General features: G+C 34.5%; 2 protein-coding genes and 1 non-coding gene across 3 annotated transcripts; all 3 read right to left on the bottom strand.

The window, feature by feature from the left end:
• Nucleotides 1-4,715: 4,715 nt before the first annotated feature.
• LOC107930125 (trihelix transcription factor GT-3b) lies at nt 4,716-6,709 on the bottom strand. The gene is made up of 2 exons (XM_016861695.2): nt 6,210-6,709; nt 4,716-5,485 (listed from the first exon to the last, which is right to left on the bottom strand). The coding sequence occupies exons 1-2, from the start codon at nt 6,408-6,410 to the stop codon at nt 4,901-4,903; spliced, it is 786 nt and encodes a 261-aa protein (XP_016717184.1). The 5' UTR covers nt 6,411-6,709; the 3' UTR covers nt 4,716-4,900.
• A 441-nt stretch (nt 6,710-7,150) lies between these two features.
• Nucleotides 7,151-10,107, bottom strand: LOC107930114 (ATP-dependent Clp protease proteolytic subunit 4, chloroplastic). Its single transcript, XM_016861685.2, has 2 exons — nt 9,511-10,107; nt 7,151-7,885 (listed from the first exon to the last, which is right to left on the bottom strand). The coding sequence occupies exons 1-2, from the start codon at nt 9,891-9,893 to the stop codon at nt 7,402-7,404; spliced, it is 867 nt and encodes a 288-aa protein (XP_016717174.1). The 5' UTR covers nt 9,894-10,107; the 3' UTR covers nt 7,151-7,401.
• Nucleotides 10,108-19,391: 9,284 nt separating this feature from the next.
• LOC121205219 (small nucleolar RNA R71) lies at nt 19,392-19,498 on the bottom strand. The gene has a single exon (XR_005900304.1). It is a non-coding gene; the product is annotated as a small nucleolar RNA R71 (small nucleolar RNA).
• Between the last annotated feature and the right edge of the window lie 52,591 nt (nt 19,499-72,089).

The following is a 72,089-nucleotide window of genomic DNA, read 5'->3' on the forward strand; positions in this document are numbered from 1 at the left end:
TAAAATAGGATTCAAAAATTCAATTAACTCAAAATTTTTTCATTCGATTCGATCAAACGCTCACCCCTAGCTGAATGAATACAAATAAGGAGAAATGACTCTATTTATAGTTAAGCGCCCTCAAAACCAACAGTATAGATTAAGTTACATTGACGATCGAGATTTGTGCCTATTTACAAGATGTTAGTCTTAAAGGATTTAAACTTTATACATATTTATTCCTTTGGATTTAACTACCCTGGTAACTCTAGTTTTACTAAACTGTTTCTCTGGGCCACTAAGGCTTCAAGTTGATGAGCTTCTCCATATGTTGCACATGTCGGGCCAGTTCAAGCGGGTCAAATGAACCCCATTTAGTAAGTTGACCTCCATGGGATATTTTGTCCACAACGATCACGGATTTTAATCTGTGGCCTATGATACTATGATAAAGAGGAGAATGACTATGAGTGAGATGATTGAGATTATTCCTTACTTGGAGGCTAACTTTGTGTTCAAGAACGCTTGGGGATTGATTAATTATCACCACCCCTACGTGTTTATTAAAGGAGAAAAAATAGGACATGTGACAGAAAAGAGGGGGCAATTAAACTGTTATTGGGATTGCATGACTCATTTTGTCAATTAGAAAAAGAGGCCACGTTCCTAAGTTGTGGAAAGTGTGAGTACAAGTAGCACTCCTTTATTTTAGCCTTATAATTAGAAGAGTTATTCTACTATATATTTAGGGATTTTTCTATTTTTTTTGTTAAGATTTATTATTGGATATTTCAAGTATTAGGTTGGCCTTCTCCAATCGGACTCTTATTTGAAAGTATATGCTAGTTATCTTTTTAGTCTTAAAACTTTTTATTTTCCTTCATCCATCACATGTCCTTAATCGACAAGCTTGGCAAAGGAAAGTGCAAGCTTGGTAAGATTGCAGCATTGTCAGTCATATGTGTAATAGGCCCAATTTGCCCGGGCTATTAAAAGTCTAAAAAAATAGAATAAACCAAATAAAAGAATAATAAAGTTTTTTTAAACAGTCCATTTTACAAGGCCCACAGATACTTAAACCCAATGCCCCAATCACCCAAGCCTATACCGTAGCCCAAATACCCAAATACCCAAATGTTGCCCAAAACTCATTAGACCCAAAATACACAGGGCCCAAATGGCGTAAATAGTTAACAGAAGACAAAAGGCCTAGGGCTTCTGAAACCCTAGGCGCCGCAAGCACCAGACGAAGGCCCCTAAACTCGCGCCGCAATCGGCGCGCCAATCCCACCATCGACAGATTCGTGCCATCAGCACCTCATCGTCGCTTCAATCAGCGCGCTAGTGAATCCCCATCAAAGCCCCATCGTCGCTGGATTTCTCGCTGGTACCTGTAAAAAGAAAGTAGAACAGCAAAGAAACAACAAAACATAGCAAGAAATCGAAATGACATACTCTCCATTTTTGTAAAAAGGCTATAAAAACAGAGCCTAAACATTGTAATCAGAAAAGGAGAAAAAATAGAAAAGAACACAGAGAAAACCTTTGTAGAATATACATTTACAATAAAATACCAGCAGTTTATCGAAGAAACAAAGGTGATTTGTTTTTACTTTTTTTTTGTTATGAATACATACAAATATCACTAAAAATAAAACGAAAAGAGATTTACCGTCGGATTTGCGCTAAAAATCAAAGCTCTTCAGCTTCCGGCTGCCGTATCCGGCGGAGTCGACGACTGCGCGTGGGCGCGTGTGCCCGATGACCGGGGCTTGGCCTGACGGAGGCCGAAGCCCGGAGGATTTTTTTTTATCTTCTCATTTTTCAGAGGATTTCTTTTTTTTTTTACAACTGGGGGCTAAAATGAATTTTTAGGTTTTTTTTTCATATTTATAAACGACCTGTACGACGTCGTTTTGGGATGACCGTTTAGTGATCAAAACGGTTTCGTTTCAAGGCTGAGGATCCGCGCGTTGACCCGTGACCAGGGAAGGATCCGCGTGTTTTTGTTTAAAGGGCTAATTGCCCAATTGGTCCTTCCGCATTTTTAGCATTTATAATTTCGTTCAATTCAAATTTTATTTTATTTTAATTTGGCCCTGACCTTTTATTTTTGTTTCAATTTAGTCTTAGTTGCAATTATAAGGCCTATTTCGGGAACGATGTCGTTTTGGGATTAGGGTCAAATTGCCCAGTGAGTCCCTCAGCTTTTAGCACGTATTTCAATTGGGCCCAAAATTCATTTTATTATTTCAAAATTAACCCTAGAGTTTTATTTAAATTCAATTTTAATCCTTTTTTCTATATATATATTTTTTATATAATTTATTTATTTTAAATATTTTGTATATTATTTATTTTACTTTAAACCTTATTTATATGTAAAAAAATATTTATTTTATTATTTTATTATGTATTATTTATTTTATTATTTATATTTTATTGTACATTATTTATTATATTATGTATAATTTTAAAATTTGTAAATTATTATTAAATATTACATTTTTATATATCATTATTAAATATTTAGTATGTAATATTTTAAAATTTACTATAAAATTTTGTTCCTATTTAACATATTATTATTTTTATAAATATATATTAAGTTATTATATCATATAGTATATTTTTATATATATTAACCATTTTTTAAAAAATTCTCCTTTATTATTTATATATTGTTTTAAATATTTTTTTAATACCTCATTTATTTTTAATTGTATTTAGTTTTTATCTTTATTTTTTTTTGACTTATTTTTTATATGTTCATAATTTGTTTATTTATTTTTGTATCTTTTTTGTATTTATTTAGTATTGTTTTAGTATATTTATTTTATCTCATAAATTATTTGTTATTTTTATGTTATTTATTGTTTTTATATATTTGCATGAAAATTGATTATTTATGTTGTTATTTTAAGTTATATTTGCATGAAATATTATTGTATATATATTATGTAATTTATATTGTTATATTCATTGTTTTCTATGTTGTATTTTGCATGAAATGTTAATGTATGTATATTTATGTTATTTATGATTATATCTGCATGAAATGTTAATGTATATTATGTAATTTATGTCGTTATTTATCATTTTCTATATTATATTTGTATGAAATGTTAAAGTATGTATCATGTAGTTTATTTTATTTAGTATTGATATCTTGTAATGTGTTAAATGCATCATTGTTTTAAAAAATTTATATTTCATTTAATCCAAAAGAATTTTAAAAAAGAGGCAATGTTTTTTGTATTTAGGAATTCGGGAAGTAGTGCCCTAACATGCTGGGTTGCGATTTCCCGTTTGTCTAAATGTCTAAAGTATCATTCTAAATAGATTTTATAAATCACGAGATGATTTCAGTTACGAAAGTTTAAGAATATCGCGTCCAATCATGCTGGATGTGATGTTTGTACTCTTTTGGAGCGAAGGAATCTCGATTTTCAACTCAAATTATTCCGGTTTTAAAAAGGGATCCTATTTTTAAATTCTTTTAAACTTTTGACATTAAGACAGAAAACTATTCATTTGGTACCAATTTTGGGCTTTGCGAGGGTGCTAATCCTTTCTCGTACGTAACCGACTCCCGAACCTGTTTTCTCACATTTTCGTAGACCAAAATGTTTTATAAGGTGATCCAATCACACCTAAAAAGGTTGGTGGCGACTCCCATTTTCAAAATATCCCTTTAAAAATGGTTTCGATAATATATCTACCACAATTGTTGGGGAGTGAAAACTATGGATTGAAGGTTGGTATGTGATCCCTGAATTAAATATCGATATTTTACATTTGAAGTCTATAGTTTAAGGTTAAAGTCCAAAACCAAGTCAAAGGTTAAAGCTTAAAGGCTTGGTTTGAGGCTAGGGCTTCGAATTTAGGGTTTAGATTCTTGCCTTTAGGGTATGAGATCTAAGGTTTAGTTTCTAGAGTTCTTTATCATAGTATGGGTTTTGGGGCTTGACGTCCTAAACCAAGTGTCCAAGATCTAAGGTCCTAAGGCTCAAGTTCTAATTTACAGGGTCCTCGAACCAAGATTTAGGGTCTTAATTTTGAGGTTTTGGATTTGTGGTCTAAGGTTTAAGATGCAAGCCGGGAGTTTGGGTCGAGGCATGAGACTTGAGTTTGGGTTTTTCGTCCCTTTTTGGCCTGTGGGCCTGTTCACTTGCTAGAACCCGGTTTCCATGCTTACAAGTGGAGCCATTCATGCCGTGTGTAGTATTTTATGGCCTCAAAACTACAACTGAGAATATGGGACACCACTAGGCAGATAACAATGGTTGAGAAGAATGCAAGTGATTTATTCACATGAAGAAAAATTGAAAGAGGAAACCCTTAAAAAAGCCATGTCATGGACAATGAAATGGGGTATTGCTTTTACAATTGACAAGTAATTAGAAACCAAAGGGGGAAATAGGAAACCTATTGCAGTTAACGCTCTCTTCGTTTTTTTTTTCCTTAAAATTCTAGTGCAGGGGCGTTGAAGTGTCGGCTATTTGACATTCTGAGCAGTCATTGCTATAGCAGGGGACAGCATTGGATCGGCAGTGACCATTAGTTCACCATTAACTGAAAGCTGTGAAACCATAAAAGAAATGTTAGCAGTGACATGTGCACAAATGTTAGGCAAATGGAAAGCGTTTGAACAATGAAATTATCATTCACAATATACCCTATGTTGCTCATATACATGAATATATGACCTCCAAAGATTCTCCACTCCAAATACATGAAAAAACTTTGAAAAAATTTAATCATGCCCAAATTCGACACTCACGTACGAATCCGAGTAACTTAAAGTAAATCTATTCACCAATCAGTAAACTAAAACCACATTATTCAAAATAAAACACCTTTCTTTCTAATATCCGAACAACATATGCCTATGTATATATAGATTCTAGGTCAGAGGTTATTAATTATTATCGTTTATGAGTTTGTTCAAAAGTGTGGTTAACAAGGAATCCCTTCTCTCAGCTCGGCTCTCTTCCCTTCTCCTCATCTCCTCCTCCCTCTCCCTCCAAGCCTTTTCCACCATCAACCTTTCCCTCTCGAGCTTCTCCATCCACTGCTGCCATTCTTGCTCAAACAGCTGTCTCTCCTGGGCACGCTTCTCCATCATCTCCCTCCACTGCATTTCCATCCTTAGTTGCTGATCAAAAAATTCTCTAAGCATTTCCTGGAGGCCTGTACGAGTGCCAGAATTTGGTCTAGGAGATTTATCCACTACAGTACTGTCAGATTTTTTCCTCTTGCGTGAAGTGCCTCGAGCCGGCTTTTCTTCTTCACTTTCATCTTCGTCCTCGCCTTCAGAGAATTCATCTGAGGATCTTTCTGTGGTTGTTCTCTTCACCTTTTTCTTTGCCTGGGTGGAACTGGAACCTGCTTCTGGTTCAAGTAGGCGGCGCTGCATAGTCTTGGCTCTTTCGGTGAATACTGCATGTAGTTCCTCAAAGAATGGAAATTGGCAGCCATTCTCAGGATCAGATGTCTCCTTCCCCTGCATAAAGATGACAAAGCAACATTTACACCTATGTTACCAAAAACTGCTATTTCCCCTGCATAAAGATCAAGATGACAAAGCACGTTTCCAATCATGAACACTAGGGATCCGATTCAGTAAAACTATCATCCCATTAGCATATAATTTATTATAAAATTATTTGAGTAAAGCAAGCAAGTCACAAACTTCAAAATTTGTCTATCACAAAAACTATAGTATATATAAGTCCGAAAAAAAACATCTGTATTTCATTTACTAAACAAACTGAAGAAGATCACCATTATCGAATTGCATTCTGGGTTTTGTTCCTCATTCGAACCGTTTCAGGTAACACTGATTTATACAAACATACCTTCATATTTTTAAAATAATAAAATGAAAGGAAGAAGAAAGAACAATTTAGCATATCACTCTCAAGAGTCTAGACAACTAAACCATTCATTTTGAAAGCAATTTGGAAAGATTGCATGCAATGTATGATATTGACGATAGCAAAAGGGGTTGTTTGCCTGGATGCATCCAATGCAGTGACATTACTCAATAGGAAGTTAAGACAGGTTGGGAGGAATGACAGGGAACAAAAATAAATATATTATGAGTAGATGACAAATCAGGAAACTATGATTGAGCTCGGATATTTTATATTCATCCTTGAATTCTACAAATGTTGCAGTTGGAGAGTATGTAAAGAGGGGGAAAGGGGAAAGAAGAAAGAAAGGACCTTGTATCGATTGAGAAGATTTTTCCACTTGGACTTGCACTGATCAGGGGTTCGGGTATAGCCTCTATCCTTCATTCTAGCACTCACAATCTCCCAAAGGGTCTTGTTGTGCTTGGCGGCGGTGAAGTCCCTCTCAAGCTCACCCCGTATGAAGATCAGCTCCCGAGTCTCCTCCTGCCCCCACTGCCCGCTCCCTAACATCCTGCTCTGCTTAATCTACCAATCCGTCTTCCTTTATTTAGGGTTTTCTCACCCCTTTCAGCCAAGCAACTTTAACGTGTCAAGGGTCTACACGATGGGCTGATCTTCTTGTGAAATTGAGTCGTCCAAACTTGGGTGTTTTACCCATCACTGTGGTTGTGGAACCATGGAGGTCCCTAAGTCCTTGTTCCTTTTCCCAGCGCTTGGAAACTCCAATTCTATTTTGTTCACAGGTGCAAATTGCTGAAGCTAATTCTCAGATATGGTGGGTTCTTCACTAGGCTATGTCAGCTAGCTAGTCCATTCATTTATAGGCCCAAACTTAGATTACATGTAAAAGAGGATAGGAAAGCGTTGCTTATACACTTCCCACAGCTACTTTTTAGATTTTATTAATTAAAAAAGGAAGAACAAAAATGCTTAATTAAGGGTGAGTTTGAATGTACTTATCCGCGATAGTGTGACAATAAGATTAAATACGATAACAATATTGTAATATAATTTAAAAAGTAAACTAAAGTCACTAAACACACTGCACCACATTTTATCGTTCATCCAAACTCATGCATATAAAATTTGCTTTCCTAGTAGAGGAATAAATGTTTTTGGTGGAATATGCTAATTTAAGAATTCCAAGTAAAGGCTTGTTACCAAATTATACACCTTGTATTTATACTGGGAAGTGTGGTTTTCATAGAAAACAACCATAGTCGTCTACACACTTGTAGAGAAACTGAAAATGAATCAAACGTTTGTAGCCTCCGTTTTCACGATATTCAAATCCTTCCTAAAACACATTACTCTATTTTGCTTGGACCACAACTACATTCTCAATTTATGCATGTATGCAGCTACCAAGATGTTCATATTTGTGTTTGTATGTAGTAACTACATTTTCGATACAAAGTTCTACTTAACAAAACCAAAACGAAAGACGAGCCCCATTAAAACATTGTGCCACCTGGCATTGCATGCCCTGAACCAAGCCAATCTAGTATATCTCATCATCTGGAATATCAGGGGTCAAGAATTTCCTGGGATCTTTGCTAATCTCCTCGTAGTTTAAGCTTGCCTTCACTCTTTCTGGCACTGGTTCCAATGGAATGATGCTATCTCTATCGATAACACCATCTATTATTCCATATTCCACAGCTTCTATTGGAGACATATACCGATCCCTATCAATATCCTTCAGCACTTGTTCAAATGGACGCCCAGTAGAAGCAGAAATTATTCTTGTCACGTTGTTCTTGTTATGCATAATTTCCCGTGCTTGGATTTCAACATCTATAGCTTGGCCACTAGCACCTCCTAGAGGTTGATGAATCATTATTCGTGTGTTTGGCATTGCAAAGCGCTTGCCTTTGGTGCCACCACCAAGGATTATAGAAGCTGTTGATGCTGCAATGCCGATTCCAACTGTGGAAACATCAGCCCGGACAAGCTGCACTACATCATATATGGCCATTGTAGCACTGATACAAATAGCAAAAACAGCAGATCAGCAAAAGGAAAGGATAGGCAAGCAAGGTGATACAATCAGAAATCAAATAGAAGAAGACAAAATGTTAAAATGGAACCATAACGGGGAAGTTTCTATTCTTTTGTACATCACCAATGGGAAGGAAAATAAAATTTTTTAAAGAAAAACAGAAAGAAAAAAGTAATTTAATTATTAGCCTTATTTGGATTGCACAAAGATAAAAACAGAGGAAGGTTGGGCAAGCAGTCTTACTTGGTTGAGTGGAAAGGATAGGAAATGGAAATTTATCATGTTTACTAGCAGTTATAGTCTTCATATATTTCGTGGTGTTTCTTTCTTCTTGTGTGTGCGCACACGTGCAAAGTGATTATGTCAGTACATTAGACAAATTATGAGGAACCGTTCACCAAAATCTTCCATTCCTTCCCCATCAAGTGAAACGTTTCCCTTGCAAAAGAGGGTACCCTTTGCCTCAAGCCTCAATGGAAATATAACATGTAAGATTGCATACATGTTTTCAAACGTAAATTGATGACCTAAACTGCATATAATGTCAACTGCTCTAAGCTCCTAAAGATTGAAGAATATGCACACTTCCACTTGGCCCTGCAACAACCTAAGTTATACCCAAAGATTGCATAAACAGAAGGATCTGAGCTGACTCCTAATCCAGAAAACATTTATTGGGCATAATTTTCCCATTTTAAGGAATTGAAAAAAAATAAAGCACACTAAGAAACTTGACCTTGGTCATTAGAAGAAAAAAAGAATAGATAATCACACACAATTGAACAATAAGATTGTGAACTACCACACATGCTAATTTAATGATGAAGCAAGACTCTTCATGCTTGGACGAAGCAATAAAGTTTCCATCCTCGAGCTGATGCTACAAACCAAGAGTTGTAGCTTGCTGGAAATTTATACCATAGGCTCAGCCATGACCCGATGTCCATTTTAGGCTACTTGAGTTATTTTTAGTGGTTAGACTTGCTAGCTTATCAAGCACTAAGGTTCGGAAGTATTCTATAAGTGCTTTAGAGATGCTACTCTATTAAATGGGGTTTACAAACAAGATAGATCATTAAATCATTGCTATCAGGCTTCTTCAACAAGAAATATCAGGAAACAATGATAATCCATATCCAAGGAGAATCCCACTCCCATCAAATAAAAATTGCCATTTCATTTCCAAGAACCTAAACAATGATGTGTCCTAGTTGAAGAACAAACAGAGAATTCATTATTCAGTTTGTTAGGGGAATATTAAAGCGATCAAGATTTGAGAAATGGTACCTTCAGCCAGAGTTTTTCCAATAAAGTAACTCACCCAAGTCATGACTTGTCAGTTCAAGATTCATAGAAAAATAAGTTCTATTAGTGAATTCTCCTCTCTCTTTTTTTCTTAATTATGAAAATGCCCATTGATAAAATCATCGGATATGTATTTCCAAGATTCACACGCAGACTAAAATGTTCTTTCTTTCCCAGAGAGAAAACAATTTCACGGAACAGAGCAGAAGTTGTAGCAACAATGTGTTCTCTGCATTATTATCTTTGCCTAGGGTTACAGAGCAGCAGAACAAATATAAAATCCTGGAAAAAAAAAGGGGATACCTCAAAGAACCACCAGGGGAATTAATGAAGAGTCTGATATCTTTAGTAGGGTCCTGAGCGTCCAAAAGCAGCAACTGACTTATAATGGCATCGGCCGCAAAGTCATCAATGTTGTTACCTAGAAAAACGATTCGCTCCCTGAGCAACAACCCCATAGCGTCGGCCTCGGCCCCTCGCATGGCGGTGGCGGGGCTCTGAGGGGATGAAAATTTGAGGGAATTCGCAGTAGGTTTCAGTTTGAGAGATGAGGAGAGGGGTTTGGATGTGGGTGCGGAGCACGCAAAGGAAGGGTTTGGGAAAGTAAGAGAGAGTTTATGTTTAGGTTTGAGATGAAGAGAGGGGAAGGAAGGGGTTAGAGAAGATGAGAGGGATAGTAAACCCATGGCGCTTTGTGATGTTGGTGGTGCGTCGAGAAAACTCAGTCACAGATAAGCAACTACTCCGACCGAAGCCGCCGCCCCCTTTGCCCTTCGTTCTTGATATGATATCAGGCAAATACCGTTCCAATATTGTTATCCTCTTTTTTTCACTGAAGGTTTAAATATGTGAGAGGTCTTTATACTTTTGAAAAATGTGGACATTAGTCCGTATAGTATTGAGTCTCAAATGATTTAATATTTTTTAATATTATCTGAATTTACCTAGTTACTTTAGCTGGCCTAACTAGTATAAAATAAAGTATAAATATTAAAATTGATATATAATTTTGGTTTAATTTATAATTTTATACATGAATTTTTTATTTGATTCAATTCTCATAAATTATTAACACAATTACTGATATAGCTTTATTTTATGTTTATATATATATTTCATACACAAATACTTATATTTATCCAATATAAAAATATATTGATGTATTTATTTAAATATGTATGATTGAATCAAAATCAAAGTTTCATATATACATTTGAACCACAATTAAAGTTCCACGTATATAATTGTATCAAATCAAAGTTCATATATCAAATTGCACATTAGATCAAAATTCATGTGTAACACCCCTAACTAGTTCTGATATTTGGGACCTGATATAGGACTATTACATTTGGTGCTAAAGAGATCTTGACTAAACAGTAAGTAATTTCAAACATTAACTATAGCATTTAAACTTATTTAAGTCATTAATTATTATCTTAAATGTTTGAGGTCATCATCGGTCAATCGTTGACGTTTAAAAGTGATTTAAAAATGATTTTTTTAAGAAAAATAGAGGGCAAGTATCAGTACCAAAACATAGGGTATCGATACCTTAACAAGGTATCTGTACCCTTGACCAGTGTTGATACCAAAACGGCATTTTGGAACTCAAAATTTCAAAAATTTCATGTGGGTATCGATACCTATGTCCGAGGTATCGATACCAAATTGACATTCTATTTTTGAAAAACTCAATTCCAAACACTAGGTACCGATTCCTGACCCTTGGTATCGATACTTTAAGTCAAATTTGCTCAAAAATATTTGGAAAATTTGCTAAAAAACCCTTTGCAAAGAGTTTGAACCAATCCAACACTTAAAAACCAATTCAAAGCAATTCTAAATCAACCATTCTTAACCAATAATCATACCACATATGCATACACACATTTAAACTCTTATTAATTCATTTCCAATAATGCTAAAGTACTTAATTAATTTACCCACAATAAGTAAAACTTTTAAAGTTTACAAAATAACCTCTTTTTACCAAGTTAAATACCACACCACCTAATTCAAAGCAATTCTAAATCAACCATTCTTAACCAATAATCATACCACATATGCATACACACATTTAAACTCTTATTAATTCATTTCCAATAATGCTAAAGTACTTAATTAATTTACCCACAATAAGTAAAACTTTTAAAGTTTACAAAATAACCTCTTTTTACCAAGTTAAATACCACACCACCTATGTACATGTCATTCTAAATAAAAAAATCTATACATACACTTTTCGAGCTTGGCAATGTGATGAGATGAGCAGCTGACAACCTTGACTCTAGCTCGTTAAATTTAACTATACCTATGCATTGAAATAAACACGTTAAGCCAGTGACAACTTAGTAAACACTACAAGAATAAATGAATATAACATATATTTAAAATGTTACTAATATATATTATACTTCCACATATGAATATCTTTATGACTAGACATTTATTTCAACAAATTTACTTACCTTGAGTAATTTCCATACTTACTTGATACTTTAAATACTCGTATTTCTTGCTTTCACACATTTTCCCACAGTAGACTATTTAGAACAATTTAGGATTTACAAATCAAGTACAGGGGTGCAACTATATGCACAAGTATATGGAGAGCACTAAGGTGCTATACGAAGAGCACAAGCATGCTAAACAGAAAGCACTAGCATACTAAAAAACAAAGAGCGCGGTGAGGATCCTTACTGGCATGCCACTAGTATCCCAGTAGTTCTAATTCTGTCAACTTGGGCATTTAACACAATTTCATACAAATGTTCATATTATAACAAAATTTTGAAAATATTCCATATTTTTCCATATTTCACAATTTAACTCCTAATTAATAAATTGCATGCATAATATTATTTTCCATGCACATTTCTTTTTCTCAACATAAATATTAACATTCAACCAAATGCACCATTTTATATTTTACACTTATAATTCCCTTAATAAATTTCATAGTATTACGATTTAGTCCTTTTATTTGCATAATTTCCTACCTAGCTATCCTAGTAAACTAAAATATTATTGCATGAACATTTAGAAAAAAATAATGGTAATTCTTATAGTACTTACAATAAAATGGTTGAGATGATGTATTTTCTTCTTCCTTCACTCATTGGCCTTCTATTTTCCTTTTCCTTTAATTGGGTAATTTCTTTCTTTTCTTTTTCTTCAATTTCATATCAAACATATAATATTTAACAAACATGTATGACATGATGATTTTACCATCACTTACCTTAAATTTTGATTTTACAATCTAACCCTTATTTTCTCTCTCCTTCTACACCTCTATGGAAGCTCTTCGCATGAAACTAAGGTGTTTGCTAGTCTTCTCTAGTGTTTTTAATAAGGAAACATTAAAGAAATGGAAGATTTGAAGCTTGGATTTGATCAAAAATGGTGGAAGGACCTAAATGGAATAAAAGCAAAAGATAAATGGATGGAGAAAAGGGGGAAATAGTGGTTTCCAAGAAAATGTGGAGAGTTCTCATCTTTTCTTCACTTTTCTACACAATTCCAACAAAAATCTCATGATTTTTACCTAAAAATGGTCAAATTGCTAACTAGTCCCCTTGTCTTACATCTTTACACTTTCACTTCTAATTATTATGTCTAATATTATCTACTTAGCTAATTACCATTTTATCTTTCATCATCTTGAATAATCCCATAGATGACTCATAAATATCTTTTGGTAAAATTTCACCTTAATCATTCCTTCATTTATGCTAAAACTACGAATCTACTAACTTTTCTTTTTACGACTTTAGCCACAACAATTTCTATTCTACTACAATTTAACCCATAATCTAAATAAATTTTCTAATCTAGAAAGCATTTTCTGAATCACTATCGGTTCTAACTATTTTCTAAATCATCACTCTAAATTCTTCTTTTGCCCTTTTTGAAAATTTCCAACTAAACCCTGACTCAATTCCCCTCCGTACTCGGCTCCAAGGCCTAATGCAGATGTTACATCATGTATAATTTTAAGATTTATCTCTAAAATACATTAGCTCCCAATATTTACATTTTTATTAATTTAGTACTTAGTAAGAAAGTTTTAAAAGATTTTCATAAAAATTCCTAAAAATATAATTTACTTTTAAAAAATAAAAAATTATGAAAGACTAAAAAATATTTAAACTTCAAAAAAAAAACTAAACAAATTTATTTCAAAATTTTTAAAATTATAAAAATATAAAAAAAATTCAAAAAAGTTTTAAAATTTTTATTTTCTTATTGAATGATAAACATGTCACTCCAAAATTAAGTTATTCATTTGGTTGTATAAAAAAAACAAGTTATCATTTGGTATGTATTTGTTATATCCCTACCTCGATTACGGTATGTTGCAGAACGAGAACCAACCAAAGAGATTCGTAGGAAACCCTCACCTTGTATCATTTGGGTGGTCACTTAGTGATCGACTACCAGCGTGTCTCGTGCCCCTTCACAGGTCGATCGTTCTTCCTTAACCACCTGGTCAAATCCTTTGTTAAGCCATCTATTACTAATGGATGCACTCTTCTTAAGAGGACCACACAAGAACTCTCACCCGCCTATAAATACACCTAAAACACAACATAGAAAGAGACCTTTCTTTATTTTTCTTCCAAAAAATCCCAAAAGGTTAAACCCTCATCTCTCCCTTTGCATTCACCTCAACACTCTTTGAATTTTTTGGCTCTTGTCCCCGACATGGGCGAATCGACCTCCACAAACATCATCATAGCCCCTCCTCTTTCTCTAACCTTGTTGATATTGTGTATTAGTAATGGTACAGTGAGCGTGGAAATTTCATCCTTATGACCACTTTCTTTGATCTCTTTCATGGTTATTAGTGCATGCTAATCGCTAAGTTTTCCTCTCTCCCTCTTCCTCTCCCTTTTTCTTGTAATGACCCGAATTTCAATAGTGTCAAAAATATAATTTTGGAACCTCATTTTGGTAAACCGAGTTCATAAATATAAAATAATAATATTTTTGGACTGTTTATGAAAATATATTGAATTTTGGTTAAGTGATTTAATCAAAAAACTAGTTAATTAAAGCTTAGGGACTAAATTGTGAAAGTCCAATCGTTGTTGAGTTTTAATTCAGAAATTACTTGAGGACCTATATAGAAATTACCTAAAGGACTAAAATGGTTATTTAACCATTTTTAATCATGAGATAGTGGATGGTGATTACTAATTCCATTTAGATTAAATTATGTTTAATAATATTTTAATTAATTAGTTAAGTATGATTAATTAAACTAAAAAAATGTTAAACTAAGTATAAATATTAAGGGAGTGGGATGACAACCAATTTTTCATCATTTTCAAGCTTTCATTGTCCGCCATTGTTGAAAGAAAGAAAGAAACCTTAGGTTTCGTTCAAACATTCGACCATCTATTCGAGTAAATCCCTATATAAATTCTTTGATTTTATGAAAATTGAGTCATAGGAGCTTGATTTAGATACCTCATGTATCAATTTTTTCAATTTTTAAGTTTTTATCAAGTTACCATTATAGATAAATTGATTAATTAGTCTTGAATTTGATAGTTAATAAGCTTAGATCATTATAAGGACTAAATTGCAAAGCTTATTAAGCTTGTTAGTTATCTTTGAAGTATTAGAGACTAAATTGAATAAATTTAAAACTTATCATTACATCATGGTATGAATGGAAGTATAAGGCCCCTAATGAAAGAATGTGAAATTGGATTTTGATTTGATGTTAGATATCGAAAAATATGCATATCCTGAGTACAAGGACTAAATTGAATAAAATGAAAAATATATTTGGTTTTGTATTTGAATGTTAGCTGAATGTAAACTAATATTGTTTCTATTGTTGAATTATTAAACGTAGCTAAAGACGATGTTGAGCCGACGTGAGAGAAAAGAAAAACAAGAGTCGTTGACGAGTGACGAGAGAAATTTGATTTGTACTTTTATGATTCAAAATCATTGAATATAAATATATATATATACACATGTTGATTTGTTGCAATTCCTTGTAGCTGATTAAACTAGTTTTCGTACTTAAGGAGCTTGAATATAAGCAATTTTATTATGTTTTACTTAGTTTTTCGATTTTAGTTCTCGATTAATAAAAAGTGTGAATTGAGCAGTTTATATGACCTTAAGGGGCAAAGTTGGCCTAAAGAAGGCCAACATGTGTGGTGAGTGTACAGGACATCATTTGAAGGCATGAGAACATGAGACTAGTCGCTATGTTGCGAACATGGAGGTTCGACGTCGCAACATAGTGAGCAGGACACCAAAATAGCAAGATCGCCTTCAGTGTCGCGACATAGCCAGAGGATGTTGTGACACAGCCCTAAATCCAAGCTCGAGCGAAGTAAACTACCATTAGTGTCGCAACATAAGGCAAAGGATGTTTCAACCAGCGGCCATTTACGTGAAGAATTAACGAGCTAAGGTTATTTTGGTCTATACAATGAACTTTAATGTAAAAACGTCAGTCGAACTAGGCTAGGGACGAATACCAAACCCAAAGTTATAAATAGGCCTCATTAAACACTTCAGAATCATATTTTCCTTATATTAGAGCTTTTCTTTTATTTTAGTTTACAAATTTTATTTTAGTTTTCAGTTTTAGTGCTTAGGATTTTATTTCAATTCATGATTTGTGGACTCATCAAACTCTTGTGGATTTCTACGCTTTCAATCATCGATACAATTCAAGATTTCTCTTAAACTCTTATTCTTTATCTAATTTTCATGTTTATTTCTTTTATCAAGTTTATGTTGTTTATGGGATCTATAAGGAACTAATCCTCTTATGGAGGATTAGCGAATGGACGTGGGAGTAATTAATTTCTATATAGGGTTTCTTAGCGGATCAACTAGTTGGGATAGTAAGAACTTAAACCCTAGGCCTGACAACCTTAGCAAGTCATTTAGGTGGGAATAAACCCAAAATTGGTATTGCCTATCCATGAACCTCTTACCCTAATCCAGTATGGACTGTGAGGTCGAAAGATAAGTAGTTCTTGTCAACTTATTAGTTCAGTGGAAGATCAAGAGATGTTGTTAGGGTAACTACTAGTTGATTGAGTAGACCCCAAAATAGGAATTAGTTATGACCATCGAAGCGAGTTAATCTCCTATGCTTAGATTTGATTGAGTCGACAATTTATTTTTTCATTTTTATTCTTTTATGCTATTTATTTATTTTCCTATGAAATAAATTCTTTTCACTTTATGTTTTATCGTAATATAATTTAAGTAAAATACTAATTAGATCTATTAACGTTTAAGTTAGTATTAATTTAGTACTCGCCTCCCTTGGGTACGATCCTCGGAGTTATTCCATACTTCATTATAAAAACTATATTACAACCTGACCTGTATACTTGCGGAATCCGCCTAACTTTCATATTTGGTTGCAAGAAATTTACTCTAAATGTTAGTACCTTCGAAAGCAGTAATTGTTGGTGCCATTGCCGGAGAGGCAACTCCACTAGATTAATTTTAATTTTTACGTTCAATACAATAATTATGAAAATTGTAAATTATAGATACAATTTTTATTTTATTTTTCTTCACTAACATTTTTATTTTTCTTCACTAACATTTTTATTTTTCTTTATGGTTTCAGTGTATGAATCACAGTAGGGGCACACCTATAACATCCCAAAATAGGGCCTAGTCAGAATAGTAATTTCAGGACCACGAATCCAACATCAAAATATTTATTTTATGATTTTTATGAGGCCTATAATATGAGATTATGCATGTGTTAAATTTTTATGAAGAAATTCTTTGAGTAAGGTATCTAATTAGGAAATAAGGACTAAATTGAATAAATTGCAAAACTTGAATTCTAGAAGCAGTTTGTATGAAGTTGCTTTAGATTATAAATGAGAAGGTTTTGGAGAGAAATTTGCCCAATTTTTAAATTTTTGGACAAAAATGGGTTTACATGGATGAAATTCTAAACAAAGGGCATAACGACATTTTGGTCATTTGATATTTTAATGAAATAAAATGGGAAAAATGAACCAAAATCAGCCCATTTTCTCCTTCATCTAGCCGAAATTCCCAAGTCACCATAGCTAGGGTTTTCAAGCTTTCCAAACTCAATAGTAAGTTCTCCCAAGCCCCGTTTTTAATGTTCTTTGTATTTTTGAAGTCCCGGTAATGCCTCGAACCCTATCCCAGTGCCGGATACGGGTGAGGGGTGTTATAGCACCTATAGAGCCACCCACTGATCCAATTTTTTTTTGTAGAAATCTTTGATAAACTGTAATATATACATATTTTTACCCCATGCTTGACATATTTATGGATGATTTTTTTCCTTGAGTTTATTGAATTTGATACTCCTAATCCTTTAAATTCATGTGTTATACTCAGGCAAGCTTAGGATAACAAAAAGAGGGAGAAACGGGCCAAAAACAGACAAATTGGGCCTAAACCAATGTTTCACACGGCCTAGGCAGTTCCACACGGGTAATCCACATGTCCGTGTGTGACACACGGGTAGACCACACGCCCGTGTGTCATGGCCGTGTCAACATTAATCCAAGTCAGAATTGCACACGGCCTGAGCATATTCACATGGGCATGGCACATGGCCGTGTCCCTGTCGAGCCCAAGTCTAGTTATACTCGGAAAAGGCTTATTTTGGGCTAATTTGGTATTCAAAAGTCTATATAAAGACCCTAGAAGAGGATGAGAGGAACACACATAGAGTTGGAGGCAGAAAATACTCGCGACTAGCCATCGGAATCACCTCGGAGCCAGGATCTACATCAAGACTGAAGATTTCCATCAAATTTCCTAGAAGTTCTTGGGTTTCTTTATGTTTTTTTGTTTTCTGAACTTTGAGATGTTTTCCATTATTATGATGAACTAAAATCCCTAAATACCTAAGGGAGATGAACCCTATGACGAATCTTATTATGCTTTGATTTATATGATAAATACTTGTTCTTATTCTTAATTATGAGTTTTAATTCTTGCTTTAATATTTCAGGATATTAATCCAGGTTTTTAATATGCTTATTCAGTGGAGCAAAAGTCCCTGTTTAAGAGTAGATCATTCATATTTAAGCGGAGTTGAATGCAATCCTAGAGATAGGACGACATAAATCTGCCGGATTAGAGTCAAATCTAATAAGGGAATCCATAGATTGATTTAATGCGACAATAGGGGTTTTAATTAGAAAGAGATTTCAATTAATCAACCTAGAGTCAGTTGTTCTTAGTCTCGAGAGAGATATTAACATAAGTTAGGGATTTCTACGGAATAAGTCAAGTGAATAAATCGGCTAAGTCAAAGGTAATAAGTGAAGTCTAGGTGGATTCTTTCTTGGGTATTGTCTTCTCAATTGGTTTTGCTAAAGTATTTTCCAACTCTCGCCTCTGTCGTGATCTTAGATAAATTAGAAAATTAGTTTAGTTTAAAAACACATATAAATTCTTAGGCTAGATAATAAAAAGAGAGTAACTACTAGCACTTTTAGTCCTTGTGGATATGATATTCCAGTCTCACCATAACAATACTACTGTTCGATAGATGCACTTGCCTTAAGTTGAATTATTAGTTAGTTTCACGACCATCAATCTTCAACAACAACAACAACAACAACAGATGCAAAATAACCCACCTACTTTGGGTAACTCACCATGAGAAAATGCGCTATTCAACGAACCTGATGAAGCTAACATATCAGACTTACCACCACCACCACCACCACCACCACCACCACCACCACCACCACCACCACCACCACCACCACCACCACCACAACTACCGTTAAACCCACAAATGGCACAAAAAGAAAGGACATTAAGAGATTATGCACTACCAAATCAGGAGATGGTACAAGGTAGCATAGCAAGGCCAACCATTACGACAAATAATTTCGAGATCAAACCAGCTATGATCGGGATGATCCAAAATAATTTGCAATTTAGAAGAATAATGACTGAGGACCCGAATCAACAATTAAAACGATTTCTCCAACATTGTGATACGTTTAAATTTAATAGGGTCATAGATGATGCTATTCGTCTTTGGTTGTTCCCCTTCTCCTTAATCAATAATGCTTTCTCTTGATTAGTCTCGCATGCACCAAGATCTATTACAACATGGAAAGAACTTGTGAAAAAGTTTCTACACATGTTTTTTTCCTATTAGCAAGATGGTCCAACTCAGGAGGGAGATTTCCACATTTAAACAACTAGAAGGAGAAAAAATTCGTGAAGCTTAGGAGCAATTTAAGATGTTGATCCACAGAAGTTTGCACCATGGCTTACCTAAATGGTTGTGGTCGCAAATGTTCTATAACAGGTTGGATGCACATACATGACCAGGACTAGATGGAGTCGCAAGAGGAGCTTTGATGAACTAGAAATACGAGGATCTATATGATCTTATACAGAACATGGCAATGAATTCCTGTTAGTGACCAACCAAAATATTTACTTATGGCCAGAGATAATCCGTGGTAAAAGCTGTTAAGGAGATGACAAGTATCAACATATTTTGGACAGACTTAACTGGATAGAGTCAACGTATAGTAGATCTTCAATATTTGACAGAGATGAACCTTTTAGCCATTATTTTGATAACCCAATCGAGAACTTGAATTATATTGGAAATAGAGGTGGAAATCCTTATTCAAACACTTATAACCCCATCAAGAGAGATCACCCAAATTTGAGATGGGGTAGAAATCAGGGATGAGGTAATAATTCTAACCCTATTAAACAAAACACTACTTACCAACCTACATATCTACAGAAGCCTTAAGAAAGGGCCAACCCAAATGACCATACTATAAATGGTCAAAGACTAGATCGAATCAAGGAGAAATGCAGTCAATGCAAACTAAAGTAAAACAGGTGCAGTCTAAGTGCACCCAAACAACAAAGACATTGACAAAACTTGAAGATCATATGATCCAATTGATGAGCATGATAGGAGATATCAAAAGACAAATTGGCATCGAGATCCAAAATAATACCGAGAATAATCCTCAGAGAGAAGAGAATGAGCATGTTAAAGAAATTGTGCTCTGTTCAGGTAAAGTACTAAGTAGCCTAAATAACCCAACTCAAGAGGAGTGTAACACCCCACAACCAGCCTAGATGACAAAGCCAAGTTTGGAGAGTTACATTGAAAATCATTTAAAGCATAACTTCCAAATCTTAGTTTAGCAATTTTTCCAAACAACACAGAATTTAACAAGCACAACATGTAGTACATAATCTAGTATCTTAAACATCATATGTCTTGAAACTACTGGAAATGAGTCAATGATAGTAATAATAATATTAAAGCTAATAAGTAGTATAACCGAGTTCCTGATCTGCCGACCCGATCAAGTCCATGGTTTAACTGTAATTCAGTTAACAGAAGAATTGAATTAATGATCCTATAATGAAATAACTATATGTTCAAATAAGTTTAGGTTAGAACCAGTAAAGTCCAAAATTCAAGTTCAGAACGGAAATAGACCTAGAAGGTGAATCATTCAGTTTATCGTATCAGAATAGTTCAGACAGACAGTAAGTAAGACTATTCTCAAACACAGAATAGATGAAAATAGATGTTGTTTTCCTATTCCCCACCTGTTACACACCATCTTCGACTAGCCCCACACACCAAATAGGGTATTGAATACCCATCCAACCCTACACACCACACAGTGTCGATATGACACATTCTGATAATAGTAGACTAGCTGCCGGATCAGAGTACAGATACCAGTGATTTAGCCACTATTTCAGAACATATTACTTCCTCCTTTGCTCAATTTCCCACCCAATGCAGATGCAGATTCCAAATAATTGCAAATACAGAGGCCTATACAACCATTCAGATACAGGTCATACTCGTACATAATAACTAAATATCATTAACGATTTTCACATGCAATACACATACAGTGTAACGCCCCAATTTTCGGGAATTCTGTAAATGTTGGCAAAATTTCATGCTTTGATTTTGTCATTTGTGAGTGAAATTATGAAATAGGACCTATGTGAAAATGTTTGAAAATGCTATAGGCTAAATTGAAGTGGCCAAATAAATAGTAGTGCAAAATAGGAGGATTTGCATGTCAAACCTCCCATTTTACATGAAGTGGCCAACCATCATGTTGTTGTAGACAATATGAGCACTTGATATCCATAATTCATGGTACAAATTGATAATGGGTTGGGTAAATGTTCCATGATAATGGATTAGGTAAATATTCCATGATAATGGGTTAGGTAAATGTTCCATGATAATGGTTTAGGTAAATGTTCCATGATGGGCATTTCATGTCTTTTGTATTAAAGAATTAAATGGATGAAATATGAAATTTTATTAAAAGAAAAAGGGGTGAAAAGAACAAAGTTTTGTCCATCTTTGTTCATCATAGCCGAAAGTTAGAGAAGAGAAAGGAGAGGAGAAAGCTCTTGAGTAATCGGTCACTAGGAGGAGGAAAATTGAAGGTAAGTTCTTGGTACCTTGCTTCTATTTTGAGGTTCATGAGTTCTTCTTGATTCTACCTTAACTCTTGAAGCATATTTTGGTTTTTAGTTGTGTTGTGAGCATTTAGTCATGAATTAAAATGAAGGAAATGGTTGTTGTTTCATGTTCTTTTGATGAAAAAGGGAAGATAAGTAAAGTTGAGCCAAACAAATGAGCATACATGTGCCTTAGATGCTAAAGGGAAAAATCGGCTAACATGTTGTGCTTTAAAATGATGAAATGGAGATTATACTTAAGTAAAATCATAGATATGTGATGATTGATTGGTGATATACATGTTTAAATAACATGCATGCAAGGTATGTGTGAAAGAGTGATTTGGTAATAAATCTGCTTGGGACAGCAGCAGTAACGTGATTTTTGAAAATCACCATAAATTGTGGGAGATGAATTAGAAGATGAATAAATTATGTAATTAAAGCTTATCGAGTCTAGTTTCAAATGAAATAAACAAAAACATATTTTGAATTCTGTACAATGAGAAATTTGATTCGTAATGAAGAGTGGTCAGATTAGTCAAACAGTGAAACATGGAAACCTTTGAGAAGACTCTGGTATTGATTGGCTAAACCAAAAATTCTGAAAATTTTATGGATAGAAGATATATGAGTCTATTTTCATGGAAAATTAACGACACTTGATTTGGATTTTCGTAGCTCCAGTTATAAATGATTTAGTGACTGTTGCTCAGGAAGACAGCTTGTAGTGAAATTATGATTATGTGGTAAACACTGACAAAAGTTTGTTAATGAGTTGCTTATTGATTTCTTATAAGCTTACTATGATCTGTAGGTGTGGTTGGCCGATTATTGTAAGGGGTTAATACGTAGTTTGTATTTGAATAGTTAGATTAACGTGTTAGTAATCCAATTGTAGGCGGTTCGTGTGTGGATCTCGTCAGCATATCGTCGCAAACAGGTGTGTAACTAACACCCTCTTATAGACTAGATCGACAAAAGCCGAAAAGTCGGTATTTTGAGAACTTGCGAGTGTACGAATGCTCGTGAGATTAATAGTTTGATGTATATGGTAAATTAAAGTGATAAGACTGCAGAGTGCGCGATTCTGTGCATTTCGATGTTTTTGGGCTTAATGGGCCAAAAACGAGATAATGGGCCAACGGGCCCAAGTCGGTAAGAAAATGCAGTATGTGTTTCTGATCGTATGTAAATGGCTATGATATGCATGAAAACCTTAAGAATATTTAAATTACTTGAATACCCCTATGTATGGAAAATTACTGTTATACCCCTAGGTGCAAAATTACCATTATACCCCTAGTGTTACTTTTGACTGAAAAGCATGACGATCTGATTCTGTATGATGTATGCCATGATTATATATCTGTTGCATGGGGACATGGGTTATATTATGGAGGAAGCGTCCTGGTGGCTATGCCATAATTATCTGATTTGGTGGCTCTGCCATATATATCTGTTCTGGTGGCTATGCCACGATTATCTGATCTGGTGGCTTTGCCACATAAATCTTTTGTGGTGGCTCTGCCACAATATCTGTATCTGGTGACTTCGTCACAATATCTGACAGTCTCGCTATGATTTCTGTGGTGTGTAGCGGTTGGGTGGGTCGAGTAGTCTCCCCACATGGTGTAAGGCTGGTATGGGGGTGTTATGGATGAATCCGGGTTGGGTTTCTGAATAAACATGTAATATTTGTTCTGTTCTGTTATGGGCCTATGGGCTTTATTCTGAATTTCTGTTCTGGGCTAAGGCCAACTTAGTCTATTTCTGTGGTTTGAGCTGATATAGGCTATGGTTGGGTTAATTTAAACACTGAGTTTCCCCAAACTCACCCCTTTTATTTTCATCCACGCAGGTAATCCCCAACCATAGTGGGCTTAGAGCTGTGAGGGAATTCGGAGTGGCCACCCGTTCTGAAAGTTTGATTTTCTTTTGGTGAACTGGACATCCTTTTTTTTTACGTTTGAAGTTTTGGGTTTTTAAATGTAATAAGGCCGCTTAATTATTTTTGATGGTTTTAATATGTATTACTAAGATAGGTATTACTTATTTTAATTGTTGAAATTGGATAGCTTTAGGGCGCGTTTTCAAAAAAAAATAACAACAATTGATTTCAAAATAACACGACAACAAGCAAAGCTTCCACAATGAAAGTATTTTCCAAGATTAATCACTTTTCCTAAAAATGACTTAATCAAATCGGTTTCCTAGAAATATCCATGACGTTAAGGTGTGGCAATGGCGGTATGCATTTCTAGGATTGGATCCGAAGGGAGCTTGGTACTTAAGCAGTCCGATGGACTCACCACCTCTTTTCCGGTTTCCTACTTGGTGCACAGCTTCCATTCACTTTAACCTATAATGAAATTATCTTTTAAAACACTAAGTAAGTTTTTTTCTGGATCAACAATATAAAATGTTTTGAACGCTTCGATGTGGCATGTCGGATCCAGCCATAACGTCTGGGCCGGGTTTGGGGTATTTCATACAGGTTTTTAGCACTCAGTCTTAGATTACAAAATAACAATTTATAAAGTTTAATTTAGTTCATACAAACTCATAGGAGGCCTACATTCGTGTGAAATGACGCTTGTGGCCTGAGGAAAAATTCCAAATATTGGTTCACAGGCCCGTGTGATTTCACACAGCCTGAATAACTGGCCCGTGTGGTTCCACACGGTCTGGAACATTGTCGTGTCTTCACCTGTGTGCCTCATATGACCTGACACACGCCTATGTCACTTGCCCGTGTGGCCCTAATGAACAAACAGTGTGTTACAAGGCTTGACCACACGCCTGTGTCCTTGGCTCATGTGAACCCTGCACAAAACGTACCCACACACAGTCTAGACACATGCTAATATCCTTAGCCTGTGTGTCTCTAATTTGTGAATAGTAAGTTACATGATCTACCACATGGCCTAGCACACAGCTGTGTGGCTCACACGGCCTGGCATATAACTGTGTGGCATTTGAGCCATGTTCTCTGGAGTTCAAATTTTGCAAAAAACTGGGTTTTCGGAATGCACTTGTTGTAGTTTTGATGGCGAAATAATGTAGAGAAGTCCCGTAACCTAAAATGACCATGCAATGTATAATTAAACAACTTAATCGATAAATTTCACACAGTTCCACTTAAAAATCTATATCAAAAACCTTAACATGAAACTTCTAACGAAACTAACGCTTACTGAAGAATCAATGGAGTTAACTCAAATTAATGTGCGGGAGAACTCTATCTTCGATATCTATGCCTAAAAGAAAACCAACTATTACTTAAAAAAGAATTCAAGTGCAACAACAGAAAAATATCCAATTTTGAACATGTGAACAAAATCAATAGGCATTTCGTAGAATAGAAAGAAATGACGACAAAACTTACCCAATTATTTTCCAATCGAAGCAGCAAACAGTGTGGACCCTCAATCACATATAGTTGCAACTTATCAAAGCCAAACGAAAGAAAAGAAAAATAGAAACGGAGACCAATAAAAAGAATATGGAAAAAGGAAAGAAAAAGAAAGGGGAACGTAACTAACGTTTTTCTAAAACCAATAATCAAAATTCTTATGGTTAGTAAAATATTTCTTATCGCACGTGCCGCAACTCGAACATAGGAATGGATAGAATACAGAAGCTTAACCGTCAAACCTGTAGACTCATTCTTGACACAAATTTACACAGAATTAAACTTAAGTCATAGATTAGGGATAGGGATTCAGTCAAAATAAAATAGTAGGATCTTTCAAAAGAGCAACTTGAACCCTTGACCTCGAACACATAAACAAATATAGAGACTTAATAACGACAAAATTCTACAGCCAACAATCAAATTTTTGAGGTGTTACAAGGAGGACAAGGAGGATGCCGATAATCTTCAAGAAAAAGCTCTTCGACACAACAATGTTGAGCTTGAACCAGAGTAGGTAGTCGAGCCGACAGCGGAGCCGGTAGTTGAGCCAAACAAAGAACTGTAATATTGGGGTTTATGCAAGTGTACATAGTCGTTATCAAGTAATAAGTAAGTATAAGAGTTATCGTTTCCATAAGTATTGTATATGTTAATCAATGTTTTGCAAAATTAATGTTTTACAATTTGGTAATAAAACATAATAATTTTGTATGTTGGATGTAAAAATAAATAACTAGATGCAAAATGATCCCTAATGCAAATTAACCCAAGTGTAATTAATTAAAATGGATGAAATGGATTTAGCATCAGAAATCACAAGATTTCAACAATGATAACATGAATAGGCTAAAGTAATTACATCATTTGACTTGGTTCATTCTTATCATGCTCACTGTTCCAAAAAGTATTCCATGGCAACTCAACTCTTTCATGAACTTTTTGAAACCAGTATTAAGTCCTTTTAGAATCTTGTACTTAGAAAAACATGCATACTACCATGATCATATTTAAGTAAGGGTTTCTTAGATTTTATGTAAAGTAACAGGGAAAAATTAGGTTTGAAACAATTTAACCACACAAATCTAAAAGTTATGCAACGTATTAGAACTCTCTTGAGTTATTACAAAACCTTTAATTTAATCAGGCTAGGATCTAAATTAAGCATGCACCTTTCAATTATTGCGTCTATTAATCGTCATCTAGCTAGGGTTGACGAACTAATTCTAATGCATTCAATCACATCTTAATGGATGAAATACATGCATGATTTTAATTGAAAGCATGATCGATTGAGGTACAGAACATTATGAACATAAGTCAAATGAACTTCATCAAATTAATATAATCATTCTAGCTAAACAAAATTAAGCAGTCATTGTTAATGAAAAAAAATCAAAGCAAAATGCAAACATGTTGAACAATAATAAAGATTAAGAAAGAAGAAACCCTGAAGGTAGTTCAGCAGTCCTCCAAAAATTGATCGTGGTGGCTTCTTCCGATCCTCGTAATTGCTCCTTCGTAAGATGCTCCTCAAATTGGCTAGCCAAGAGAGAATTTTCTCAAAGAATTGCTAACTAAGGGAAAGAGATGATTTATGCGTGAGAAGGAAAGGAAGTATGTGAAGTAAGGGATTGAAAGATTATTAAATGATGAGGGATGAGAGGCGAGGGATGAATGAATGAGAAGTAAATGGTGGTATTATAATAGAGGGATGGCTAATAGGTTTACTAAAAATAGTTTGAAATTCCCTTAGGTTTCTCTCACTCTTGGTCGACCATGAATTGTAGAAAGGGGAGGTTGTTGGTTGCTTGATTCATGCTTGATTTTAGACATGAATCAAGTAAGGAGGTGGAGGATTTCTTGGGTAAAATTTGTATGCTAATTTTTAATTATTTTACAAGTGTAGGGACCTTTAAATAAATCTCCCAAAAGTATATTTTGGGCTACTCAGATTTCGTTGTTGAATTGGGCTTTTTTCTTCTTTCCTTGGACGGTTTTGTGACCCATTAAGTTGTCAGACTTGTCCTTCAATTAAATCATCTTTAACTGGATCAAATTGACTTCCTCTTGACCCAATTTGCATGCCTTTATCGTCCAACTAAGGTAAAATAAAGCTTATGTCCATGCAAAATTAAAATAAGCTTTACAAATTATTAATTCAATGGTCCCACTGTAATAATTAAATACAAGAAATTATTATGCAGCATAAAATATTTAAATTATGCATAAATTTAATACATAAAAGCATAAAGTTGCATACTTTACTAAATCATGCCTATTTTCTCAATATAAATAAAATTCACCCAATTAACTATTAAATATTCAGGTTTAATATAATTTTTTAAATAAAAAAGTGTCATAAAAAACTATAAAAACTCTATATAATATATAGTTTACAAGAACCCACACTAACAAATGTACTATTCCCTTTACAATTAGAGGATAAGCAGAAATAGGATGAAGCAAAATTTGTAAGTTTTCTAAACTTATTCAAGTCACTTAATGTTAACTTGCCTCTAATCGAATTAATTGAAAAAGTTCTTAAATACACCAAGTATTTAAAAGAAATCATGTCTAGGCATAGGAAAATTAAAACATGAGAGCAAGTTGATATAGACGCATCTCGTAGTGCGATAATTTCTACAAAAAAATGCCCTAAAAACTAAAAGACCCATGGAGTTTTGCAATTCCTATAGAGATAAGGGATATTCACTTCAGTAAGGCTTTATGTGATCTAGGAGCCAGTATAAATTTGATGTCTTTATTTATATACAAGAAACTCTGGTTAGAGGAACCTAAAAACACACACATCACACTACAATTAGCTGACAAGTCTTCGGTACAACTGAAAGGAGTACTTGAAGATGTGTTTGTAAAGGTGTGTAAGTTTATCATCCTGGTTGATTTTGTAATCATGGACTTTGGGGAAGACCGTGAGATACCTATCTTGTTAGGTAGATCATTTTTAGCCACGTCTAGGTCTACCATTGATATAGAAAATAATGAATTAATAATAAAAATCAAGGGTGTAACACCCCTTGCCCGTATCCGATGCCGGAACAAGGTTCAAGGCGTTACCGAACTTAAACGTACACCATTTCATAAAACCGTGCCATAAAATTTCATTTAAATTAAAAACATTCAATCAAATGCATAATGCCCCTTACACAAGCTACCGAGGCTCTAAACTTGCATCAAAGGCGGTTTGGGACTAAACCGAGAACTTTGGAAAGTTTTGGGAAAACTTTGGAAAGCTATGCGAGTTTGCTAATCATACTTTTTCAAACAAGAATACACGAACATTTGTTCTATCAATAAGGTTGGTGAGTTACTAAAATACATACGTTCACTCGAGCAAATCAGTCATATACATCATAGGGCTATCAATTAAACATAGACAAACTCATTACAATATATCCCTTTATCTTACTCATGGATATCATTGCAATCCATCAGCATTCAATGTCCAATCGGGACAATGACATTTTTATCCTTAACATGATATTGTAAACCTTTATTCATACTTTTATGAATTTCCTTTTTATCACATTCACTTAATCAAACAAGTCAAGTGCACAATATCATATGAACATCAAACAAGCATAGGTAATCATCGTAATATGAACTTTCATCTCACATGTTATCACATATATCATGAAATTTTATTCAAAATTTTTTGAATCCAGGCTTATCTTGACTATACTTTACCCGAACACCATAGCATCTCATTTAACATGGTCGGTATAGCTCGATTGGAGAGTACCTCTATCCAAACAAGATGGTTCTCATTCACGTCGGGAGACATCACACTATCACAGATTGGTGGCATGTATAGCTAGACTCTCATTCACGCTAGGTTAGTCAGAGAACTGACTAAACCATAGCTCTGATACCACTAAATGTAACACACCTTACCCGTATTCGATGTTGGGACAAGGTTTGAGGCGTTACCGGACTTAAACGTACACCATTTCATAAAATTGGGCCATAAAATTTCATTTAAATTAAAAATAATCAATCACATGCATAATGTCCCTTACACGAGCTATCGAGGCTCTAAACATGCATTAAAGGCAATTTGGGACTAAATCGAGAACTTTGGAAATTTTTGGGAAAACTTAGAAAAATTTTCATGAAATAGGGTCACACACCTGTGTGGACACAGGGACTCGTCCGTGTCCTCAGGCTGTGTAACTCTCTATTTATGACGTCAGCAAAACAAATTGAACCACAAGGCTAGGCCACACACCCGTGTGCTAGGCCGTATCCTCCATATGACTAAGACAAATGGTTGTGTCTCTGCCCGTGTGGCTAGCACTTAGGCTATTTTTCAAGCCTTTTTGTTGACTTAATCTTTCACAAACTTAACCATTTTAAAGACACATATCATATCATCATTTTAATGATTTAGCATGCCTCACTAAGGCACGTTTTTAGCAACCAACCATAAAATATTACCCAATAATTAATCTCTACTTATTCAACAAACGTCCATGTTCAATCATTATCAACTTAATGCCAATTTACGCGTTTAATCCATAGCCATGACCACCCCGAATGGTCCTAAGGCATTCTCATGCACATATGTTATACTATTCATTCATAGTAAACAATTATAATCACATCGTAAGGCATTAACAAATAGTAAGGATAATTAGGCTTATAAGCCACATCCCATGGCTATATACAATGAATCATTATAAGCCAATACATTTGGCTACTCATAACAACATCTATCATAAAACTAAGTCCTTATACATACGATTCACTTAGAATCGCTAGCATAAATATATTAATATTCCAACGATGATGTCTCGATAGTGTGATGCTGCCTTCGACGATCTCTAAATCCGAGCCAACTTGAAAATGCTAAGAAAATGGAAAGGAGGGAGTAAGCTCGCATGAAAAATAATAAGCAATGTGATGACATGCTACTTTTAAAATTCTTTCTATTTATTCAAAGTCTAGTCAAGTTGTTTTCCTGAGTCACAGTCACTAAATTATTCGTATCTGGATCTACGAGACTCCGAATTGATAACAGTTAATTTTACCTAAAACTAGACTCACATATCTTCTTACCATAAAATTTTCAAAATTTTTGATCTAGCCAATAAGTACATTTTATTCTTTAAATTTACCTCTATTTCACTATCTGGTATTTCCGACCTCTCTTCACTATGAGTTAATTATCTCATAGTACAGGACTCGAATGATGCTTCCGTCTATTTTTGTTGAAAATAAACTCATTAAGGATTTTAGGAATATAAATTATAACATAGAATAATTTTTGTACAATTTTTAATGATTTTCCAAAATTAAGATAGGGGAGTCCGAGATCACTCTGATCCTGTTTCGCAAAAATTCAAATATCTCATCATATGAGATTCCTTTTCTTACATTGTTTCATTTATCTAAAACTAGATTTGATAAGATTTAATTTCATATTTTATACAACCTCTAATTCAATTTCCACTATTTTTGGTGGATTTTCAAATTCAAACCGCTGGAATTGTACTAATATGTCTTAGTGCAACATGATGATAACCATCACAAATTTGTCATAGAAATTATTCTCATAAATATCAATCATTCATTTTCACTCTTATCACAAGTCCATTTCATTTCACATGGCAAACTCATGCTCGTGTGTTTCGAGTACGTATCTGTGCTATCTCTTAGCACAACCACTCATCTAAACATGACAATCATCTACATCATACTAGAATCATCTAAGCATAGATGAGTTTATCATTTCAAGTATTTCCATTCCATTTCTCATATTAATTCCCATTGAATTCCTCGGAATCTCGATGGATATCACATTTATCGTCAATTCATGCAAGCGATCATTTCAAGTACGCAATCCTGCGAACCTCACTTATTACGACGGGATTACCAGTCCAGGCTATATCCCCCGTATCATAACTCACAGAGTGTTGTCGGGATTATCAGTCCAGGTTAAATCCCTTACAATGACATACACTCTTATAAGTTCGGATCTGAATTACTAGTCCAGGCTAAATTCAGTCCTTAATCGGATTACCCTTCCGGGCTAAATCCTTAATGCACCCATATTCTTTGGGAGGCTCGATCACTTGAGGAACACCCGTCCGGGCTAGATCCTTTCTATATTGAGATCAACGGATTACCCGTCTGGGCTAAATCCTTTTCTACAAAACATGCAGGATCTCATGTCATGTAAACAATGATTTATCCATCGGACATCCCTTTTTGTTCAACTAAGATTTTCTCTTTTCATCAAGTATATCAATATGCATAGATGATCATGTAATGTACATTCAATTCAACACATTTTCATGTTTATTCGGGCATTAGTCCATACAACCAAAAATAACATATCATCTAGTTTTCATACAAACTTATTCATTTCATTTAAAATGTCAATTTCCATCAAATGTCCATTAACGTCAAATTCAATACAATCATAGCAAGATATATTTCATGTATAACAATAATAACATGAATAATATGCTTATTAAATCACGTGAACTTACCTTGAATATGGAAACGGCAAAATTACCATTTTAGTCCAAAACTTGTATTTTCCCGATTTAAGCCCGAATCTCGATTTCCTTGATCTATCATTTCAAATATAGCCTATCTAGGACTTACATTATTCAAATTAACCCAAAATCATATTTTGGAAAAATTACATTTTTGCCCCTAAACTTTATTGAAATTACACTTTTTTCCCCTAGGCTCGTAAAGTGATTTTTATTCAATTTTCCCATTCTATAGGCCTAGTCGAACCATTTTCATAACTATAGCAAAGTAACACCCTTTTATACCATTTTTACAACTTTTACAAAACGATCCTTTCGGATGTTTTCGTCGAAAGTCGCTTAGTAAAAGTCGTTTATTTAACACCCAACACTTACTTTCTACCATTAGAAATCAAAATACAAGCATTTCACTCATGGGTAAATTTTTAAACATAAACCCTAGCTCCAAAATAATGGTAGAAATGAGTAGATTAGATTACCGAGACTTCAAAAATGTAAAGAACATTAAAAACGGGGCTCGGGATCACTTACAAATGAGCTTGGAAGCATGTACCAAATCCTAGCCATGGTGTCCATGCTAGTTTCGGCTGGATGGAGAAGATGATTGCCAATTTTGGCTTATTTTCCCTTTTAAATTCTTTTAATTATTAGATTACCAAAATGCCCCTAACTTAAAAATATTTTATTACACCAATTTCATGTCTATTTTTGTCCACCAATTAACCAATGGTCTTATTTTGATTTAAGGACCTCCAATTTAAAAACTCATAACAATTGGACACTTCTAACATGTGGAACTCAACTTTTGTACATTTTACAATTTAGTCGTTTTGACTAAATTGAGTGCTCAAACATCAACAATTTCGAACGAAATTTTCATGAAATCATTCCGTGAAATCATAAACCATAAAAATATAATAAAAATAAATTTTCTTACGTCGGATTAATGGTCCCGAAACCACTCTTCCGACTAGGCCTTAATTCGGGATGTTACAAAGGGTGAGACTAAAATAGTTAAATGTAGTAACCAATAAAATGAGTGAAGTAGGAAAAAAGTTGGGGAGATCATGTTATGAAATATATGTAAAACTCCCTAACTACCTTGAGCTAGAAAAGGCATTTTCTGTGATTTGTGCAAGACGAAAGTGCAAATTCAATGAGCAGGACAAACGGAACAATGTGGAGCAGCATGATGGATGCCAGACCAATATGGATAGAAAAATGACAAAAGACGCATCCATGTATACATTGACGGATTTGACGAAAAGATCTGGTAGCAACACTTGAAAAACTTTTTTTTAAGATAAACTTTGGTATATTATTGTATTTTAATAGACTTACGGGTAGTTTAGGATTTAATTTTGTTTAAACTATTGAAAAATTTATTTTGAACACTTTGAAACTCGATAAGAGAGGCCAAAACAGAATCGGTGTCGCAACACAAAACCTCCATGTTGTGACACCGATAACAGGTTTGAAGAATCGAGCACTTTAGCTTGATGTCGTGACACAACACCTCTGTGTCACGACAAAGTAATCAGACTACCCCAGAATAAAAAGATTTCAAGGTGTGTCACGACATCGAACCCCGAAGTCGTGACATCAATATCCTGCCAAAGGTCTTATGACATAGAACCCCTGTAATATCCCTAAACCGGTCTAGTAGTTTTGGGTATATTTTTCAAGTTCCGAGCGTGAATTTAAGAATTTATCGGGTTAATAGTAATTTTTAATTAAATAATAATTTGAAAAATAAAAAATTGAAAAATTAAAAGTAATTAAATAATTCTTAGTAAAAACAATTAATTTGGGTCGAAAATGAATTTTAAAATAATTTTTATTAGGGGTTAATTTGAGTTAAATTTAAATATTAATTAAATTGGATTTAATTTAAAATAAGGGAAATTTTGGAGTATTTATTTGGCAAATACACCTTTAAATTCAGAATTTTGCAGGGAAATGATCAATTGGTAAAGTAAGGGAAATGTGGGAGTGGGCATTGGGCAAATTTCTCAATTTTTAAATTTCTGGTAGGTTGTTTCAGTTTTAAACACAGTGCATCTAGCCTACTTTTCACACCATTTACATTAGATTAGAGAGCTATAAAATTCATTTTCTTTGCATGGTTTAAAGATCTATCATCAGAGAATAGATTCAACAAATTTTCTTCTCAAAATACTCTCTCTTTTCACTCGAAATTATTCACAAAAGTAGCCAAAAATATTCTGGAATTTCTCAAGATTATTGAATCAAGATTTTCAATCAAATGTAATTATCATTTCTATACTTATTTTTCTAATGATTAGAAGCATATTTACATTATTTGAGTGATAATTACATGATTTTTTATTAATGTTATCTTCTTCAAAAGTTTAAGGTACTTTAATGGTAAATCTTGAATTTTGAGAGGAAATCCACAAATCAATGGGTACTCCAACTCAAAATGGATATATTAGAAGGTTTTTGATCTTATTTATCAAGATTAAACATGTTTTGTAAGGTAATTTAAAAAAATTTGAATTTAATCATCTTCAAGAACAGTTTTTCCGGATTTTTGTGAAATTGATTTAAATGTGAAATTGATGCTTAGTATATGTTTATTTGGTCTTGTATTGATGTTTGGAAGTGATCGATTTTCTGAGGAATCGAGTTTTCAACTTGATGATGCAAATCTGGTAACGTAACTTTGAGTGAGAATTTCGTGTAGCCTAGTTGATGAAAATTTGTGTTTATTATATCTTTTGAAAGATGGTAATATTTATTTTATCTCTGTTGAAGCTCCGAATCTTGAAGATGATTGAACTAATCGAAATTGAAGCTTGGATTTACTTGGTTGATCACTTGGTTATTGTTGAGTTAGTTGTGTGGTGAGTGTTATTAAAGGGCAATTTGATTGACCCTCACTTATGCTTAATTGGATGATTAATTACTGATTGCAAATATATAATTGAGTTTTGGTTGGTTAATTTTGCAAGATTATTGATGTATGTTTAATTGATGAAATTTTTGTTAAGTGTTGGTAAGTGAGCATCTAGTGATTTTATGTGCTTGATTTGATTGATTATAATGGTGAACTAAGCAAGTATGCTGGAGTTTCTGGTTCATAGTATGTTGATATTTCAATTGATAAATGAACATTGATAATAGGTAATTGGTATGCTAGATTTAATTTGATGTTAAAATGGCTATGTTACATGATTCACATATGCATTTTAGCACTTTAAATTGAGCACAATATTGGCTAAAATTATGTTATGATTGATTGATTATATTGGCATTATAGCATGGTAGATCCATCGAATATAGTTGGCATGCCATAGGATTTGTGAGTACTCACCATATTGATATGTTATTTATGAGCAATGAGGCTTTAGGTGGATTGATTTGGAGTAGATAAGGGAGTGTTAAACTTATGTCTCCACTTAACGCGACTGATTTGAAGCGATATAAGGGAGCGTGTGGTCTCAGTCTGCTCAATCTGGGACTAATTCTGATTTTAATTGGGAGTAAGGAGATCCGTTTATCGGATGTATGATCACCCGATTAAGCCATGATTGTATATGCCAATATAAATGTATGAAATGTTATATGCTAAATTTTTTATTATATGCCATGATTAATTATGATTTTTGATACATGGTTGAGCATATGACATCGAACTATTATGGATTGATATTGTGAGTGAAAATTTGTATTTGATTGGTTTCGATTTAAGCATGATTTGGGTGCTAATTTTCTCTTTGTTTTATTAACATTCACTAAGCTTTTTAAGCTCACACCCTCACATTCATGCACTTAACCGACGAGATTGAGGAGCTGAGGAGCCAAGCAAAAGATTAAGGCTCGATAGAGATTTAGTTACATGTTTTAAAGATGTCAATCAGACATTATGGAACTTTCAGACTTAGTTTAATTTGGTTGTAATTGGACTTGGAAATTGGACATTTTTAATTTTGGATGGTTTTATAATATCATATATACATGTTTGAGTTTGATTATTGAATAATTTACAGTATATTGTTACTTGATAACACGGTGATTGATAACACGGTGTGTGAGGCATGATGTTTACACTAACCATTGTTTAAATGAAGCTTCCATGAGTGGTTTAGTAGCGGCTAAGCTATGCCAGTTGTTTGAACTAACCGATGGGTGATATGCATGAAATTAAATGTTTAATTCTATTTTATTGAGGCTTAATTGGTGTTAATAAATTCAATTAAAGGTGTATGAATATGTATGATATTTAATTGTAGGTAAATTGGGTTCAATTGGCCATTAAAATACTTAAAATCGGGTTTAAAATTAAATTTTTCGCACAAAAAAAACTGCAGTGGACTGTTGGGGGTTTGAATTTTGGTCTTTTTAAATTGGTTCTTTAGTCCATTTAAATTACAAATTAGTCATGTAACTTGATAAGTGTAATTAGAGCCTTAAATGATAAGGAAACTTGATAAAATTTTAGGATTAGACTTGTAATTGATAAAATTTGTTAGGAACTCACTCAATTTAATATTCAGGTATAGTATTTATAGTTTGAAATTGTTACGATTTAGTCCTTAATGATAAAACTTGAATTAGACATAGGCAATAAACTCGGATTAAGCTAAAATTTTTAGGGCTTACATAAGTTGACTAAAAAAGGGTTGGTAAATGTATAGATCTAAATGTGGGTTAGTTTAATTGTAGGTGGTAAAATGACAAAAATGCCCTTAGGTTAAATTACTTATATAAAGTTTAAAATTAGTTCACAAATTGCTTCCGCGTTAATAAATAACTACTAAATGGATAAGATTGAAGTGTTATAAGGTCGGGGTGTGTCTTGGGAGATCGTTAGCCGGAGAGTCACTTAGGTGGCTAATGTAAGGCTTCGAATTTGGGCCGGTCCGTCCTAGTCGGGTTTAGGGTGTCACAACCCCTATGTCGCGACATCACTGCAATTTTCTGCAGGGTCAACTGATAAGCCATAAAAGTAACATATTTTAATCCTATTCTTGATGCGTTTTTGGATGATTTATTATTTAATTTAGTGAATTTGATGCTCTTAATCTTTTAATTTCATGTTTCTATACTTAGGAGAGCATAGGGGAGCAAAAGGAGCAGAAAACGGGCCAAAATCGGAAAAAAACGACTAGTTTCAGGATCCACACAGCCTGGCCATCCTCACACTAGTTTAGCACACGCCCGTGTGAGCCACACGGGTTGACCACATGCCCATGTGCCAGCCCGTGTCGATATCGCTCCCTGTGTCCCAAACACACGGCAAAAGTTAATTTTTAGGGTTTCAAAGTATTCTAAAGTCTATAAATACACACTAGAAGAGGACTAAGGGAGCACACAGAGAAGAACGAAGAAATTACTCAAAGAACGCTGTCGGAATCAACACAGAAGCAAGATCTCCTTCAAGATTGAAGATCTCCAGTCAACTTCTTTAGAAGTTTTTGGGTTTCTTTATGTTTTGTTGTTTTCCTAATTTTGAGATGTTTTCTTTCGAAGTTATGAACTAAATGCCTTAGATACCTAGGGAAGATGAAACCTATGGCGGATCTTGTTATTTAATTTTCTGAATCACATGATAAATACTTGATTTCTTGATCTTGATTATGTGTATTTATTCCACGTTTTAATGTTTTTAGGATATTAATTCATGATTGATGTGCTTAATTTAGTGGAGCAAAAGTCCCTGTTTAAGAGTAGATCTGGTATAATTGAGTGGAGTTGAATACAATCCTAGAAATAGGACGACATAAATCTACCGGATTAGAGTCAAATCTAATATGGGAATCCATAGATTGAGTTAATGCGACAATAAGGGTTTTAATTAGAAAGAGATGTCAATTAATCAACTTAGAGTCAGTTATTTTTAATCTCGAAAGAGATATTGATATAATTTAGGGATTTCTACGGATCAAGGTAAGTGAATAAATCGCTTAATTCAGATTCAGAATAATAAGTGAAGTCTAGATGGATTCTTTCCTGGGTATTGTCTCTCATATTGGTTCATTCGATTATTTTCTTACTTTATTAGATTAAAAACAAACTTCTTCAATTTACCGGCTAGATAATAGAAAGATAGTAAGTACTAGTACTTTTAGTCCTCGTGGATACGATATTCCCGACTCACCATAGCTATATTATTTTTGATAGGTGCGCTTGCCTTTGTCGTGATTTTAGTTAGTTAAGGGAATCATCATCATCAACACAACCCGCTGTGCACCCATCAGTTTTAACCCTTATTTAACCTGATTTTTAACCTAAAAACACCCATATTCCTAACACCAAAACACTTTTAAACTAATCTTAAACACTTTCTAACTCTAAAACCTCTCAAACCCTTCAACTCCAAAATCTCTCTTTTCTTTTTCTTCCTATTTTTGCTGTAACTTTTTCTTCCTTTTCTTTTGTATTTCCTTTGTACAAGAATAAAAAATGCCACATTGATGAGGAACGTGCAATGACTCTCTACAAGGAATCATGAGCTTCAAACAAGGTTAAGGGTTCCTATTAGATTTTTACTGTTCCATTTCATTGTTTCTTGTCTACTTTGAAATTTATTACTTGATTCTAGTTAGTTTATTCTAGTTGAGTATCATTAAAAATGCCCCTAGAAAGTCTAGAAGTACTAGTGAACAAGAGCCACCAGTGCTTGTAAACCCCTCAAGATTTCCAAATGCAAATGCTAAAAAATATTTTCTAGAATTACAAGGGAAGAATTCATTCAAGAACAAGGTTTTAAACTATTGATAGTTCTTTGTAAAGAAATTTGGGCATTAGTTAGATATCATAGATGGGAGCACTTTTACGTAACCCCAAAATAGAATATTATTATCCCAGTCATTCAAGAGTCCTATGTGTCCTTTAAGGATTAAGAGTCTAGGAGACCATATGGCGTTGTTTAGGAAACTACAACAGTAAGGGATACAAAGGTTAATGTCACCTCTTAGAAAATTTGTGAATTTTACAATGTTCCATACTATAAGAGTGATTTTCTTGACAACATTGATTTAACTAATTTTAGCGACATAGATATGGATAACATTGTAAATTACCTAGCTGAAAACAGGGGTGAATGGCACCACCAACCGGATACCTAACTTTCGACCAATTTTAATCAAGCAATTATGTTTCCTGTAGCTAAATTGTAGATGCAATTCTTGTGCACTAGAATGACAGTCGCCATGAATGTATCTAATGTAAACACTTTTCAAGCTATTTTGTTGTATGAAATGTACCTGTAGTTGAGTCAAAATTGTAATGTATATAGTCTTTTGAAATAATGGATTGGCATATGTCCATCGGTGTGTTCATGGTGACTCGACATTAGATGACTTCCAATATTTGCTCAAACATCTTGGACATGAAGGACATAATAGCTTGGCACAAAGACATGCTCTCCTCCAATATTCCAACCCATGTAGTAAGGGGTGGGTTTGCCATGTACTTGTCACTCTCCGTATTACTTTTCAAATAGTAATATGGAGAATATGAATCATGTGAAGGACAATTATCTAACCACCTTTGATCGTAGCTACCCATCTTGGTTGCATATCCATACGAACCATAAGGATGCTCGTATGAACACTCTTGCCTTCCGTAATCGCCATCATAACTCCAATGGCTCGTCGAATCTCCATTCACCAAACTTAATGACTCTTTATAGTTGTATTGGTCACCCATGCCACCTATATCCATTATTATTAAACATGATTAAGCTAAATCTTCAACAAGGAAAATTAAAATAAAACATTATACAACAAAATAAAAGGCACTATATAATTTCCTTGTCTTTTGACTAATATTGCCTCAAAAACAACTAACTTAACTACAAATTTACACCATAAAATCCTCGGCAGTGGCACCAGCAACTTGACCGCATGCGCGCGTGGGAAGAAACAAACAATTTTAAAGTGCGGTTTTAACTGCAAGTGGACAGTGTTAGTTGTAATATTTATAGTGTCAATAAAACACTCGAGTATTCCAAAGATCGAACCAAAGGGATTACCAAATTGGTAAATTTGTTATCAAGTTAATTACAAGTTAAACAATTACTAATCTAATCAAGTTAGAAATTATTAGTGCAAATTCAATTATAAATTGTTTATAAACTAAAATTAAACTATCAATTAAACAAACTAATCTAATTTTCTTCCCTATTGCTTTAGACAAGGAAAATAATAAAACGATGGTCGATTGATTTGTTACTCGCTAACTAAGCTAATAAACCTATATAGATTATATTTGTAACGGCCCAAAATTTGCATGTTTGACTAAGAAATGCTAACATAGTTTAGTCTATGTTTTTGTGGTTGTAACACCCCTAACTCGTACCGGTCGCCGAAATAGGGTTTCAAAGCATTACTAGAACATTCAAAACATTTTTCCATTGAACTTTGTAAATTACTATTCATTTACCAAGATCATCTATAGCGTCCCTTGATCGGGCCTTCGAGGCCCAATACAAGCATTAGAATCGAATCGGGACTTTATCGGGACCTCTAAGAATTTTTCGTGAAATTACAAAATTTTTCCAAGGTGCAAAGCTCACACGCCCATGTGACCCTGGGACACGCCAGTGTTGGAGGCCGTGTTCGACCTCGTGTAACTCTTTTACTTGTATGCACGGCCATGCCACACACCCATGTTTAGCCCTTGTGGAATACATAGTTGAGACACATGCTCGTGTCTCTACCCGTGTGCCCAATTCTGAGCATTTTGTTTTTCAAAATTAATGTGTAGGGGACACACGGCCTAATCACATGTCTATGTTACCAGGTCGTGTGTCACACACGGTCTAGACACACGCTTGTGTGGACAAAATGAAGCCATTTCTAACTTCATTTCTCTCCCAAAATTTCACCAAAGACCTGCGCTTGAAACACACATCCAAAATCAACCAATTCAAGCATTTAAATTGGGAACTTTTCATCATTCAACAAGAAGCATCACTACATGCATATGTGTTTATAAACTTACCTTGGAATAACTTAGGCATTAGCAACCTTTAATAGCATATCATAACATCACACATGTGTATATATATATCATAATAATCTACTTAGTCATACCAAAATGAACCATTACTAGCCATTCTAATGGCTAGGTTACAAAATAACATTTTCAAGCCACTATTGGCCAAGTTGTCCTATACATGCCATTATACCAAAATGATTTTTACTAAGTATACCCAAAATGACTAGTTGATAGTGTGATGATGCTCGAGCGATCTCCAACCCTCGCGAGCACTATAAAATAGGGGAAAAATAAACAAAGTAAGCATTATATGCTTAGTAAGTTCGTATAATGGGAACTAAACTTACCAATCTCGTTTATTAAATCTAAGCATACAATAACAAGTTTTCCATCCATTTGGCTAAATTGCCTAAACACATGCATCCAATCAAACATGTTAGTCACAAAGTTTCCATATACATCAAGTAAGAATAGATGAGCTCATCATGCAATACACTTTCAAGACATTATCATTTCATCTCATAATTCTCATGCCATATCTAGAGTTATATGTTCGTTGAATCATTGAATTCCAATAGAGGCTCAAATAGTACACTTGAAGTGTACAATTCAATAATCCGTCAATTTCTTGTTCAAGGGTACCCATTAGGGCACTTATCCAAGAAACACTTTCTCGAGCCAGATATCGTATAACAGGATTACCAGTCCAGGCTAAATCCTTTATATAACGTGAGCTCTGAGGAGCTCGATTAGGATTACAGTCTAGGCTAAACCCTAATCATAACATATACTTGAGAGATATTATATCGGGATTACCCGTCCGGGCTAAATCTTTTCTATAACCAGATCAATGGAATTAATTGTCAGAGCTAAATCTCAGCCGCAACAAATGTAGGACTTTATTGTTTTCAAAAAAACACATATAATCATCGGAATTCAACATTCAATCGGGACTTAACCCGTTTTTCACCATTTCAAGCATGTATCAAATTTTCTATCATAGTATCCAAGTAAAGCACATCAATGTAAATCACATTCATACAAACACAAAATTCAATTAACATAATTACATGCTCGATTAAGTTACATGAACTTACCTCGACACTTATTCGCGTAAAAGTCTATTAATTCGAAACCTTTTCTTTTCCTCGATCTAACCTTGAATTAGTGTTATTCGGATCTATATAAATGAATTTAACCATCAATTTCAAAAATTTCATATTCAAATGGACTTAATTTATGTCCTAGGCAAAATTACCATTTTGCTCCTAACTTTTTCATAAATTCTGATTTTATCCCTTGGCCCGGAAAATGAAACTTGTGCAAATTACTCCCTATTCAAAGCCTAACCAAAGCCCCATTACAAAATTTAAAGCACGTGTATTCATAAAATTTTAGAATTTTTCATCAAATTTTACAACTTTTAATTTTAGTCCCTAAATCATGTTTTCATCAACAATCACTTTGTAAAAGTTGTTTATGTATCAATAATATTTCATTTTCTACCATGAATTTATAATTTCCAACATATACATCCATGACCCATTTTCATACCTTGATAACTTTTCAAATTAATCCCTCAAATAGAGAGAATAAGCTATCCCGATTTCAAAAATACCAAAATTACTAAAAACGGGATAAGAAAACTTACCCAGTTAGGCCTTGAAAGTTTATTTTCTCTCACCTAGGGTTTCCATGTGTTTTAGGTTGAAGATGATGAAAATAAGATTATATATTTCTTTTCATCTTTTAATTAATTAAGTATTTTGGTATTTTCAATTTAGTCCTTGCCCTTTTTATATACTTCCATGGATAAGTCACCAAGAAAAGTCTACATACTTTTCTTAATGGTCTAATTACCATATAAAGACCTTAAGTTTTGAATTCCATAGCTATTTGATCATTATAGCTACTAGAATTCAACTTTTTCATTTTATGTGATTTAGTCCTTCTCGTAATTAAGCACTAAATCGATAAAATTTTTGTATCAAAATTTTCATACGACATATCTACCACATTACAGACAATATAATAAAAATAAATAAATCATATTTTTGGGTCGGATTTGTGGTCCCGAAACTACTTTTTCGATTTTACTGAAAAATAGGTTGTTACAGTGGTTATGTGATCTGTTTATGTATTCGAGGTCAAGAGTTCGAGTCACGTCTTTGGGAGGTTTTTTTGTTTTACTTTAATTAATCTCCATCATTGAATTAGCGACTTAAGTTTAATACAGTATAAATCTATGTCAAGAATGAGCCTGTTGGTTCACTGGTTAAGCTCATGTATTCTACTTGGTCCTATGTTTGATTCTCAGAGCATGCGCTAAGGAATATTTTTGCTAAATAATAGAAATCTGATCGATAGTTAAAATTAGAAATTTAACATTAATCCTTTTCTTTTCCATTTTCCTTCCCCTTCTTTATTTTCTTTCTATTTCTTCTTTCCTTTATTTCTTCTTTTTTATTACTTTTATAAAGTGGCTACCGGGACTAATTGAGGGTTTTACGTTGTTGGTTGCATTGGGTGGAAGGTTATTGAGTAACTTTTGTTGTTATTCTATCTATTTCCACAGTATTCCTTTTATTCTTCGTCGTATGTTCAGAATTGAGTTTTCGTGTGTATTGTGTAAATTCTCTGATAATCGATCATTTGGCTTCCCTACTAGGCGTAGATATCGAAGGTAGCGAACGTCAACGCACTAATTCGAGTAATTGTTGTTGATTCTTCAGTATGTGTTGGTTTCATTCGAAGGTTTTGTGTCGAAACTTTCGACATGGTTATTTTTGCATGTAATTATGTATTGTTGTCGATTAAGTTGGTTGATTGAGTTATTGAATGGTCGTTTTAAGCCTTGAGAGTCTTCTACCCTGTTTCTACTTCAAAAATACTTCAGGTGTGTATCCAAAACCTGATTTTTTGTGAATTTTGGATGCCAAAAACATGGTTGTTGGTGCCACACGACCGTGTGGTAGGCCGTGTGAAACACACAACCGTGTGCTAGGCCGTGTAACTCACTATTCATGAATTAGAGACACACGAACGTTTGTCCAAACCGTGTGGGAATGTTTTGTGTAAGTTTCTGTAACACCCCTAACCCGTATCCATCTCCAGAATAGTGTTACAAGGCATTCCCGGATATTACACATCAATCACATACATTTATGTAATCATTATTGTAAACTATACACAGACATTCACATTTATCCCTTACAAGGTAATACGAAACCGTAAAACATGTATAAGAGTGGTTCGAGACTAAACCAATCACATATAAAAGCTTCTAGACACTTAGAAAAATTATGCAATCACAGGTCACACGCCCGTGTGAACAGGCGGAGTGACTCACACGGTTATCAAACACGTTCGTGTCATAGGCCGTGTGAAAATAGGGCATACATACTGACTTGTACCACACGGCTGGAGACATGCCCATGTGGCTTGGCCGTGGTCGAAACTGACTTGCGTCACACGGCTAACCACACGCCCTTGTGTCTAGCCTGTGTACCTTTCGAAATGGCCACACACGCCCATGTGCCAAGGCTGTGTGCCTCACACGGACACCAGAAACCCCCGTGTGTCTAGCCCATGCTCGAGATTGACTTTAAATTGTAGGACTACCCTAGGGGACATATGGCTGTGTAACATGACCGTGTGTCACACACGGTTGAGACACATGCCCGCGTCTCTGCCCGTGTGGACAAAAATAGGCCATTTGCAAAGCCAATTTGCCACCCTAATCTCAAGCACACATAACAACCAAAATAGCACCATTTTCACACACTTATAGACAACCAAACATATCAATTTATACACAAATCATACCATCCGTACATTACCATTTCAACCATTTAATTTCACAACCAAAACAAACCATTTCAACATGTCAAAATCATTAAGTATGCATAATTCTCAAATGCATTTTATTTACATCATATTACCTATTTCATGTCACAAAACTTATCATATACAAACCAACATAAAAGACATTATAAACCTCATATAATTAATTTACCAAGCACATAACTTAGGCCAACTTATAAAGCTAAAAACATAACAACATTTCCCACAAAAAATAAGCCAAATCTCATGGCTATAATCTTAACACAAAACATATCATTTACTCACTAGCCTATACATGCCATACATTAATATTTACAACTTCAAAAGTACCAAAATATCGTTCGATAGTGTGACGATGATCCTTAACAATCCCTGAGCTCGTGGTAGTTTCGATAATCTATAAAACAATTGAAAAACATACAAAGTAAGCTTTCCAAAGCTTAGTAAGCCATATACAAATAAACTTATCACATAAACAATTATAGACCAATTTATACTTATGAGTCACGGAAAAACACAATTACAAGATTATAGTTCACATATAGCTCATTTGTTCATAATCACTTGCTTATAAGCACATCACATTTTCAAATAGTTCACATCTCAAATGATCATATTCATTTTTACCGCTCATTTCCAAATTCCATATGCCTTACGTACGTACGTGAATCGGATACACATCCACTTGATCACTTATTTCTCAATAATGTCCATTGAACCGTTCGGAAACAATAAGGATTCTTGGATAGCTCGAAAAGCTCGTACAATGCCAACGTCCCAGACATGGTCTTACATGTAATCAAATATAGATGCCACTGTCCCAGACAGGGTCTTACACGTAATCATATACGATGCCAACGTCCCAGACATGGTCTTACACGTAAATCACAAATCGATGCCAACGTCCCAAACGTGGTTTTACACGATATCACACCTCAGAATCTTATGTCATGACATATGTATCCTATAATATCCTGTGGTTCGTACGGGGCTTTTGGATGTCGTAACTTTGTCGATACTTTTTCGGATTCAATTAATTAGCTCTCATAGAAATTCAATACATTTCCACAACAATCAAACATATATTATTCAATTTAAAAATGTTTATTTGCATATGAACTTACCTCGAAAATGAGAACAGCTAAATGAGTTGATTATTCTACAACCTTCTACTTTCCCCGATCTAATTCCGAATTCTTTCGTTCTTGATCTATATAAATTCAGATTTCACTAATTTAATCACTCATTTATTCATTTCAATCGAAAAACACATAATTAAGGCATTTTACACTTTTGCCCCTTAAATTTCACATTTTGACATTTTAGTCATTATTTCATAAAATCACAAAATACGCAAAATTTCACATTTCACATGCTTAGCCGAATTTTCATATAGTATCTAACAGCCCATAAATTTCACTTATTTCAAATTTTAACCCTTCAATTTCTCATTTTCACAAATTGACCCATAATAATCAAATTCATCAAAAATCCCAATACAAAACATGTTAACCCAACACATATCTTTCAGTTTTCATCAATTAACAACACAAAACTCATGGATTCATTCATGGCATATCTCAAAATCATCATCAAATTCACAAATTGAAGCATGGGCTAGCTAGAGTACTAAGCAACAATCACAAAAACATAGAAATCATCAAAAATCGAGTAAATCCATACCTTAATCAAGCTTTGCAAGTTTTGACTGAAAACCTAATATTTTGGCTCTTTTCTTTCTAATTTTCAGTTGAAAAACAAATAAAGATGAACATGTTTTCATCTTTTATTTTATTTATGTTTCATTAATTAACATTTTAAATAATTAACCTTAATTAAAAACCATTATAAACATTCATTTCATGCCCATATATGTCAATTTCCACTATCAATGGTTTAATAACAACCTAAAGACCTTTGGTTTAAATAGCCATAGCATTTAAGCACTTTTAACATATAATAGGTCACTTTTGCATTTTACGTGATGAAGTCCTTTTATAAAATCGAGTACACAGATGATAAAATTGTCACATGAAACTTTCACACATATCTTATCACATGCCATAAACATATAAAATAATATTAAAATAATTTTTGACCTCGGATTTGTGGTTTCAAAACCACTGTTCTAACTAGGGTCTAAATCGAGCTGTTACAGTTTCACACAAGCGTGTATCCAGGTCGTGTAGCACACTGTTTGTGTATTAAGACCACACAGGTAAGTGAAACGGGCGTGTGTTAGGCTGTGTGATGCACACGGGCAAACATACGGGTGTGTGGACCAATATTTGGTATTTTTCCCTCGAGCCACAAGCGTCGTTTAACATGAATGCAGGCCTTCTATGAGGTCCATATGAACTGAATTAAATTGTATAAATTGTTATTCTGTTATCTGAGAATGAGCACTAAAATTCCGTATGTGTAGTGCCTGTGAAAATTATTAATGATATTGATTTATTTTCTACGAGTATGAGTTGTACCGAATGGTCGTATAAGCCTCTATATTAGCTATTACTTTGAAATTTGCATCTACATTGGGTGGGAAATTGAGCAAAGGAGGAAGTATTCTGTTCTAAGACAGTGGGTAAATCACTGGTATCTGTATTCTGATCTAGAAGCCAGTCTGCAATTATCGAAACGTGTTATACTGCACTATATGGTGTGTAGGGTTGGATGGGTATTCAATACCCTATTTGGTGTGTTGGGTTGGACGAAGATGGGAAATACGAAAACTGCATCTAATCTGATCTACTTTGTATCTGAGAATAACCTGACTTACTGTCTGTCCAAACTGGTCTGATCTGTTAAACTGAATGATTTACCTTTTGGATCTATTTCTATTTTGAACTTGAATTTAAGACATTATTGATTCTAACATAAATCTATTTGAGCATAGAGTTAACTCTTTATAAGATCATTAATTCAATTCTTTTGTTGACTGAATTACAGGTAACCCACAGACTTGATCGGGTCAACGGATCAGGAGCTCGGTCATACTACTTATTAGCTTTATTATTATTATCATCATCCTCGTCCTCATCATCATCATCATCATTGGCTCATTTCAAGTAGTTCAAGACATATGATGTTTAAGATACTAGATTTTTTACTACATGTTGTGTTTGTTAAATTCTGGTTTATTTTGAAAAGACTTTTAAACTAAGATTCAGAACTTATGTTTTGCGTGATTTATGATCCCCAGACTTGGCTTTGTCATCTAGGCTAGGTATGGGGTGTTACATCTAACAGTTTCAAAGCCAGGTTTATCAACACTCGGGCTGTGTACTGGGCTCTTAATTTGTGTAATAGGGTGTTTAAATGAAAATAAGCTATCTGAGTAATTTTGAAAACTATTTTTTAAAGGATCGAGTCTCCGACATTGACCCTGTGAGTATTTCTATTCAATTCATCTGATTGGTTGCAATACTGTAGTAATTGAACTGTTTTTGGTTAAACATTCTGATATAAACTAGCATGAGAACCATGGTAAAAACTCTGAACTGATCTATGCACGTCTGATATTGTAGATAAACTGATATTATGAGTTCACGTGGTAGTCATGGACTTGGTTCTCGTGGATGCCATGGGCGTCGAAGAGGAGCTCGAGTAGATTCATCCTCTATAGGTACTATATTCAATCTGGAGACCAGCGAAACTGTTGGTACTCCTACTACTGAGACTTTATCTTAGACCCCGACAGCTAGGGACGAAACACTGTCCCTGGCTATGATTCGTATGTCAGAAAGGTTTGCTGGGACACATTCTGGATTAAGAGGCCGAAGGTCGATCATCGAGTGACTCTGGTCGAATGGTGCTTAATTATTCAGGGGTGTCATTGGAGTTGCCCTTACTGTGGCCGAGTATTGGTTAGCTGTCATTGAGTGTATTATGACTGATATTGACTGCACTCTTGCTAAGAAATTTAGTGTTGTATCTCTACCCCGAGACGAAGCCTATCAGTGGCGGTTGACTGTAACACCCCTAACCCATAATCGTCACCGAAATAGGGTTATAGAGCATTACCAGATTTTACAGAACAAATACAGATAATTCATATAATTTACTATTGATATTTGAAAATAATCATATTGTCCCTTGAATGGGCCCTCTAGGTTCAATTTAAACATTAGAATCAAGTCAGGACAAAATCGGGATCTTAAATAATTTTTCGCGAAAATTTAAAATTTTCTTATATATTGGGGTCACACGCCCGTGTGAGTAGGCCGTGTGGCTCACACGGCCAAATGACATGCCCATGTCTCAGGCCATGTGGGTATTCAATGTGAGGCACACGACCGTGTCCCAGCCTGTGTCCTTACCTGTGTAACTCACTGACTTGTGCCACACAGCCTGCCATATGCCATTGTACTAGACCTTGTGGTCAATTTAATTTTCACAAATTAGGTGCAGGTTTCACACGGCCAAGACACATGCCCGTGTTCTAGGCCGTATAGCACACACGATTGAGACACACGCCCGTGTCTCTGCTCATGTACCCAATTCTAAGCATTTTGTTTCTAAATTTTACAATGCAAAGGACACACGGCCAAACCACATGCCCATGGCCAAACCACATGCCCATGTGCCAGGCCGTGTGTCACACACGGTCAAGACACACGCCCATGTGTCTACTCGTGTAGACAAAATAAGGCCATTTCTTAGCCTTATTTCTCACCCAAATTTAACCTTCAACCTATAATAAGATTTGCAATCATTTTCCAACCAATTCAAGTCATATAAATCAAACAAACATCATTAACATGTATGAAATAGTATCACATATTCATATGATCAAACTTACCTTCTTGTAATGATTTATATTTTACCCTGATTCAATTTAACCAAACCACTTACATATAAGCTAAACATGATATATATATATCCTTATAATATCATGCCAAAACAATCCATTTTTAGCTATTCCAATGGCTAAGTTACAAACAACTATTTACATGCCAACATAGGCCAAGTGAACCTACACATGTCATTATATCAGGATAAGATTACTTTTTATACCAAAACAAGATGGAGGATAGTGTGATGTTTCTCCAACTGTTCTCCATCTTCAACGAGCTTCCAAAACACTATAAAACAGAGAAAATAAAACCTAGTAAGCATTTAATGCTTAGTAAGTTCGTATAACGGAAAGTAAACTTACCAATCATATTCATTTAAATAAGCATAACAATAACATGTTTTCCAACAAATTACCAAATTTTCCTAATCACATGCATTCAAATAAGCAAGTTAGTCACATAATTCACATGTACATTAAGTAAGCATGGATGAGCTCATCATGGTACACTCTTTTTAGGTATTTCAAAAGTATTCGGGACATAACTCTTTTAATCTCATAATTTCTCATGTTAGAAGTTTTATCCTTCACACAAGGTGTACAAAACTGTAAACCATCAATTCATAATCAGGGGTACCCATTAGGGCACTTAATTAGAGAGCACACTCTCGAGCCACATACCAGGATGCTCGATGAGCCATATAATAGGACACTTATCCGGGCTGAACAGGAAACTCATAAGAGTTTTATTTAGGGAGCTCATACAGCTTATCAGATAACTCCGAAGAGTTAATATCAGGGAGCACCGAATAAGGTTACAGGGAGTTCAAGCGAGCCATGTCAGGAAGCTCATAAGAGATTATATCAGGACGCTCACTTAGAGCTGAGTTTGTGTCCACATTATATGTTGGATCACAACCAATCGAATCATGTAACAGGACACTCACACAGAGCTGCGGTAGTATGTAACACATACATGATCACTACCGATCAGGATGCTCACAAGAACTATTTATCAGGATGCTCGAAAGGGCTTTAATAGGATTGCTCGTCTGAGCTATATTCTGTCTGCAACATATGTAGGACCATATGTAATATGAAAAATCACAAATATCCGTTGAATTTCATTATTCAAACGAAACTTATTATTTTCCGGATATGATTGAACATATGATTATTTCATTTATTTTTAACATTTTTAGAATTCATACAATCACATACCACATTCAATTCAAACATATAGTTAAACACAATTCGGTTACATGAACTTACCGTGACACTTGTTTGTGTATGAATGAATATCTACTAATCTGAAACTTTTTTTTTCCTCGATCTAGCTTTGAATTTGAATTGTCTGGATCAATATAAATGAATTTAATCATCAATTTATCACATTTCATATTCAATTGGATTCAATTTACACTCTAGGAAAAATGATCATTTCCCCTAAGTTTTCATAAATTTCAATTTCATCCCTAAGCTCGAAAAATGAAATTTATGAAATTTAATCCTTATTCTAAGCCTAACCGATTTTTACATGTCTTAATAACAGCCCATGAATTTCTTAAAAATTAGAATTTTTTCATGGTTTTTACAATTTTTTAATTTAGTCCCTAAATCACAATTTCATGAAAATTCTCTTTGTAAAAGTTGTTTATCTATCAACAACCTTTCATTTTCTACCATAAATTTCAAAATTTCAGCATATTCATCCATGGAAAAATTTCTATACTTTGATATCATTTCAAATTAATCCCCAAAATAAATAAATTAGACTATCTCGATCTCAAAATTATAAAAATTACTAAAAACGAGACAAGAAAACATACCTAATTAAGTTTGATTAGTTTCCTTTCTCTCTCCTAGGGTTTCTATGCAAATTTTGGGGATGAATATGATATAAAATGATAATATTTCTATTTAATTATTTATCATTCATTAATTTTTCCACTTTCTAATTTAATCATTGCCTTTTTCTAATTTTCCATGGATAATTCATCAAAAATATCTACTAACTTTTCTTTAATGGTCTAATTACCATATAAGGACCTCAAGTTTTTAATTCCATAGCTATTTGATACTTATAGCTACTAGAACTCAAATTTTGCATTTTATGCAATTTGGTCCTTTTCATAATTAAGCACATAATCGATAAAATTTTCTTATCAGAATTTTCTTGTAACATTCCTATCATAATACGGACCATGCAAAATATTAAAATAAAATTTCTTTTTTGGCTCGGATTTGCAGTCCCAAAACTACTGTTCCAATTTCATTAAAATTTGGTTGTTATACTGACGGTTGAGCAGGGTGCTCAGCCCGAATAGGTTAATTGGGACTACTTTAAGAATGCCTTCCACAGTAAGTATGTGGGGGTGAGTGCTCACCGACATGAATTTATGAGTTTGGTAAAGGGTAAGAGATATGTGGCTGAATTTCTAAGATTGAGCAGGTATACTCAGGCTTTGGTAGCATCTATTATGATAAGTGTGTAAGGTTTGAAGAAGGCTTGCATTATGATCTACGAGTTCTAATAGCTCCTAAGAGGGAGCGAGTTTTTGCAGCCTTGGTTGACAAGGCTAAGATAGCGGAAGAAGTGAAGCACAATAAGCGCGAAAGGCGAGACTGAGAGAGAAGTCAGTATAAGGTTAAGAGGGATTCGGGTCCCTCTAGTTTTGGACAGCACTCTAAGAAACGGGTGAAGTTTGATGGGCTTTCGAGGACTGAGGTTCCAGCTACTGGTGTGTCATTGAAAGCACCAAAAATAACCTATCCCTAAAAAATAATGAAAAGAATAGTATAAGGGAAGTAGGGTCAAATCTCAGGTCCTGGATCGCTATAGCTTTTTGGTTCTCGAAATCTTAGGCACAATCGTGCCCAAGAAAAATGTTTGACCTGGGAAAAAATAAAAAAATGGAATTAGAAATATGGACGAGTTGAAATTAAATAAATTGTAATTGTAATTGTAAAAAGAAACGGAGTTAAGAAAATGGGTTTTTTATTTGCGGGATTCCAGCCTTCGATTATCTTGATCTTTCTTGGATTCAATCATAGGCTTTTAGGTGATCCTTCTCATGACCAAATAAGCCAGTTATAGTGGAAGAGGATGCCTACAACCACGAACTCCACTTAGGTTTTAGCCTTACGATTTAGAGGAACCTGACTTTAGCCAACTGTTACTTTTGTGATACCATCTTACACTAGATCATCATTTCTCAATGGCGAATGCCTCACCATTTTATCTCTTGGGCTCAACAACCATTGACTCAGTAAGTTAGTGAATCGATTGTGCAACCTTCCCAAAACATACAAAGCGGCTGCCTTTGCACAAGATGAAAAGATTACTTTTGGAAGGACATGAATGAAAGTGTCAATCCTGTAATGCCGAGAAATAATGAATACTCATTGAGAAGGGTTAAGTGCGAGTTCTAAGGCTCATGAACTTTTTTAGAGGAGTCTTGATAACCTTAGGCTAGATAAGTTTAGTGGCTCATGCTTTTTAGGAAAAAAAACACAAGTTTAGTGGAATGGAATTTTATTGGAAAATAAAAGGAACAAAAAGGCTAAGAGCCTTAGGGGGAAGGAGTTTTTTCCAAAAATGATGATTCAATATTCATGTCACTCCATCCAATATTTAAAGTATTTAAAAAACTTAGTTTATTCCTATTTAAACTCTAGATGATAATTTTTGAAAGATATAATTTGAAATTAAATCTAAACAATATCATAATAATCCTAACAATAATCCTAAAAATAAAATTCAAATTTAAATAAATTTTTATGTTCATAAATCTCTTCTTTGAATTTTTATCTCAAGTCTTTCACACTTGTATTTTCAGCACCACTTCTTCCCTATTTCGCATGCTGACCAAATGTGTTGTCGAAACTATTTTTTTAAAAGGGGTTTGAAAAACAGACGGGGTTTGACTTTTTTTTTTGAAAAAAAAACAAAAACGGAAAATGCAATTGGATCACTATAAAACGTTTTGGCCTACGAAATTATGAGAAAATAGGTTCGGGAGTCGGTTATGTATGAGGAAGGGTTAGCACCCTCGTAACGCCCATAATTGGTACCAAATTGAGTAATTCTTGTCTTAGTGTCAGGAATTTGAAAGAATTTAAATAAATGATATTTCATTTAAACCATGATGTTTTGAGAGAAGAATCAAGATTCATTCGTTTTAAAAGAGTACAAACATCATATCCAGCATGATTGGACATGATATCTTTAATCTTTCGTAACTAAAATCATCTCGTGATTTATAAAACTTGTTTAAAAAGATATTTTAAATATTTAGACAAACGAGAAATTGCAACCCAGCATGTTAGGGCACTATTTCTCGAATTTCTAAGTATTCAAAACATTGTCTTGCTCTTTTTTTAAAAGTTCATTTTTAATTAAATAAAATATGGCTTTTAGTTTAAAAAATGATATGTTTTACATATAAAAAATTAAAATAACCTAATTTCAATGTACATGCTTTATCATTTCATGCAAATATAGTATAGGAAACAATAAATGAGAGAATAAATTACACAACATACGATATTATTTTACACGTATATCATAATATTCACGCATCATTACTCCATGCAAAATATCATACAATGTATAATAAATACAATAAGTATAAATTGCAGTGTACACACGATAATATCTTATACTAACCACCATAAATAATTAACTTCATGCAAATATACAAAAGAAATGTTATACAAATTTTAACCTATTAAACTATATCAAAATAAAAGAGAATTTAAAAATAAATAAGCAAATTAAATGTATGAAATATAACAGTAAGCTATTTAGAAATATATTAAACAATGTAAGAACAATAAAAAGAAATCCCTTTTTAAAAAAATATATATATACAAATTATATTATAAGGTATAATAACTTAGTATATAAGAAAAATAGTATACTAGATGTTGTTTATTTTTTTAAAAAAAATGTATATAATTAATAAGTAATGTATACTTTAAGATAAAATAAAGGTAATAAGGAAATATGGTAAAATATAATATAATTTACAAATAAAAATATGTAATAATATAAACCATATAGTGATAAAATATATGTGATAAAGAATATATAAAATAATAATATTCTAATAAGTATTTCATATAAAAATATAGTAAAATAATTAATACATATAAGAAAATACATAGTATTTACTAATTTTATAAATAAAATATAATAATATTTTATAATATAATTAATGATATATATAAAATGATATATACTAAAATCATATAATATATAAATAATATATATAACGAATATATGATAAAAACTAAAAATGTATAGTAAAATAAATAATATAAAAATACATATAACATATAGCAAAAATACAAATATAACAAAATAAATAATATATATAATGCAAAAAAAAAACAAAATATATGATAAACAAATATTTTCTAAAAATAATAATATATGGGATAATAAAAATAATATATACTATTTTATAACTAATATTAAAGAATATATATATATAAAATTTAAATTTAATTTAATTGAAAAATCTGGGATTAATTTATAAAATAATAAAAATTTGGGGACTTAATTAAAACACACGCTAAAATCGAAGGACTTATTTGGTAATTAAACCCTAATCCCAAAACGACGCCATTCACTGGAATTGATTTAAAAAAGGCATTAGGATTAAATTGAAACAAATATAAAATATTGGGCTAAATTAAAATAAAAACCGAAATGAAATTAAAAATTTGAAAACACAGAAGGGTCGATTGGGCAATTTGCCCAATTACCAAAAACATGCGGATCCTCTCCGGGTCATTGGGTCAACGCGCGGATTATCCTTTTGAAACGACGCCGTTTAAATGCTTATTGAATTAAGCCAAACGACGTCGTATTACAGGGGCTATATAAGCCAAATCTTAGCCTGAAAATTCATTTGCAAACTTGCCCTTAAAAAAAAGAAAACTTTCTGAAGAGAGTTGAGGGTAGACCCTTGGAGCGCCGTGGTGTCTCCGTCATTGGGTTCCCTCAGCGCCTATGCGTCAACGCGCCACCACCGACACCACCCAGTACGGTGGCCAGAACTCGAAAAGTCTCAACTTTCCGATGTGATTCTAACGGTAAGTTTGTTCTTTTGATTTATCTTACCAGTATTTGCATGCTGTTCGAAGAAAATAAAAAAAATGAAAATAAAGGATATATCACCTCTACTCTTGATTAACTTCTGGTACTGTAAATTAATAAAACTATGCTCTGATGAATCTATGTGTATATTTCTCTCTGGAAAATCCTCCTTTACAAATAAGAAAAAGATGGGTTTTTATAACCCTTTGTAAGTGATTTACAATCTGGGAAAGAAATCTTTTGATTTCTTTCTATATTTTGCCCCTGTTTTCTGTTGTGGTTTTTTCATTTTTCAAATGTCTCGTGAAAAATCCGTTGATGGAAGGGTCGCTAGCGTTGATGGAGGCCTGAAGTCTGGTGGTGGTGTCGGTGAGGCGCTGATTACGGAGGCAGAGCCTTGAGTGATGGCCTTGATTGAGGAGTTGGACAGACGCTCCTCGAACCTTCCAGAATTTGTTGCGACGCAAGGGGAAAGAGAGGCAGAAACCCCAGGGTTTCATGCCTCGGTATAATGGTTTGGGCCAGTTGGGCCACTGTTGTTTGGGTCTAATTTAGGTCTGCTGAGTAGTAACCGGGTAAATGGTTTTTTGGGCTAATTGGGTTACAGGTGTAACGGCTTTGGGCTTATCAGGCTTTGAGGCCTGTTTATTTGTAAATGGACTTTAATAGACATTTTAAATAAACACTTATTTATTTAATTCTTTTATTCTATTTCCAGCCCAGTCAAATTTGGGCTCTTACATGTGTATTTAGATTCACGCTTTTTGCCCCCAAATTTTATTTTACCTTCAATTTAGTCCCTACTAGATAAAAAAACCATAAACAACCCAAATTAGTAGGATCATACTCAAAATATATATATAATTAAAAGATAAAAGTATGTCATTTTATAGTATTATCAGCTACAGTGACTGAGATTCAGCTTTGTAGTGACTGCGGGAGGTGCCATCAGAGTGAATCTTGAAGAAAATTAAGAGCTTGCTTCCGTTGTGGGTCGATGGAGCATTATGTTCAAGATTTCCCTTGTCGATCGGATAAGGTGCCCATTATAGCTCAAACTCCAGGTCTGGGTCCCGTTCAGCCTCCAAGAGTGGCTCAACAACCACCTAGGGGCTATGGAATAGTCAGAGGTAGTAACAGTTCTAGTAGGGGGTCAAAGAACACCAGGTAGAGGTGCAAGTCAGACTTAGGCAAGACAGCTTGCACTAGTCTATGCAACGAGATGCCATGAAAACAGAGACGACACCAATGTTATAGCGGGTACGTTCTTTATTCATTTTGTTCCATATTTTGCTCTGATTGATACCAGATCTACTCACTCATACATAGCTAGTATTGTTACTGTAAATCTAGGTATATCTGTTGAGAATACTTCTAGGGAGTTTTCTATGATTAGTCTTCTAGGTCATTCAGTCCGAGTTGATAAGGTATATAGACAGGTTCTGTTAGAGACTCGGGGTATGGTATTTTTTACTGACTTAATGAAGTTACCTTTTGGCAAGTTTGATCTAATTCTGGGAATGGATTGGCTCGTAGAACATCGAGTCAGTCTAGACTGTGCCTCTAAGTGAGTTACTCTAAAAACTGATGAGAATAGTGATATTATTATGATTGGTGAGCGTCGAGATTACCTTTCCAACGTAATCTCTACCATTGTAGCTGAAAAGCTAGTTTAGAATGGTAGCAACGCATACCTTGCTATTGTGTCTGATTCTATATCTGCGAAGTTTTCTGTAAAAGATATCCGTACTATAAGGGACTTCCAAAATGTATTTCCTGAGAAGCTACTAGAAGTACCTCCGAATAGGGAATTTGAGCTCAGTATTAATTTGCTACTAGGTACTTCTCCTGTGTCCATTGCACCCTATCGCATGGCACTGAAGGAACTTGTGGACTTAAAAGCTCAGGTCCAAGAACTTCTCAATTGAGGGTTCATTAGGCTGAGTGTAACTTCATGGGGAGCACTAGTCCTATTTGTTCAGAAGAAAGATAGGTCAATGAAAAAGTGTATATATTACTGTTAGCTAAACAAGTTGACAATAAGGAATAAGTATCCATTACCGAGGAACTACAATTTATTTGATCAGTTTTGGGGAGCATCTGTGTTCTCTAACATTAACCTCCATTCCAGTTACCATCAATTCCAGGTTAAGGAGATTAATGTGTACAAGACTGCCTTCAAGACTCGTTATGGACATTACGAGTTCCTAGTTATGCCTTCCGATTTGAAAAATACTCCGGTTGTATTTATAGATTTAATAAATTGGGTATTCCAACCGTATTTAGATTAGTTTCTTGTAGTTTTTATCGATGATATTCTTATTTATTCCAAGACTGAGTCTAAGCATGACGAACACCTTCATACTGTCCTGCAGATACTCCATGAGAAGCAGTTGTATGCTAAGTTTAGCAAATGTGAATTTTGGTTGCAGGAGGTTTCCTTTCTAGGGCAAGTAGTGACTGCTGAGGGGATTCGAGTTGATCCTAAGAAAATTGAGGTTGTAGTTGAGTGGAAACAACCAATGAATGTGCTTGAGCTTCAGAGTTTCCTAGGTTTAGCAGGTTACTATCAGAGGTTTGTTGAAGGATTTTCTCTGATTGCGTCTCCTTTGACAAAGCTATTGCGTAAGAACACACTGTTTGTGTGGTCTGGTGAGCAGCAATCAAGCTTCAAAAAGCTCAAGTCAGTTCTGACACAAGCTCCTATTTTGGTTCAACCTGAATCGGGTCGAGAGTTTGTGGTTTATAGTGATGCGTCACCCGTCGACTGAGAGGAAATCTTGTTGAGCACTGATTCATTAGTCCCAATTTAGTCGATGAGATCGAGAGATAAATTGAATTAACTTGTCTAATTTAGTAAAATTGTGACCGAGAGGTAAAATGGAACCATTTTAGGAGTTTAAGCAAATTGAAACCCTAATTCGAGGATGGGTGAACCACATCAAAATCAATCAACCACCTTTTGTTTTCTATTAGTTAATTTCATAATTTCTCATGTTTTACAAATTAATCCTCAATAGCTAGCTTGTATATTAGCATCATTATTCTTCACTTTATGATTTTTCATACTATAATGTTTAGCAATTAGTTAGTTGGACTCTTTATTTTTCATGTTCTTTAGTACAAATTGTTCAATCACTAACTCTCTTGGGTTCGATCCTCAGATTACTCTGTACCCTATTGTACATTTATATTACAATTGATCTATCATACTTGCAGACACCATATGTATTAGTTCTATTTGATTCTTGTCTTTATTTGTTGATTTCTCTCCTCCGTTCGCGAGAGTAGGGGAGAGGTAGTCAAGTATGGTCTTCCATGCAATGTTTAATGAATGTAAATGTTATATGACTTTTGTATGGTGACCTCCTTAACTCAAGTCCAGTGACCAGGCCAGGCAAAGGGTGTTAACCTTCCTATATGTATACCTACATTTTTTTTAAAGAATGTGTGAATTGAAGAAGATCGACAACAAGAAAGCCTCATGAACGTACCTCTTGATATACATATATGTATGTATTATAAGCTTAAAAAAAGTAAATGTAAGTCCCAATTAAGGTGACTCCATGGGGTGCAATCCCTTATGCTTATCTTATGTTTATTTAAAAGAAATTTAGTAAAGTAAGTTGACATATAATATGTATACGAGTGGGGTGTGAACCAAGGGGTGTTCAACACTCCATGTACGTTACTTTATATATTAAAAAAAGAGAGTGGTGCCATGAAATTTATGAGATGTAATTTCCATGCGTATGATTGAGACTCCATGAAAGTTGGGGTTGTACGAGCCTTGTAGGGGTTTAAACTTTATACATATATTGTATTGTGTGCTTAAAAAAATCAAATTCATAATGAACCCCATGATGTATGTGTATATTTTATATTGACAAGAAAAGAAGCAAAGGCCCACGAGAGGCTTGTACTAAGCCCTACAAGTAGTTATACTCCAACAACGATTATACTTGTTCTACGTACTATGGGAAAGTTCAACATTCACTCCTCATGCAAATCTAAGATGAATAGTCTTGACCGCCAGTAGTAATTTGACATAGTTTTCATCAAAAAAATCCAAGCTGAGTAAACTTGGTTGACAATTGTGAATCAATGCAACACTGTAAGCCTCTAGCCATGTATGGGAACAAGACTTCCGTAAGCCTCCCCCCATGTGCAGGAGAAAGACATTCATTACTTTACACATAATTTTGGTCTACAAAAGCAAACAATAGTGTGATCGACATATGATACTATTGGGAAATATGCCCATATTGTAGTAAACATGTAATTTTTTTCTATGTATTTGAACGATTAATAAATAAAGTTAATTTCTCATTTCACTATTATGTCTTTTATGTTTCTATTTTTCATGTTTTGCATGTATAGCGAAATTGTGACAAGCAAATATTAGCTCATTGATTATCTAAGTTCAAACTGATGATAAATGGCACTGTAAGAACTTTTATATTGTAAGAAAGACAACTTACTCCAGTAGATAATCTAAATGAGTATGCAATACCGCAAAAGAATCAAAGTGAGCATTTGATTTAAATACTTAGAAAGATTATTATGTCGTCTACAATTCCAAATGGGAGATGGTTAGTGATAAACCATAAAAGTAACACATTTTAATCCCCATGCTTAGCATGATTTTGGATGATTTATTAAATAATTTAGTGAATTTGATGCTCTTAATCCGTTAATTTCATGTTTCTATACTTAGGTGAGCATAGGGGGACAAAAGGAGCAGAAAACGGGTCAAAAACAGACAAAATGGGCTGATTTAAAGATCCACACGGACAAGACCATTTCCACATGGGCTGAGTACACGGCCTGGACACACGGTCTAAATCTGAATTAAACGATTTATTCATTTGACTTGATCCGTAGAAATCCTTAAATTATATTAATCCATAGGACACACGGGCTGAGCACACGGCTTGACACATCAGATTTTTACGGATCAACCTAGAGTCGGGAATATTTATTCAAAATTAACTAAATATTAGAAATGCAGGTTTTTGACCCACACAGCCTGCACACACAGGCGTGTCCTTGGCCGTGTGGTCTAACAGGGGTGTGAAAATGAGTTACACGGCCTGGCGACATGGCCATGTAACCCACACGACCTGGACACATGGGCGTGTCTTTGGCTGTGTGACCCACACGACCTAGACACACGGGCATGTCTTTGGCCATGTGGATTTCGAGACTTAGTTTTTAAATTTTAAGGAAATCGATAGAGAGTCATATAGCCTGGCAACATGGTCGTGTAACCCACACAGCTTGGACACACGAGTGTGTCCTTGGCCGTGTGGATCCTGGAGTTTAAATTCCCAAAAATCAATAGAGACACGGCCTAACAGAGTCTACATAGGCGTGTGACATTGCCGTGTGAACCACACGGCCTGAAGAGACTGGCGTGTTATAGGCCGTGTGAATCCTAGAGCTTAATTTTTCAAATTTAAAACAAGTCAGAGAGTTACACGAGCAATGCACACGGCCGTGTATGTGAGCACACAGGCGTGTGAGATGTTACACGAGCATAGGAGAAGCGAACGAGATTGCACATGGCCGTGTCGACACGGCAAACTGAGCTTAAATTTTTAATGCGCATGGGCTAAAAACATGTCACATGGGAGTGGGAGAAGAAGGAGATTGCTCACGGCCGTGCGACACGGAAGTGTGAACTACACGGCCTAGACACACTAGCGTGTCCAAGGTCGTGTAAAAACAGTGCAATGATTTTTAACACACATGGGCTAAACAGGATACCACACGGGCATGTGACACGGCCGTGTTACCAATACGGGCTTCACACGATCGTGTCACCCTTTAAAACCTAAATCTTTTTTATTTTCTTTTTTGTCTTCTTCTGCTTCCATTCTTTTACCCTAGCCGTCACAACCCCTCAACCACATTACTCCATCCACTGTCGTTCCCCACCACCCTCACAACCCCCATCCATTATTGTTTCGAACTAGACCCCTCTCATTTTATTTCTCTCCTCCCCTTTTCCCTCTCCTTCGAACCCCAACCGGCCACCCCTCCATTTTCTTCTTTTACCCCTTACCAACCCCCACGTGCCAGACCAAACCTGACCCGACCAACCTCCCACCGCTTGATCATTACCCTTGCCCTCGCACAACCGACACCCATACCTCCGGCCACTGCCCTCAGTACCGAAAGTTTTTCCCCTTTTGCCCCTCTAATTTCCTTAATTATTATAATTATTATTAGTATTTTTGTTATTATTATTCTAATTATTTCTTTATTCTGTTTTAATTTACTTTGTTTATCTTTATTATTTTTATTATTGATTTATTGCTTATTATTATTATTATTTTGTTGATTTATTCATTCTTGGTTAGTTCAGCTATTTATTACCAATTCTATGTCTATTTTAAGTTTTTCCCATCGTCATTGTTTTGTAATTATTTTGTTTGGTCATTATTCTTTCGATTTTATTCACATCTTACTTACCTATTCATTGTTTATATATTGATTAATTTTCTAGTATTCTATTGAATAGTAACTTTATGCTTATAAGTCCATTTTCTATTTAGTCTAATTGTTGAAGCTGTACTTGAACGTTTCTTTCCTATTCGCTTGCTTATTATGTTGATTCGTAAAATTGAATTTTGTGATTTTTTTCTTTTCAGGCACATTATGACGAACACTCGTTGGAGACTAAAACTACTATCCCCGCTTTGAAAAAGCGAAAGGGCCCTGAAGTAACCTCCTCATCGAGCGCATCTGCCAAGGCCTGCCACCCCTACCTTCGATTTGCAGCTGGCCTCCAGGAGGATCTGTACCAGCTTCATCGAGTGTGACCACTCGATCTGGGCCGCTGTATTGATTGGGTCGCGCTATAGCAGTTCCAACTCACTGATGACGTGTGCGCCATTATTGCCGCAGCTCATTGGGATAGGTTTTTCGCCATCATCGAGCCTACCTACACGAAGCTTACCTTGGAGTTCTATGCTACATTTTTGGTGTAACAGGTCATGATGAGCCAGGAACCATTACCTTTTGCCTTGGTGGGTTGGTGTGACACATGAGCGTCCCAGAGTTCGGTGCTGCAATAGGACTTTACACGAAAGAGTTCATGTCTTCTGAGAACTTCCTTCAGCTTCATCGGCATATAAATCACTCGCCATCGCGTTGTTGGACCGACCTAATAGCTAGCCAGACACCTTACGACACGAGTTGCTCGAAAGCGGCTTCCCTCTCTTCAGCCTTACGATATATTCACGCACTACTCACTCACACCTTATGGGATGAAGAAAGAGCACTGGAGTCGTTAGCATGCACGACACATACTTCTTATGAAGCATGGCCCACGGCCATATTATTGACTTGGCATACTTCATAGCCCTATCTTTCTGCCATCAGGCTGACCGCCACAAGAGGGGCCCCATCTGTCTAGGCCCTTACGTAACCCCCCTCGCTCGACACTTCGGTATTCTCGACACATCGAAGTAGTCCTCGGCACTTACTTTAATCGGTCAGATGTCCCCTCAGGTCATCTCGAGCCTGATCCACATGAGGATGATCGAGCAGTGATGTGGAGTGGATCCTTCTCAGTATAGATTGTTTCATTCTGACGTTCAGGATGACTTCAAGGACTTCACTGATGATGTTCCTCCCCATCAAGAGGATCCACCTTAGCCACCACCTTCGAGTCATAGACCTGTTTATTCTACTGCTAGCTCCCGATGAGTATCCTACGAGGACTTCACTAGTTTCCGTCAGTACTGTGCTAAGAGGTTCGACAGTATTGATGCAACACTACGGCTGATTTGTCAGCATTTTCATATTTCTCCTCCAGCGCCGACGACTCACGTATCTGATGATGAGGACCACTGAGTCCATCTCATTTATTTTATTTTATCTTTATTTTATTTTTATTTTTATTTTTATTTTTATTTTTATTTTTATTTTTATTTTTATTTTTATTTTTATTTTATTAAACTTCTTTCGCTTTTATAGTTTAAACTATCATTTTATTTATTATGGTTGTTTCTTAACGAGTAACCCTTTAATCTTCTTCAGCATTGTGTTTATTTTCTTATTAGTTGTTCAGGATTTTGCACTACACCTACACTTATCTACAATTCCACTTTTTACTATTCTGGGAATTTCATCCAATATTCAGGGCAGTTCCAATTATCTCCTTCTCTTATGATATTCTGTTTCTACTGTGATTAATTTTGTTTGTATATTGAGGACGATGTATATCTTAAGTATGGGGAGGTTATTTATATGATTATCTAAAAATCCCTGAATTATGCCTTGTGTTTAAGTAATTTTCTCATATTACTATTAGTATGAATTCTTATTGATTTGTACTTATCATTGATGTGTTTTAGATTAAATTCATAGGTAATTTTGCATTGATTGTTTAAACTTTAAGACATGAGAGAATCAAGCATGATAAGTCTATTTTCAAAATTAAAATTTGTTAGGTTGTTTCCTTAAATTTAAGTATTACCTTGAAGTTTGATATTTGCAACATTGACATCAAAAACCGAAATTTTTATGAGATTTTGAGCCTTTATAGCATACACTTTTTTGCTCACTTTATTATTGGTTATGAGTGTGTCAATATTGATTTGTTATTCTAGAACTTGCTTCAATTATACATGTCGAGACCACACCTTTGATTTGAGATATTGAGATGATAAAGGCACCTAGGTTTTAACCTACTTATCCCATAAGCCTACCTTCATAATTAACCCTTAGTGAACACTGTTGAGCCTAACAAACCGTTTCTTGATTCACTCATTAATATTAACCCATAACTCACTTTTGATTCATTTTTCCAATTTTATTGACTCCCTTTTTGTCGAGATTTGGTTTGGTTAGTTGCCTAACTACGTTCTTTTGTTTCAGTTGTTAAATTTTCTCTTATTATCCATTCAAAAAAAAGTCAAAAAAAATTTTATATACATTTAAGTGATTATTACTAGTTCTTTGGTGTGAGCTTAAAATTTCATATTTTGAAAAGAAGCTCGTGTTATTCTTTAATAATTTCGATTGATGTAATTATTCAGTATTAGTTTCTTTTTATAGTTAGGTAATTTATCAATTCGATCTCGATTCTAACCTTCTTTTTCAGCCTTTATCCACATCTTTAACCCAAGCCCCATTACAACCCCTTAAAGACATTTTGATTTGTGTATCATCTCATTTTATAGTGGTGGATATTTGATTTTCATGCAAGCCTATGGTAATAACTTTTCATGTTTGACTTTTGAGTACTTAATTTTTTGAACCTTAAATACTTTGAATGATTTGAGTGAATCTTTAGTGAGGATGTCAAATCTTGTCGGTTTTGAATTAAAGGCAATTATTTAGATAAGGGGAAACACCTATGTTTTAATGCTTTAAAAATGTGTGACTTGGATTGTTTGAATCTTTAATACTCTTTTAGTTGAATTATCAATGCGTGATTATTAGTGAATTATGATAAAACATTATTGATGAGAATTATGAATTGAGAAAGTTTAATTTTAATTGCGAGTTGAGGATTTTTCTTGAGGACAAGCAAACGCTTAAGTGTGGGGATATTTGATAAACCATAAAAGTAACACATTTTAATCTCATGCTTAGCATGTTTTTGGATGATTTATTAAATAATTTAGTGAATTTGATGTTCCTAATCTTTTAATTTCATGTTTCTATACTTAGGTGAGCATAGGGGAACAAAAGGAGAAGAAAACGAGCCAAAAACGGAAAAAACGGGCTGATTTAAAGATCCACACGGCCAAGACCATTTCTGTAACGCCCCAATTTTCAGGAATTCTGTGAATGTTGGCATAGGTTTAATTATGTTTGTGAGCCTCTAGAAGGCCCAAGCTTAAGATAGAACCCGGTAATTTTAGTTAATTTTTGTTCCATAAGAAAAAAGGAGTGAAATTATGAAATAGAACCTATGTGAAAATGTTTGAAAATGCTATAGGCTAAATTGAAGTGGCCAAATAAATAGGAGTACAAAATAGGAGGATTTGCATGACAAACCTCCCATTTTACATGAAGTGGCCAGCCATCATGTTGTTGTAGACAATATGAGCACTTGATATCCATAATTCATGGTACAAATTGATAATGGGTTAGGTAAATGTTCCATGATAATGGATTAGGTAAATATTCCATGATAATGGGTTAGGTAAATGTTCCATGATAATGGTTTAGGTAAATGTTCCATGATGGGCATTTCATGTCTTTTGTATTAAAGAATTAAATGGATGAAATATGAAATTTTATTAAAAGAAAAAGGGGTGAAAAGAACAAAGTATTGTCCATCTTTGTTCATCATAGCCGAAAGTTAGAGAAGAGAAAGGAGAGGAGAAAGCTCTTGAATGTTCGGTCACTTGGGGAAGAAAATTGAAGGTAAGTTCATGGTAGTTTGCTTCTATCTTGATGTTCATGAGTTCTTCTTGATTCTACCTTAACTCTTGAAGCATATTTTGGTTTTGAGTTGTGTTGTGAGCATTTAGTCATGAATTAAAATGAAGGAAATGGTTGTTGTTTCATATTCTTTTGATGAAAAATGGAAGATAGGTGAAGTTGAGCCAAACAAATGAGCATGCATGTGCCTTAGATGCTAAAGGGAAAAATCGGCTAACATGTTGTGCTTTAAAATGATGAAATGGAGATTATACTTAAGTAAAATCATAGACATGTGGTGATTGATTGGTGATATACATGTTTAAATAACATGCATGCAAGGTATGTGTGAAAGAGTGATTTGGTAATAAATCTGCTTGGGATAGCAGCAGTAACGTGACTTTGGAAAATCACCATAAATTGTGGGAGATGAGTTAGAAGCTGTATAAATTATTTAATTAAAGATTATTGAGTCTAGTTTCAAATTAAATAAACAAAAACATATTTTGAATTCTGTACAATGAGAAATTTGATTCGTAATGAAGAGAGGTCAGATTAGTCAAACAGTGAAACATGGGAAACTTTGAGAAAATCTGGCATTGATTGGATAAACCAAAAATTCTGAAAATTTTATGGATAGAAGATATATGAGTCTATTTTCAGGGAAAATTAACGGCACTTGATTTGGAGTTTCATATCTCCAGTTATAAATAATTTAGTGACTGTTGATCAGGAAGACAGCTTGCAGTGAAATTATGACTATGTGGTAAACATTGACAAAAATTTGTTAATGAGTTGCTTATTGATTTCTTATAAGCTTACTATGATATGTAGGTGTGGTTGGCCGAATATTGTAAGGGGTTAATACGTAGTTTGTATTTGAATAGTTAGATTAACGTGTTAGTAATCCAATTGTAGGCGGTTCGTGTGTGGATCTCGTCAGCATATCGTCGCAAACAGGTGTGTAACTAACACCCTTTTATAGACTAGATCGGCACAAGCAGAAAAGCCGAAATGCCAAAAAGTCGGTATTTTGAGATCTTGTGAGTGTGTGAATGCTCATGAGATTAATAGTTTGATGTATATGGTAAATTAAAGTGATAAGACTGCAGAGTGCGCGATTCTGTGCATTTCGATATTTTTGGGCTTAATGGGCCAAAAATGGGATAATGGGCCAACGGGCCCAAATTGGTATGAAAACGCAGTAAGTGTTTCTAATCGTACGTAAATGGCTATGTTATGTATGAAAACCTTAAGAATAGTTAAATTACTTGAATACCCCTATGTATGCAAAATTACCATTATACCACTGGGGTTACTTTTGACTGAAAAGCATGACGATCTGATTCTGTATGATGTATGCCATGATTATATATCTGTTGCATGGGGACTTGGGTTATACTATGGAGGAAGCGTCCTGGTGGCTATGCCACAATTATCTGATCTGGTGGCTCTGCCACATATATCTGTCCTGGTGGCTATGCCACAATTATCTGATCTGGTGGCTCTGCCACATATATCTGTTCTGGTGGCTCTATCACAATATCTGTATCTGGTGACTTCGTCACAATATCTAGCAGCCTTGTTGCGATTTCTGTGGTGTGTAGCGGTTGGGTGGGTCGAGTAGTCTCCCCACATGGTGTAAGGCTGGTACGGGGGTGTTATGGATGAATCTAGGTTGGGTTTCTGCATAAACATGTAATATTTGTTCTGTTCTGTTATGGGCCTATGGGCTTTATTCTGAATTATGTTTTGGGCTAAGACCAACTTATTCTATTGCTGTGGTTTGAGCTGATATAGGCTATGGTTGGGTTATTTTACACACTGAGTGTCCCCAAACTCACCCATTTTATTTTCATCCACGCAGGTAATCCCCAACCATAGTGGGCTTGGAGCTGTGAGGGAATTCGGAGTGGCCACTCGTTCTGAAAGTTTGATTTTCTTCTGGTGAACTGGACATCCTTTTATTTACGTTTGAAGTTTTGAGTTTTTAAATGTAATAAGGCCGCTTAATTATTTTTGATGGTTTTAATATGTATTACTAAGATAGGTATTACTTATTTTAACTGTTGAAATTGGATAGCTTTAGGGCGCGTTTTCAAAAACAACAATTGATTTCAAAATAACACGACAACAAGCAAAGCTTCCGCAATGAAAGTATTTTCCAAAATTAATCACTTTTCCTAAAAATGACATAATCAAATTGGTTTCCTAGAAATATCCATGATGTTAAGGTGTGGCAATGGCGGTATGTATGTCTAGGATTGGATCCGAAGGGAGCTTGGTACTTAAGCAGTCCGATGGACTCACCACCTCTTTTCCGGTTTCCTACCTGGTGCACAGCTTCCATTCACTTTAACCTATAATGAAATTATCTTTTAAAACACTAAGTAAGTTTTTCTGGATCAACAATATAAAATGTTTTGAACGCTTCGATGTGGCATGTCGGATCCGGTCATAACGTCTGGGCCGGGTTTGGGGTGTTACAATTTCCACATGGGCTGGCCACACGCCCATGTGGCAGCCCGTGTCGATATCGCTCATTGTTTCCCAAACACACAGAAAAAGCCAATTTTTAAGGTTTCTGAGCATTCTAAAGTCTATAAATACATACTATAAGAGGACCTAAGGAGACACGTAGAGTAGAACACAAAAATTACTCGAAGAATACCGATGGACTCAAATCAGAAGTAGGATCTCCTTCAAGACTGAATACCTCCATTCAATTTCTTTAGAAGTTTTTGGGTTTCTTTATGTTTTATTATTTTCCTATTTTTGAGATGTTTTCCTTTCCAAGTATGAACTAAATTCCCTAAATACCTAGGGAAGATGAAATCTATGACAGATCTTACTATTTAATTTTTTTGAATTACATGATAAATATTTGTTCTTGATCTCAATTATGTTTACTTACCTTTATGTTTAATGTTTTCAGTATATTAATTCATGATTGATGTGCTTATTCAGTGGAGCAAAAGTCCTTGTTTAAGAGTAAATTTGGCATAATTGAGTGGAGTTGCATGCAATCCTAGAAATAGGACAACATAAATCTACTGGATTAGATTCAAATCTAATAGGGGAATCTATAGATCGAGTTAATGCGATGATAGGGGTTTTAATTATAAAGAGATTTTTAATTAATCAAACTAGAGTCAGTTATTTTTACTCTTAAAAGATATATTAATATAATTTAGGGATTTCTACAGATCAAGTCAAATGAATAAATCGTTTAATTCAGATTTAGAATAATAAGTGAAGTCTAGGTGGATTCTTTCCTGGGTATTGTCTCTCTCATAAGTTTTTTTGATTATTTTCCTAATTCACTCTCTGTCGCTTAATAATTAGTTTAGTTTAATTTTAGATTAAAAACAACCCTTCAATTTATAGGCTAGATAATAAAAAGATAGTAATTACTAGTACTTTTAGTCTTAGTGGATACGATATTCCCGACTCACTGTAGCTGTACTACCATTCGATAGGTGGCTTGCCTTTGTCTTATTTTAGTTAGTTAGTGAGATCATCAGTTAGTCTTGGCTATCAGAGTAGTTGACTCCACGGGTAGAGACATAGATGTACTCATTAGAAAAATGAAACATTGGACTGGACTCAAGATGAATTAATTCTAAATCCGTTTATGAATTAATTCACTTTTGACGTTCATGGTGTGATTTGCCTAAATCCTGAGTTAGTCACTAACCATGCGTATGTAACTCATATGCTTTGACATAAATGGAGGATTATGCTCTAAAGATGATTGAGCCCATAGTTGGTATGTTGGGTATATCACTTGTGTATGGCATGACTTTACTAGCAAAAATAGAATTTCTAACTCGATTAAAGACTTAACGATATCCTCTCATTGGCATTGTGTGGATTGATAAATATAGAACGTCGCCAAGAGTTGCTTGTTCTCAAACGAGCAATTTATCACAATCATTTGTTGACAGTGATCATATTGATCATTAAGAAGACACAATGGTGACAATGAGATAAAATAAAATTGTATTGAGTGAACGAATTTAACTCAAAGGAATCAATGATATTATATGAGGTTAAGACACACATGACGAGGTCATTGGACAAAGCAGTTGGATGAATTGCTTTCATAAATAGTATACAATAAGGAGTTTTCAATCATCGTAGTTCTTGTGGACTGACTCCATGATTAAGTAAATTGCGAATTATCAGAAAGATGCTTCTGGACATAATTGCAATTACTCGAGCCTAATTATATATGTCCGATTGGTCCCTTCGCTAGCTCAACAAAAGCTCGATCAATTTGCATTTAAATTAGCAGAAAATTCTACGACTTTGGAAATAATTTAATTGAGTCAATTTATTCAATGTGAAATTAAATTAAGCAATTGTGAGAATTATTCAACTAGAGAATTTGATTAAACAATTTTCTTAAAAATTTAATTTGGAAAATCTAAGTGATTTTGGGACAATTAATTTTGATTAAGTAAAATTAAATTAATCAAATTAATTAAAATTAGTATGATATTTTTGGAAATTATTTTTCAAGTCAGAAAATTGGCTCAATGGGTAATTGAACTTGAAAATTGGATCTGTGATCGAAAATTGGGCCCAAAAACCCAAAATTAAGACTGAGATCCAAAAATTTGGTTGAATTGAGCTGACGATCCAACTAGTGGATGGCCTAGACCAGTTGGATTGTCATTAGCCTGGACCAAATCAGCAATACCAAACCAGTTCAGGGTGCTGTGAAGGTGTCGCACTTGCGATGGCACCACCTAACATGACGATACCGGTGACTGCGACGATAGCATTTCGGTGGCCAACGAATGGTCGACTGTGTGGGTCTTTGGTGGTTTAGCAGTGGAAGAATTACACTCCTACTAGACTATGCTAGAGATTTTCATTTCAAATTAAATATTCCAGAAATGATATTATTTTAATAGAATTAATATTAAATTTAATTTATTACTTATCTTAATAGTATTTTATTAATTTATTATTAAAGTGGTTATCTTAATATTAAATTTAATTTAATATATTTTATTAATTTAATAGATTTAATATTAAATTTAATCTAATATTTATCTTGATAAGTATTATATTAATTTAATATTAAAGTGATTAAGTCTAATTATAGTTAAAAGTTAAACTCTTTAAACTCTCCCTATATAACAAGAGTCTTGGATCATTATTTTTCATAGATTTGAATTCAAGAGAAAGTTATAGAGTGAAAATTCTGTGAAAATTTATTTTAGAATATTTCTAAAGATATTTTTATTATTTATAACTTGGCCCAAAAGTTTAGAGAAATTGTGAAATTACCCTACTGGTAATTTTGTGAAAAATTTTCCGATTCGAAGTGAGTCCACACTCGGAGGGGATTAATCGGTCAAAGCGTTCATCCTAAATAAATAGAAAAGGTACAATTTTGATTAAGTGTTTATTACTTTAGATAACACAACTAAGTTCTAGTTTTGAAAAAAATATTTAAAACTTTGGTTTTCCCTCAAATGTATTTTCTATTGCATTTTTCGAACCTGATTTTCCAACAGATACCTCCCATAACCTTCCCCATGTGCAGAAGTAGGACATCATTTGCTCTTCACGTAATTTCAATCAGCGAGAGCTAACAGTAGAGCAAGCGACATATGATACTTCTCATAAGCCTCCCTCTATGTACATGAGTAGGACATTCATTACTCTCTATGTAATTTCGATCTACGAGAGCCAGCGATAGTGCAATTGACATCTGACACCTCCCATAAGCCTCTCTCCATGTGCGGAAGCAGGACATTCATTACTTTCCACACAATTCTAATTTGCAGGAACCAATGGTAGTGTAACCAACATATGATACCTCCCATAAGCCTCCCCCATGTGCTGGAGCAGAACCTCCATAACCCTCGCCCTATGTGTGGGAATAGGACAGTTGTTACTCTTCGAGTAACCTGGTTTGTGAAAGCCAACGGTAGTGTGACTAACATATAATACCTCTCGTAAGCCTCCCAAAGTGCGGAGCAAGATCCCCATAAGCCTCCCTCTACGTGCGGGAGCAGGACCTCCCGCAAGCCTCTCTCCATGTGTGGGAGCAAGATATTCGTTACTCTCCATGTAACTTTGGTGTATGAGATTTAGCGAGAATGCAATCAATGTATGGTATCTTTCATATTCATCCCTCCATATGTTGGAGCAGGACCCTTGTAAGCCTTCCCCCATGTGCGGGAGCAGTGATCGACCTCCAAATTGGGTTAAAAAATAAATTTTATAACTATGAGCATACACACTCAACACTAATTCAATTTTTACTTGTAAAAAACTCAAGCTAAAAGTTATATTCGCTACATTATTTATAATGACGAATTGTCC

Source organism: Gossypium hirsutum, chromosome A08, assembly GCF_007990345.1.
Source record: "Gossypium hirsutum isolate 1008001.06 chromosome A08, Gossypium_hirsutum_v2.1, whole genome shotgun sequence".
Classification (NCBI taxonomy): Eukaryota; Viridiplantae; Streptophyta; class Magnoliopsida; order Malvales; family Malvaceae; genus Gossypium; species Gossypium hirsutum.

Bases quoted from the DNA above. Each gene is read 5' to 3' on its own strand.
- LOC107930114 (XM_016861685.2), bottom strand. From the start codon at position 9,893: ATGGGTTTACTATCCCTCTCATCTTCTCTAACCCCTTCCTTCCCCTCT. The intron at 7,886-9,510 runs GTATCCCCTTTT...TATTTGTATCAG, and splicing joins TCCCCTGGTGGTTCTTTGAG to TGCTACAATGGCCATATATG.
- LOC107930125 (XM_016861695.2), bottom strand. From the start codon at position 6,410: ATGTTAGGGAGCGGGCAGTGGGGGCAGGAGGAGACTCGGGAGCTGATC. The intron at 5,486-6,209 runs GTCCTTTCTTTC...ATCTTTATGCAG, and splicing joins ATCTTCTCAATCGATACAAG to GGGAAGGAGACATCTGATCC.